This window comes from Sinohyriopsis cumingii, chromosome 1, assembly GCF_028554795.1.
Source record: "Sinohyriopsis cumingii isolate HCF-2022 chromosome 1, ASM2855479v2, whole genome shotgun sequence".
Classification (NCBI taxonomy): Eukaryota; Metazoa; Mollusca; class Bivalvia; order Unionida; family Unionidae; genus Sinohyriopsis; species Sinohyriopsis cumingii.
This window is the reverse complement of record NC_142961.1, coordinates 32808713-32880801: the sequence shown is the minus strand read 5'-3', so window position 1 is coordinate 32880801 and position 72089 is coordinate 32808713. Positions and strand designations below refer to the sequence as shown.

Genomic DNA, 72089 nt, shown 5'->3' with positions numbered 1-72089 from the left:
GTGGTTAATGGTGGACAAGAATGTTCACGCAAGTCTTTATACCACTGGTGCAACACGTCTTCGTTCGAGATGAGACTCCAAGCTTCGTCCAGATACTCGTCCAATTTTTCTTCTTGACTCAACATCAGGCATTTATCGTGTTGAATTTGACTGGGATGATCGTTTTGACATCCATAACAATTTTTCTTGATCAATTCCGTCATTTTGTCGACCAAGTGTTTGGCAAAACAGGAGACTAAATGGGCTTCTTGTTCTGGCCATCTCGACTTCATTATGATATCTTCTTCGTCTTTGTCTTGAGATTCTTCTTTTTCCACGGTCTCCTCACATTCCATCTCCAAAGTTTCTCCACTAGGTAAAGAGGGATAACAGTCTTCCATGGCTTTCTAATAATCTAGAATGACTTCTCTCAAACTGTTGATTTCTATGGTATTATCGAATTCTGCATACAGGATGACGTTCACTGTCTGTTTCAGTGTTTCTGCAAACTGAAGTTCCACACGAATCTGGCCAGATTTTATAGGGTGGAAATGTCCTTCGTCGCTGCCTTGGTCTGGAGTGAAATCGAAAGCCCACAAAGCATAGCCTCCTGCATAATCGTCATACTCAATGCCGTGACTGGTGTTGGTTCCTAACTGACCGGTGGCTTCGTACAGGGACAAGTACGATCTCAAGTAATTCATTTTCGTGTCACTAAAGTCAGGTTCGAAAGGTCGGGTACACAAGGTCTTGCCATCACGACTGACTTCGACTTTCTTCACTAAAAAGTGTTGAAAGTTGAAAGGATTTTGATCGAAGGTTCCGTTGAAGGCTGAATTCGTGACCATACCAAGGATTAAACGTTTGGGTAACTGTCCTTGGAACAGATGATCTTCGGTTATGGATTGTAGTCCAGCAGAAATGGTGAACGTTTTCACTTCCACACGTCGGATGGGATACTTGGCAGTCGTTCTGCTCAACGTCTGACTGATGTCGTTTGCCACTTTGGGTAACACTTCTACGCGTCGTACGTAGAGTTTGGCCTCTAAAATTGTGCTTTTAGGATTGCCAGCAGTTTTATTAGCCATCAAATGGAAAGCGGCACTGTTGCGATTCAGTCTCAAGCGGACATTCACCCCGTTCAGCAAATATTTCTCTTGCAACCACATGTCCAAATGCAAACGATCCATCAGTTCTAAACTTTTCTTGTTTATGATTTTGTCTGCTCTTGCCTCCAAGCCGGAATTGGATGAATCTGTTTTTTCTAACTTGCCCGCTTCGTCAGCTACCCACATCACACAGGCATTGAGATGACTATCCTTGGCATCTATTCCGTACGTCAAGAGATTTTCCAAGTAGGCACGGTAAGGGTATGTATCCATGCTGCTGCTGACTAGTTTGTTATTCAAGTACAAATCCACTGAGCTGAACAAGGAATGCATGAAATTGTTGACGGGACCTATTTCGTCATCGTCTTTTACTCCATCACCATTCTTATCCAGAACTTGGACTTTCAAGTACAAGTAACTGCTATTCAGATCGATGTAATCTTCGGGTTGTCCTTTGATTTCAAACTCGATGGGAGCGGAATCGGTCAATGAGGAGATGGGATTAAATTCCACCCATTGGGATTCTTGCATGGTCATCATGGTGGGGGGCATGGCAAACAGATCCAGTTCCGTCTTGGAACAAGCGCAAGACTCTCGGTGCATCATTTTTTGTTTTGTGTTTCAATAATCGAAAACGTCTAAGTCTCGAACGGTTCTTCTTTTCTTGGCCTTTCTCGCTTGAAGTCTGGTGAAAGGGTGTTTTCTTCTTCGTCGTCTCTTTCTGCCTTGTCCTTGCTGAATGCTTGACTCGGTAGCCTGCAGGGCATTTATAGGTGTGTCTCGTCGACCCAAAATGTCTTTGCCCGTTTGCAGCAAGACATTTTTACCTGCCCTCATGAAGGCTTCTTTAGGGTTCTGTTTGTCGATGATGACATTTTGGAGAAATTCTTTGCCTTGCGTCAGTGCCGCATCTTTCAAGGCGTGCAATCCGCGTGTCACCATCGGTTTCAACACCGGGGCCACCGAACGAAAGGCCGATTTTAACATGTCTCCTAAACCGTGTCCTCGCTGTCGAGCCACCCCTTGGTACACTGGATACATGACTTACTTACGAGTCGTGAGAGAACCGTTTTCGAAAATGGAGTTTCACCGTGACTTTTCCTTTGTTAGTGAATGGAATATCTTGTCCCAAATCTCCTTTTATAGTAATGTTGACCGTGTCCAAATACGACTTGCTGACAGGCAAATAGTGAGGATGTACAAATTCGCGGTGGACGTGATAAGTGTTTCCACCTTCCTCGTCAGCGTTCGTGGCAGAATCCACTTTGAAAGGAATGACACGCAGTAACGGTACGGAGGTGTGTCCCACCACGTTATATTCCACCACATCGGAGTACACGAACATCAAATTCAGTCCTTGGTTCAGTTCTACCGGGGCACGAAATAACTTGCTAAAAGACTCGTTGTCGTAAACGCTGGGTGATTCGCTGTTCTTGAGCATGGCCTTTCTCATGTTCATGTCTCCGCCCAACATGTCAAACAATTCAGGACAAAATAAAATGGACATGATTTTACTCCGTTCAAATTTTATTAAGAAGCGACGAGCTACTTTGTGGTACTCCAGGGTGACACTTTTGTTGACACTTTCCAAAGTTTTCATAAACACACCATTAAACCTGGAGGCTATGGCGCTGACCAAATGATGACCACTGAAATAATAGCCTGGGAGAATGAACAACTGGTAGGTCCACGTTTTAGTTCTCTCATTATAGGTTTTTTTAACGTCAGATGTTATGGATCTCTTATCCAATTCCACTTGCAATGGCATGTCAAGAACTTCCACATTAAAAGTATTTTGATTGGGAAGGACATTGTGGACTTGGGTTGGGTGAATCATTTCCACTAAAGCCACTTCCCAATGGGCTTCGTGATCTAAGGGGATGGCTTGAGGTAATTTGGCCGTGTAACAGCACAACGTGTTGTTGGGAAACACCTCCATGGAACTGTCACTGGGTAAGGTTAAGTAAAATTGGTTTTGGTGACTCATAATTCCAGAGTTCTGTGGCTGTCCGAGGGGTTAGTGGATGTCAGAGGCGTGTCTCCGCCCAAAATGGGGTTCTGGTTGTGGTTGTTGGAGTGGTGACTGGCACTGACACTGGCACTGGACACAACGTTCCCGTTCGAGGAGAATTTCAGGGAGGGATTGGGAAGTAGGTAACCGATGCAACTGCTCAATAAAATGGTCCACAATTGTTTGTCTCCTTGTTGCAAACTCAAATTGGCAATGGCTGCCCCGATGACACAATACACCACGAAGATTTGGCAGAAAAAGACGATTTGCGTTTTAGGCACACGTTCTCCACACCACACCCACAAGGGTTGTTTTTGTAAATCTTGCACAGAAGAACTAGGGGAAGAAGGACTGGTCGACGTAGCTGCGTCTGTTGCTGTGTGAAAGGGCATGATGGTCACTTCTTCTTTTTATAGTCGATGACTTGCGAAGCGTCGATCCAAGAATCGAAACTGGGTGGATATCCTTTCCAACGTACTTTGACTTCTTTGACACGTCGTTTGCCCACTTTACGGGTTCTGCGTTCGAGAATGCTTTCGATGTCGTACACGTCGTCTTCTTTTTTGGTGACACGTTGTAACTCGGGCAAATAAAACGTTCCTTTGAGTACTTCTCCGTTCATGTCTTCCAATTTATAGACGGCAGGATGACGGCCATGCACTCGTCCAGTGACGCGAAACAGTTCGGTCGTCCAGTTAGGTAAGTAACCTTTGTCGAAAGTGCGTTTGGTTTTGCCAATGCGCACCCAATCTCCTACGGTCAACTCTCCACTTTTCTTGGGGACAGCCCTCGTCGGGGACGTACCAAACAGGCGCTCGAACACCAGCACTTCGTTGTCGGGAGTCACGTCTTGCGGGGCACGTCCGATGCTTCGATGGTAAGATTGGTTGTACGCTTGCACCAGGTGAGGTAAGATGTCGATGTACTTCAGAGTGTGGTGATGCGTAAAATATTTCCACATGCGTTCTTTCAAAGTGCGTTGAAAACGTTCCACGATGCTGGCTTTGGTTTCGGGATTCTCGGTGGTAAAAAAATGAATGTCACGTTTCTTTAATTCTTTTTGGAAAGCTTGGTTCAGAAATTCGGTGCCTTTGTCCGTTTGCCATCGAAGAGGGCGACGACCGCTTTGTTTCAACACCCGTTGCAGGGCTCGCACTAACTTGCTGCTCGATTTGGAAGTCAAGGGCACGACCCAGGCAAATTTGGAAAAGACGTCGATGACACAAAACAAATATTTGTAACCACGATTGTAGCTGGCCAAATGAGAGACATCGGCTAAATCGGCTTGCCATTGATGATCGATGCCTTCCACTCGGGTGCGACTTCTGGCAAACTTGCGTCGAATGGGTTTGTGCAAAGTGTAGGTAGCTTGTTCTTGTAACCATCGTTGCACTTGAGGTAAACGGAGACTTTTCAGTTGCGTTTTGGCAGCACGATACAATTTTTGAACTCCTGCGTAACCTGCAGGATGCGAGGGATCGTAGTAAATGCTAGCTAAGACTTTTTCCATTTTTTTTGCTGTGTTAATAAGTCACCCACTCTTCGGTGATGCTACTTTGGGTGGGTCGAAAGGGTGGTTTGGAAACGGATTTACGTGTCCGATGGGCTACGGGAGTAGAAGTAGAAGGTAGTGGTGGTGGAGGTGGAGGTGGCAATGGAATGGCTTTGGTTTTCTTTTCTTTTTTCGCTTCTGGTTTCCCTTCTTTCTTTTTCACTTCTGTCGAAGGAGGCGTGGACATCATCTTTTTAACCCAAGCTTTCATTTCTTCTCGTTGGGGTGTGGGGGACGGGGTCAATAAGGATGCTGCAATCTTACTCGAAATGGGAGCTGCTGACGGTGTTTGAAACACTTCGCGCATCTCTTCTTCCTCAGGTCTTTGTGGGGTAGCATCTCTGGTAACCCTTGGGGATGGTAGTGGTGGTGGTGGTGGTGGTAATGATGATGATGGTGCTGGACTTTTCATCAAGGTCTTAAAATCTTTTAGAGTGGGTAAAGCTGTTTCGTCTAAAGCTTTCTGGTGAAAGAGTTGTAGTCGTTGCAAGAGTTGACCGTACTTTTGCGATTTTTCTGTTTCGGACAAATCTTGGCGATCCATCAAGGATTGCAATTCGTGTTGTAACTGGGACATCTCGCTCAAATTGGGATTGGGAGGTAAATGCGGGGTGCGTTGTTCTTGCCACCGATGGTATTCCATCCATCGTTTGTAAGGCACTAAAGCTAGTTTTCGTCCTTCCATGGGGTTGTCAGGGGTGAATTCTGAGATCTTGGGACTTCCGAAGGCCTTTTTATCTTGCTCCCATCAGTCCTCCCAACATGGTTCCCAAGACTCCTTTCAGTATGGGGCCTAACAAGAGAGGTAAAATACCTCCACGTTGGACCAACATCTTCTTTTTTTGACGAATGGGAATTTTCTTTTGAACCATTTTCCGAAGAACGTGACGATGTTTGCCTAAGCATTGTTTCTGGTGTTTGGACAAAGGGATCGTGCCTTTCAAGACGTTCAAACAACATTCGCACACGGTATCGATGACCTCTTTGGAAGCCGTTTGAATGAGTTTTTTTCGTAGGGGTGGAGAAGCTTTGGACAGGACAGATAACAGGTCCCCATGTTTGGCTAAACGTGGTGGCAGTCCTTTCCTTTTCTTTCCTTGGGGTTTTCTGGAGGGTGACATCTTTGAGTCTTTAGGAGCACCTAAAAACACTGATACCCTACTCGGTCACAGGCCTTTTTTATACTGGAACGCGTCGCCACTGATTGTCTTTACGTTTTATCAGTTTGAGGACAGGCATGACACGTCGTGCAGGGGTACGTAACGGACTAAATCGAGCCAGTTCTTGTTTGGACAAATCCAGTAAACTTTGTAACATGCCCGATCTTTCTTGGACTTTGATTTTGGGAGAAGGTACTTTGTGAGCAGCAGCCACTGCCGCTAAATTGGAAGGTCCTGCCACTGGGGAAGTTCTTTTGGGGGTCATCAACGGAGAAGTTCTTGGTGTGATCAACGTCTCCAAGTACTCTTCAGTTCCTGGTGACATCAACGGAGAAGTGGACAAACGTGAGGCTGCCGGAGACGCAGTCACCGCTGTGGCAGGTCGTGGCTTGCGAGTGTAAGGTTGCGTCCTGGCCGAAGTGCCTCTCTTGCGACTAGTTTTCTTCTTCTGTGGACTTTTCTTTTTCTGAGGACTTTTTCTCTGTTTCTTTTTCTGGGGGCTTCTTTTCTTTTTCCGGGGTGATGGTGGTGGTGTCTGGTAAGAGGAGGGTCCTGCCACTGGAGAAGTTATTCTTCTTGGGGACTTGGTCTTTTTCTTTTTCTTCTTGGGGCTTCGTTGAACTTTTGTCTTGGGGATAACTTTGGGGGCATTAGGATCCCATCTTAAGAGTGAGCGAATGATGACCCCTCCTAGAGTACCGCTCCCTCCAGGTTTCAAAATGATTTGTTTTTTGGTTTGAGTGTCAATGCGGGGATCGGCCAGTTGGACCAAAGCGACTTTGTTTCGATCGAAAAAGCGTTGGGTTTGATGAGGAATATGAATGATTCCTTGGAGTAATTGACGTGCCGTCACCGTGAACCATCGTAAGACTTCTTTGAGACTAGCTTCTAAGACACGGGCTCGTGTTTGTGGATCTTTTTCTCGGCTGATGCCATACAAGGCACGAATCAATTTGACGGGAAGATGTGACTGAAGGGACGTCATGTTCACACTGTGTGAGACAGACGAAAAAGGGTCTGAGGTTTTTATAGATTTTTTTCATGGGAGGAGTGAAATGAAGTCGAGGACGGAGACGTGTACAGGACAGGCCCTCCGTCTTGGCACCAGTGGTGAAACAAGTGGGTACGAAATCGCAAATCCTCGGGGGTCGTAGGTTTCAAATCGACGAGTAAATAGGCGTGTGGCGTTTGAGTGGCATCGTCGTACGCCTGAGTCAGCCAAGGCGTTCCTAACTGTTTGGCTAAGACTTGCACTTGCGATTTATCTCGAGGGCTTTTAAACAAGACTACGTAATGCGAATTGAGACTGATGGTGCGATGGGCTTTACTTTGTTGAAACAAATTTTGGGTGATGTAAACGACACTGGCATTACGGTGATGCCCTTTGCGCGTAAACCACAATTTAATTTCTTCTTCGTCTTCTCCTAACATGTCGTCGAAAATGACCAAATGGGTTAGACGGGAGTCAGAGACGATGCCATCGTCTTCTTTAGGAATGCCTTCCACAAACACGATGGAATCGCCTTGACTTTCTCGCAAGAGGCTGTACGCCGATTGCCACTCTTTGTAACACCACACGATCCGTTGAGGTGGCCGATCGATCAAATGATGTTTATGTTCGATCAAACGTTTGACGAATTCGGTTTTGCCTGAACCGCTAGGTCCAGCAATGAGCATGTTAAAGGGATGGCGAAGATACAAAGCCTCCCAACTGGCACGATCTAAGTGTTCGTCGATGACTTTGACAGTAGAGGAAGAGGGAGCAGAGACAGCAGAGGTAGCCATGGTATGAGAAATGTCACTTGTGACACGAAAAAACAAACAAGACAAGAGTTTATATACTTTTTCAGAACACGTTTATTGAATGTTTCAAATATGAACACGAAAGACAAAAATACATACAACCCAAATAGTGATGTACAGGAATATAAAACACAGCAAAGCGATCAAAGTGGAATATAAACAAGTGTCTGTACAACATGTTTTGGTTAACCAAGATGTCCTAGGGACAGTGTGTAATGTTCTTACAGTCTCTACATGAGGTATTGTCACACAAGTGTCCTCCCGGAATGACCTTTCAGGCATGTCCATGACAGTCCTGTCCTGAAGCGAGTGGTTGTTCTCGGTGACGGGTTCTTCTGGCACCGTCACTAACACAGGTTGAAAAGTAACTTTTTTCCTTGAACAACTCTTGTGCATACTGGGCCACTTCTTGGGTCCAAACCTCAAAACCCCCCTTTTTCCAATCACGAACATCTGTCCAATGAGGGTGTAAGTCACAAGCTACACACACATCGTCATACACGTCTTGGGTCGCTAAAAGTTGACGAATCTTTTTTTCCTGTTGAGGTCGAGAAGTATCCAGATGAAAACGCAAGGCTTTGAACAAAAGGAGTTTTTCGTGACCATTTAAAGCCATGGAGGTGGTAAGTACTGATCGTAAAGAGTCCACAAAGAATCGGCTGGTAAACGAAATCCCAGAAAACAAGTCACTAAGACACACACCACTTGTCGTCCAAAATTGAATGGATACAGTTCTTGTAATAATTGATGGTAATGATCCACGGTTTGAATATGGTCATTGAGTTCCTTCCACGGAATCTGTTGGATGACATGTGACATAAACCGTGGCATGGCAGCCTCTTTTTATATTCTCTTTTTTTCGGATGCAATAGACGTACTTTCTAGCCAGAGATCTTCGTTCTCCAGTAGGGAATCTAAATCTTGCATACTGTAACCGAAACGTCAGAGTTCGTTTAGGTGTTTCCTCTTCCTCTAAGTAGATTCCACGTAAAATATGTTGGTAATCCTTTAACTTGTCTTCCTCAATGTATTGCTGTAGGTGAATCTCGAAGTAACCATAATCATGAACATGTCGATCATTAGCGACCTCAAAGTTTTGAACAATGTCTGACCATTGAAAGAATTTCTGACGAATCAGTTCTTTTATACCATTCAAGTACCAGTGGTTAAAGATCTGGTGACGTATCGGATGCAATTGTTCTTTACGTTTCACTTGTATTTTCACCAGCTCTCGGTAAATGCGTTCTCTCAACTCCACAGGCAAAGCACGAATGTTCTCTTGTAAAGTATCCATGAATAGGTCATACTAAATCCTCTTTGGTCTGACACAAGAAATGTACTCTTTGCACAAACATGGTTTCACTTCAGTGTCGAATTTAAATCGTTGAGTCACTAATCTACACATTACAATTCGTTCAGAAGTTTCCTCTTTCACCAAGTTGACATTGTGTGAAAGATGTTGGTAATTCGTTAACTCTTCCTCTGGAATTCGATGCAATACGTTTACAATGTAGTAGATAGAATCGTCAATACCAAACCATTCCTTTTTATAACCAGGAGGTCGTTGATCAATGTCTGTCCAATGGAACACTTTCAATTGAATCAGTCCTTGTATAGCCTTCAGGTACCAGTGGTTCAAACACCGGTGACGTATCGGATGCAATTGTTCTTTACGTTTCACTTGTATTTTGACCAGCTCTCGGTAAATGCGTTCTCTCAACTCCACAGGCAAAGCACAAATGTTCTCTTGTAAAGTATCCATGAACAGATGATTATGGTAAGAAGTTACTTCAATGTCTCGGTCCCACTAAAGGTAAGTAATGACAATTCGGTGACCATCGAGCATGTTCTACGTAGGCCGAATCTTGCGGTTCCCAGTGGTGAAGTGACACACCGCAACTGAAACACTTGACTTTATCTCCTTCGCCCAAGTAGAAAAATCCGGCTCTGGCTAATTCTTCGGGGGTCGGTCCTCCCAGATACTTTGGCCATTTTCCTTTGAACGATTGAAGACGATTTTCAAAGTCGCAGTATTCCGACAAACGCACAGGAAACGAATATTCGTTTTTCACAGGTTCGTTTCGATGAGGGTTGAGTGAAATGGGTAGGAGTTTGCTCAGGGCTGGATGACATCCGTAGGGAGGTAAACGTGAAGGTCGACATTCCCCTTTAAAACGAAACCCAGTAAAATGTCCAAGAGGACGAGCAGCATCGCTTTCGCATCCCACAGGTTTGACACGCACAGCATCACTTTCCATGACAGGGGTAGGGGCACTAAAGTTCCCATGATGCTTTACGGCATCGCTCAGGTCACAAGGTACAGCATCGGTCCCATCGCAAGGCTCACAATCGCACTCGTCTGCAAACTCCGTTACGCAATTACAATGGTAACCACATGGACAATCGCAGTTTCCTTCCGGACATTTTCCGTCGCAATGCATGGGTCTTATCCATCCAATCTTTTTCAAAGTATTCATCTTGTTCGCTCGGTCTTGGTAGTCACAATGAACTATCGATCTTGCCTAGGGTTCCTTTTTTATATACAGACCAATACCGACGTGACCGTACGGTAAGGTGAAATGATTGGGAAGTCGAACTCGCTTCTGGTATACAATTTGATAGACTTTTTCCAAGGGCCGACTGACGATGTGGTGAGTGGGTAAACGTACAATTTTGTTCGGTTGGTAGGTGGTCACTTTAAAGTTTCCATCCTCTCCCGATTGCAAGGCTTCTTTCAATACCCCAAAGTTGACCACTCGACTGGTACGATAATTCAGAGTCAGTCCTTTCACTTTGCACGTCGTGTGCACTTCTCCTTGTTTGTCCCGGTATTCGTAGCCGTAATTTTTGGGACCGCCACTGACGAAACTTAGAATCTTGTCGTCGGGATGTTCGTCTGTCCAGGCTCCTAAACGGTCTCCTTCGATGTTAGGGTGATGTTGAATAGGGTGATGGATGTAAATGCAACTGTCCGTGTCAAAGTACAGGACGCGTTCCCCTAACAGTTCTAAAGCTTCGTACAATTTTAAGCGAGCATGGGCTGTCACGTAAGCCGCAATGATGACATTTCCAAAAGGGTCGTCTTGTACAAAGTCCAGATCTTCTTCGTAATTGACCAAGATTAAATTCTCTCGAACGACGTCCACGTGTTTCATGTATTTGGTTTTGTCGTGAATCATCTGGAAGTAGCGGGAAGGTTCTGTCAAATATTCCGTCTTGGGTAAACACGGTCGTTGTGCCATTTTACCCCACAAGCAATTTAACATCACTTTGGCAAACGATCGCCTGCCTTCGTTTTTCTCGATGTGGTCTAAAGTGATGCCTTCTTGTTCCCGGTATTTCTCTTTGAATTGTATTTGGTCTTCGGGAGTGTGACACCAGGAAGGATAGCCGCTGGCTTCTTGCTTCAGTTTCAAAAAGGCATCCACGTAGTCGGCGAAAATGCCTTTCTGAGTAGGGTCACCCTTGTGGTATTGTTGTGTCTTGGGAAAGTGGCAAATTTCGTACACTTCTAACAGTTGGTATCCCATGTCCAGAGCTTTGAACAATTCTACGCTGACCCAGGTTCCCGTCAAGGCCCGTTCTTCCTGGCTGTGATGGCAAGGTTGGTCTTGGTTGCACGTTTCGGCACAAGTACGGCACAAGGGAAACATCAGTTTGCCTTGACAATGGTGAGGTAAGACGGGATGGTACAGGTTCGTGGGAGGCAAAACTTTACACTTGATCAAGCCTTCGTATTGTCGAATGTTTTTCAGGTCGATGTGTTCCGTTAACAATTGCGGGTGCCCTACAGGAAAGCGACAATATTTGCACACGTAGGGATACAGCGAACACACGTCCAAGTATTTGATTTCTTCTCCTTTCTCTTCGTCGGCTTGGTACAGCAAACAGGTGGCATTGGTCCTTCCTCCGTACAAACTATCCCTCGGGTTCAGCGGGTCCATGAACTGGTAACTTTCCACGAGGCGTTTAAACTCGGGATCGGTTTTCATACGGTGATCGTACTCGTGTTCCCACATTTCCACCACTTGGTATCCTTCCTGTTCCAACTTTAGGCGTCGCTGACAAGTGTCCTGGTACAAGTCTTCCATGGTTCGTTGTAAAAACTGATTTTTAGTGCTACGATCAGGGTAACAGACGGGACATCCGTGAAATAAGCAACCGTTAAACTCGTACACGATCTTGGGGTTTTCTAAGTCCCAGCCATCGACCGAATACGTTCCGATGGTCTTTTCGCCTCCTCCGTTGCGGGCATGCTGAATCCACTTGTCTTCCTTGTCGCACAAGTAATGTAACCAACGTAGGGCTTTGACCGAGTATTGACGTTTGACAAAGTGGGTCGTTTGAGGACTGATGACAGCCACGGTCTTTTCAGGCATGAATCGTTGTCGATACACTAAGGAACACGCTTTGGCAATGGTGCAAGCTTCTTTCAAAGGATCGACCCCTCCGTGTTCCATGAACAGTTCTCGAAATTTTCCACAGCAACGCCGTAAAATGTCCACGTCGGAACGACAATACTTTAGCATTTCTTCCTGAAAGTCGAAAGGGTCCGAGGCGTGAATCTGGTACCAAGCGTAGAAAGCTTCTCGTTGTTCGGTACGCATGTTGTCGGGGTCGTAATAGTGAGCCTCGGGCAAATGGGGTAGAACGGTGTGTTGATTGGCTTCCGTATTGAAAAAGTGTGGAAAGTACCCTTTAGCCATTTCTGTCATTCCAAACGTTTTAGGCATTCGACTCAAAGGCATGGCCAAATAGCTCATCGAATCTTTAAACTGTACTTGTCCCACTTGCATGAAAATGATTTTGGCTCCGTTCAAAGTCACTTTAGGACGCTCGGTGCCTTGTTCCGTATAGTACCTCAAAAGAAACTGTCCATCGTATCCGGAGAAATTGTGAGCCATCACCGTGGCATGGCGATGACAATCTCCGTAACGTTCGATGTCCTCTTGGCTCCACGTCTTGTCGACGGGGTCTAAGACCCATTGGGCAAAATCGGCTAACGTGTTTGGTCCCCGAAAGATTTTTTCACGCCCTCCGGGAATCTTGCTGCAGTGAGGGCAATGACTGAAGATAGGTTCTTGAATGCACTTCTCGCACGCTCGATGAGCCACGCAGAAATTAGGAATGTGAATGCCGGTTTCTTGCATGCATTCGAAATCGAAAAAGATGAAATTGCCTTTCTTCTTGTGACCGTCCTCTTTCTCTGGTGGGGGTTGGTATTTCTGCACGTAACATTCGTGTTCCAAGTCCACGATGTGGTGACAAATGTGACATTTTTTCTTTCCTGAACATACGTGTGCCTTGGTATTATTGGTACGTATGCCTTGTCCACACGTAGGGCACAATCTCAGCAGTTGACAAGCGCATTTCTTCTGTGAACCTTGCGTCTTCAAATGTTGTTGGTAACAGGTAGGGCTGACAAACGTGCGCAGACAAGTGGAACAAGGCACTGGTTCTTCGCTCAGACAGGGTGGAGAGGCCAAACATCCTGAGCATTTCCATCCACAATGTTTGTGTTGCTCTCGATTATTATAACCATAGTCACATTTCTCACAATAATAAACATATCGCAGGAATCCGGTGATACTGGTAATGGTATCGAAATGTTCATCGTGATAATAGACATGAATGTATTTTCCGTCCTTAAAGTCTTGGCCTCGAAACAACAGAGGTCCGCGCACTTCTTGAGGGTGCACTTTCAAGGTGTAGCGTGGAGCTAGGGCATCTTGCAATTTTTGCATCTCGGGAATGCCGCAGGGTGTGTCTTTGGACAGTCCGACTTGTTGTAACAGGAGTTCTGCTTCATTTCGTTGTTTGGCTCGGTCGGAACGTTGAATAGTTTTCCAGGTTCTTTTCCATTCTACCGTGTCGTTCTTGTTGGCATAGGTTCGTCCCACCACGATGGCACGGGCTAAACACATCTGGTCTTGAGGGTTGTGAATTCGGACGAGACTTGTTTTGGTGTTGCGAAGGTCGTCCACCAATAACATCTTTTTGCGTCCTGTCCCTTGAGGAGGAGAGACGTGGGTCATGTCCAGTGTGGCTTTACCATCGGTGATGTCAAACTGATCATTAGATTGTTGTACGTGTTGAACCTTGTCCATAACTTTGGAAGCAGTCAATTCTGCAGGGGTGCTAAACTCGATCCAAACAGGGGATTTCAAACCGTCGTGTTGTATGGAAAGTCTCAAGCGATCGTCTTCTTTGGGTTGACATTGTCGCTTGAGTGCAGTGAGCAAAGAATCCCACACCTCAGTGATGAACACTTCTGCTTTCTCTAACGGCACTTCAGCCTTGAAATCTTTAAACTTCACCGTGTATTTGTAAGCCGTAGTTCTAAATTTTCTAGAGGAGCGCTTTTCCGTCTCTCGAATGGAATAGTAATTTTCAGGGTTAACTAAGGGTGATGAACTTGGTTTAGAGGGTTCGGATTCTGGTTCACTCATGTCCTCTTCAAAATCACTGGCATGAATTTGTGCCAAGATTTCAGCCCTGGTACGAGGCGATAGATCACGTTTCTGCCTCTTACTTTCTTCTTCTTTCTTCTCGAATGAATGGGATCGTTTCATCTTGAAAGCAAAAAGTCAAATGACTCAAGTTCAAACACCATAAACTACTTTATAGTCATGGCAGACCAGCGTATATAAAAAGGGTGTGTGTCTTGTCCTTTCACTATTCATTTCACTCTCAAGCCGAGCACAACGATGGAAGAGACTAACCAGATGGAACGTTTCGTCAGAGCTTTGCGAGGGGTCATTAGAAAATTCTCTTCAGACCAGCCTACGGACTACTCTCCTTCCTTTAGAGATAAAAGTCAAGATACTTGCTATATCTGTCAGAAGAAAGGGCATTGGTCTTCAGAGTGTCCAGACCGTCAAAAAAGAAAAAAAACAGGGGATAAAAGTCAAGATACCTGTTATTATTGTAAAGAAAAAGGACATTGGTCTCCAGATTGCCCCAAAAAGAAACAAGAGGAGTCAGAAGAAAAGAGGAATTCTTCAGAAGAAGAGAGGGATTCTTCAGAGGAAGAGAGGGATTCTTCTGAGGAAGAAAGAAGACAGGTGAAGAAAAAGAAACAGGAGAAAAAAAGAAGAAGGGAAGAAAGCGAGGAGGAAGAAGAGGAAAAGAGTGTAACGGTGAAGAAATTCAAAAAACCGAGAGACTAAACAAGGAGAAAGAAGAAATTAATGAACTTTTCTTTATTAAAGTGTTGTGTTATAAATTGTGAATTGAATTGTAAAAAATGGATAAAAGAATAAATGAATGATATAAGGTAAGTGTCTTTGAGTTGTGATTTTAAAATAAGAAGCTACACTCACGCACTCATACACAGACACGTACTAAAAGGGTAACATGGGTGAGTTTTTTTGAGTTATTGGCAAATTGAAATTGTATTTCTTTTCGAGAAATGTGGGTGGCCCTGAAAAGGGCCTTTTTTCTTCATGGTGTAGGGGTGAGTTTAAGCAATCAATTTTAACTGCCTTAAGCCTTTGCCACGGCCAAGGCCTACTTCTGGACTGCGTAATGTTGATGATGATAATGATTGGGTTGAAATCACTAAGGGTGGTACGGTAGGCTTAGTCACAGGGTTGACATGTTTGGCTCGGGAAGGTCGTATTCTCTTCGGTCGTGATAAAGAAGTCTGATACATTTGTTTCAGACTTCTTAACTCCGCTAAAATGTCCAACAGTACCGTGACCGTTTGATTTTCACCCTCTTGTTTCTTTGCTGCTACTTCTTCTTGCTGTTGCTGCTGTTGTTTTTTTCTTACCTCTTCTTCTTGTTGCTGTTGCTGTAGGAGAAAAGCTTGTTCCGCTTCCTTTTGTCGTTGTATAAATTTCTCCAATTCTTCTTTCTGTCTCTGTCTAAAATTTTCCACTTGCGGTAATGAAGAAGGTAACGCAGGTTCCGGAACAAATTCTTGCGAAGAGAGAAAATCCACAAAATCCCAATTCACCTCTTCTGAAAGTAAGTCCGAGTTCCCTTGGGCAGTCTCCCCTGCTGGTGCACCCCAATGGATCGTTTTCTGAGTTTCCGTCATGTTGAATGACTGTCGCATAGATTGACTGCACACAAGCGCTAGCAGATCTATATTGACTAGGTGACGTCACAGACTGCTCTCTTCGGATTGGATGAGGCTGGCTGAATTTTGTAACGCGTGTTTGGATTGGTGAATGAACTCAATCCGTTTCAATCCTACCTGTACCTATAAATAAGCGCCGTTGACTGCATTGATTCACCTGTTCTCGTCGCTTCAAGATGTGGACCACAGTTGAGTCATCCACCCTTGTGTCTTCCATGATGTTTCGGACAGACTTGCTCATGTATGTCCGATCGAAGTGGACCGTTGTCCACAGGACAAACACCAGCCTGTGGATACGTAGGATCTACGTCGAAAGACAAGGATGCCTAAAAAGAGTGCTGATGTACGGACCAACAGTGAGACGTAGCCTAAGAACAAGAAGAAGACCAATGCGGTGCCATTTATGTTAATGAATAGATTAACATAAAACCCAAAGGCCCTTTTCAGGGCCAGCCATATTTCTCGAAAAGAGATAGTCTTTGAATTGCCTACCCCTTTTTTAAAAAAAATTTTTTTAAAAAATTTAAAAAAAAAATCCCATGTTCAATTTCCCTTGTCGCTAGAGTGACCCAGGGTTTTTTTCCCATGTTAATTCCCCTTGTCGCTAGAGTGACCCAGGGTTTTTTCCCATGTTAATTCCCCTTGTCGCTAGAGTGACCCACGATTTTTCTCCATGTTAAATTTCCATTGTCGCTAGAGTGACCCAGGGGTCTCTGTAATGCTAATTCCCATTGTCGCTAGGGTGACCCCTTTCACTACTACTCTTTCATCTTCACAGTTTTAAAGCTGAATGAATATTTTTATTATTGTTGTAAGAAACTCGTCAAATATATAGTGAGCAATTGTGTGTAAAACTTATTGTTACGAATCTATGCTCATAACCTAAGTAACAGAAAAGAGCAAATTCAACACATTTTGTAAAACGTAAAAAATAATGTAATTATCAACGTTATAAAGTGAAAATGTAAGAGGTACTTACAGCATTAAGATTTGACTAAAAAGTAATCCTAAAAAATGACATTCAAGTCCAAAAGACTCTTTGTTCCGATAGAATTTCACATACTAGAATGCACGTATTACAATGGTATTGTGCCAGTAACTTCTCGATGGTCGGTGGTTCTTTCCGGGGTTTTTCTGGGTTCTTCCTCCACCAGATCTACTGGCCGCCATGTATAGCCTATCTTGTGCTGAAAAATGGCGTTAAACCCTACAACAACAACAACAACAATGGTATTGTCCAGAACTCCTCTAATTAATTCTCAATAGTCGCAGTATATTGTTTGAGTCCTATGAGCACTTTGTAATCCAATGATTATTCCAAGCAAATGTCTCCTCTCAATTTATCTAAACACAACATTAAGCACACCTGCTGATTGATGTTAACAAATGAGACAAGAATCCGAAATAGGATTAAATCTGATTGTTCAGTTCCCTCCTTATAAATACCTTTAAGAGTTTATTCCGACTACATGTCAAAACATACTCCATGTGACAGATGTTATTATTCAATCTAATATTTTAAAATACGCGTTCATGTGATCTAACTGATTAAATGGGAAAACACTTAATTCTTCTAAGAACCCACCACGTGACCGACCTGTCCAGTGGGGAGCAAACCCAAACTCGTAAACATGTGTTCATATTAATATTATTATTAATGGTCGTAAACATCTGCGTCAACAGCTATTTATAAGTCTTATGCAATCTACAAAAATGAATTATCTAATATCTCGAGTATAGATAGATGATCATTTCAATTTATAGTCATGAATAAACACTACACATACTATAGACACAATCATGTACCAAGAGTTACAAAAATATAGATATACATAACACAGAGTCAAATTAAATTTTGGAATCGAGATTAAACGATCACACTATTCTAGTGAGATACCAGAAGAAGACAAAGAGGTCAAGTTGCATCGACGACGACTTTCTTTGGCGCTCAATACGCTAGCTGAAGTTGTAGCCTAAAGATTCGAATAGGACATGAGTGTGCCTGAATCAACACCCTCAGCTTCTACCACAAGACCTAGAGAGTCCAGATCTATCAAAGAAGAATGTCGTTCAACAGCTCCCGCAAATTATTATCACATTTGAGAGACCTAAAGAACACACTTCTCGAAAATGTATGACCATGGCTTACACATACACAGTAATATTAAAGAATTTAAGTCCGAAGTTCCAACCAAGATAATAGAAAGTTTCATTACAGATTTTTGGGAGTCCCCATTAAAGACACTGAATCTACAATGCCAAGCTAAAGGTGACGATCGTTTGAGACTCTCCATCCATCAGTTTGAGGTCTCTCGTCTGGATCGAGTTCAGTACACTGGTAGAATTAACACCCTCCAAAGTTATCGGTAAAATTCAATACATCCAGCAATCCAACGACGAGTTTAGAATGACCGATGGAACATTCACATTTCACACGATCCACGTTTTGCCTCCTAAACCTAGCGAAACACAGGACAATGTTATTGGTGGACGATATTTGCACTACCAAACACAATCTCATTCACATTTACAACTCCCTAGACCAGATGCGCTTAGCCCGGAATATAGTCGTGGTTCGAACGCAGAGAAAGACGAGACTGCAGAATGGAAAAAAAGCTTGGAAATAAATTCGACAATAGGACAGAGCCAAACAACGAAGATAAGCTGAGTTTTTAGAATTTGCAGGCATCTCTAAAGAGACGGTGTATTGAATTCCTGAAATTCAAAACCTTCAAGACGTTCTGTCTCGATGCTATACGTTTAAAGTATACCGATATCTAACTACCTATCCCAAAGCTTTGCGTTGGTTGCATTACTTATGTTTAAGTTAAGACAAATGGATGCAATATGCTAAAAACAGTGGAGAAAGGAACTTGGAAGTATCTCTGTTGATGGATCGGATTTAGAAAACTCCAATATCGTCTACAAATTCCGGGGATGTTTATTTCACGAATTCCACACGTGTTTCCCTTAACGAAACCTGGAAAGCCCTTTCTCAGAGATCCCAATGGAACAGTTGTACGAACAAACGTACCAACAACGCCTGAGATTAGAAAAACAAGGATACCAATAAGCAGAAATTTAGGAGCAGGAGTACGATCAATTTTTCAAAGCGGATCCCGAAGTAAGACCCTTTGTCGAAAGTTACCGAAGTGTTGGCGACTTTCCAGGTAAGAGTCAGATTTATTTATTCGGATACAGTTTGAAAATTAGGACACGCGTATCGATACAGAGGGCTATGTGTGGTTAGTTATGAAGGACAAATACATAATTTGTCGTTCTTTTAGAAATTACACATGTATGCATGGTAATGATAATAATAATATGAACAAGAACACAAAGAAGATTATAATAATATTTATATATGTACGAATACAAAAATAGAAAAGAAAAAAGAAAATAATAGAAACATAGCTGGACAATATTAGTTTAGTAATTGGAGTAATACATGTTTATTTCAAAGTGTGGTAAGTTCAACTTGTGCACAGGCAGTTAGCACACAATGCAATACTCTCAGATTTAACTATCCTTTTCACGCTAGCAGATATATCATTTTCACATGAATCTATATAAAAACAAGAAAGTTAGAGAGAATATATCATAAACAGTGCTTGACTAATTTTTTCTGAAATCATACAGTGTGTATATATATGTAAAAGTCTATGTTCAAACCGATGATAAATTATTTTATCAGAATGTTCTAAATAGTAAATGTTATAAGCATAATGCTTTTTTTTAAAAGCAGTCGATGTTGTAACCCTTAAAAAGTGAAAAAAGCTGGAGATTGAAGTTACCATTGTAAATAATAAGTGCAAGCAGATCATGTTGCTAGACCAATCAAGCTAACTATGGGCAGATAATCCATGGAAGAGATCTTCACGTATCTGAAAGAGAAGTAAAGAAATGTATGTACAGTATTTAAATTACACACAAACACTATATACAGACATGGCGATGGGTACGGCAAGCCGCGAACCTGGGTTTGAATATTCATATTGTACGAATTCAAAATTCTCTCACATGTATGATAATATTATTTATTAATTTTCAAACCGCTCTTTTTCGTGTATATATGCATCTTGCCTTCTGTGTCGATCACTCTCTCTCATATATATATATATATATATATATATATATATATATATATATATATATATATATATATATATATATATATATATATATGCATGGCCGTAAAAGAAATGTTCGAACGTTCGACTGTATATTGCTATATTTGTAAATTAATTGTTATTTTATCAAATATATTTCATTTTTCTTAAATGTTTACCCAGTACAAATATGGACATTCTTTGCATACAAATATATTTGTCGAAATGAAAATGAAAGCTCTTATAAATCTTTTCTTATAATTTTATTTTTTGAACGTAATTGGTCGTATAAAAGTCACTATAAGGTACAAGGGGAAATCATATATTTCGTGTTATTTCTAAATTAATAAATTACCTAGATTTTGTAAGCCGTTGAATAAATGACAAAACGCCAGTATTACGTAGTTAAAGTAATAAGATAGTCTTTAAAACTGATCATTAAAAATATGAATGTTTTTGTCGTTGAGCAATCTTAATGAGTATTTCTCACAGTTCTTCTGTCCGTTAATCAACAATGAAGAACAAGCCTGCGGATCTAAACAATCTGCTTTCGATGTACCAGGATGTATAAATTTATGATGAGGAATTTTGTAGTGATTATTTTAATTCATTAAAGTTAACATAAAGAATCAGTTGAAGAATTCAGAACTTCTATCTAAATTCGTAGAATTTCAGTGGGTTAAATCCACACCGTTAGACCGAGTCTCCTGATTCTTTTGTCTCTGAAATCAGCAGCATCAGATTGTGTTTTGAATATGGTTCATTTAAGTTAAAGCAATGAAATATGTAATTAATACAAAGTTCCAAACAGAGTTATTATTAGGTACTCGGATTGACTTGTGAAGATTATGGATAGATACCGGTCCTTTTCTATCTTATGCCCTTTAACTCCGTCATTAATGTTTTAGAATAAACTGTTTGCATCAGAAATAAGGGCATAAAAGAAACTACTTCGTATCTTGTTTATTTATGATATTACAGAAGCCAAGTTTTAATTTGAAAACTAAGACAAATATATTGAATGAATTGGCTGAATTTAGTAACTTCAATACTCATGAAGAATGGGGTGATTCCTATGATCTGAAAGACAACCTTTTCTGTAAGGCTGAGAAAGCAGGAGTCAGTAAACCTAATGACAGCAATTTTATAAAATTATTGTTTAATAACTGTCGCTATTGATATGAATTAGTCAACAAAGCATGATCAAACTATTCGATACATACTGAATCTGAAACCAACGGTAGCCCCAGAAACTGATGGGAATGAGCCTGTACTGACGTAACCCCCACAGCCTCCCATGTGCATCTCAAAGTCGTAGAAGTACTTTTGGGGAATGTAGCGGGATAATGGGGTATCTGTTGCCCTTGTTATCCAAGCATCTACAACGGATGACATGCAGCATCGCGTGTAGTATTTGTTAAGAGGAAGATTGGATGGGTTTGCAAAGAAGGCCAGGTAGGAGTTTGGATTGGAGTCGCAGTTGGTAAAAGTGACATCCACTCCTGCGACTTGGTAGCCCTGTGTTGTCCTGCTTCTAGCGTACACTTCTGGCAGAAATCCTAAATAGATGTACGGTCTCAATGCTGCATTTAATGGAACGCTAAACCCAATAGCTTGGCTTAGTTGGATGCTTATTGGATACCGGTACTTGAATGTTGAGAGAGGAGATATCTCGACATCTTTTTGCACGCCATTGGTTTGACGGTGGCGTACAACGACATGGCTTCTGTCGGTGTACAGCTGTGATAGACTTTTGAGAACGCCCAAACCTTTTTTTGATATATACGTGTAGCCGTACCCATCGTAAAAGTCACAGAACACGTCAAATGTTCTCCCGGTTGGTGTACATAACTGGTATTCGCCTGACACCGGAGTACTGGACTGCTGGTAAATTTGTTGGCATGATCCTGTAAAAGTCAAATCAAGGAATGTGAAACATATAATTCTAGTGAAGACCTTAAATATCTAAATTTCAGGCTTGATTCTGAATCAAATTATTCTCAACATTTGAACATGTCAGTGTTTGGCTTTGTTTTTGAATGATCAGAACCAGAATTTCACATCATGCTGACATAGTACACGCAGAGAAATGGTCTGCGACCTGTTATTGATTCTTTGTATCTAAACACCATCCTCATATGTTCGTAAAAGTGGCAAATGGAGCATTAGTTTGTAGAACGCCGACATTTGCGTGTAGATAAAGACCCCCAAAACTACAAAGGTTGTGTGAAAATGACGTCGATTTGTGTCAATGATATACGGAAGGAACCATCAGCGTTTAGGAAAACATTACTAAAATGTTTACATTACGAAAATGGCTTTTACTGTTTTACAATGTTAAAATTCTGTAGCTCATGAACATTATTTTCACATTCAAGCAAGCTTCATTCCAAAATGTAAAGTGAAAGGATTGACATTGAATTATTGTTCCAGTCAATTTGTCAATATTGACTTCTTTAAAGAGGCCTTTAAGTCAGGAAAAAATCAATATTTTCACTTGTAAACGTTGGATCTTCACAAATGTTACGTTTTCAAAATCAATAAATCGTCAGTCGAGCCTTGGAAAAAGCGACTACGATATTGTGTACCAGAACCGACCACAAGTTACGTTACTGGTATTAAAGAGGGGAGAGTTTCAAGACACGAAGGTCATTGCGAGTACAAACGTAGACCTAGAAAAATGAATTCAACACAGCATGCGTGTTCTGGACTCACTGTTCTAGTATCGCAGGCGATACCGTTCGTGTATAATCTATGGATCTCATCCATGCACCACTTACAAACGACATTAGATGCCAACACTACAACATCTTCATCAAGAATAAGAAATCAAAGAATAATACACGTTACCTGTCGCTTTTCTAGGCTACTGCCAGATTCAATGTCGATTTTAGACGACCGAAGGCAATGCTGAAGGACCTTGTCCTAAATCATTAGCCAGAGCAGGCATTGTCTACTTGGGTGAATGAGAAAAAGTACAGTTTTTCAGCTGTGGAGTGAAGCCTCGCGAATGGAAGTATCAAGATACAACTTCATTGGAACACTCCATGTGGTCTCTGCGCTGTCACTACCTTCCTTTGGTAGGACCAACATATTTTCATCATGTCTGATACTTTAGGAGAGAAGAGGATTCGTCGTTTATCTTGCAGATGAAGAACGCTTTTAGAGATTTTGTCTAGATTCAAGTGAAATGCAAAGCACAACTGCATCCTTAATGCCATACACGTTTGAATCATTGGTACCTGAATGCTATATGAAGACTGATTGCTTTGAAAATTTTCGGATGGTCAGACATTTTAAGACTTAATATGTATCGACGTTTGCCATATTGTCACACTACATTTCGACGAAGAAAGTCAAAGATAGCGTTCAAGACTTAGTAGATTACTAAAATCAACTAAATGAACTGATTCTACAGGACGAGTCGATTTTATTGAATTATGGGCGACAAGTGTGTGTGTGTGTGTATGTGTGTGTGTGTGTGTGCGGGTGTGTCAACAACTAACTCTCTTGGATTTTCCGTTTACCAGCAGATTTGTTGTGGAAAATTTATGAACATTACCCACAGCAGTGACCTGACCACCAGAACTTTATTTACACACGAAAAACTCATTATGTTACAAGTATCGCAAATTGTGATGAAAACAAGTTGTGTGCCACGGTCTGCAGAAGATATTCGTGGTATTTTGTTTTAACTCTTCATGAATACTGGGGGTGTATAGTCAGTTGTTACACTAACAAATGTAGGATTGGGGGGATGTACGTGACTGGGAACGTCTTGGCTTTGATGCTAAATACATGGGGTGAATGATCATGCCAAAGACATTTTGCGACTGATCAAAGAAAGAAATCTGAGTTAAAAGTCGGTGAAAGAAATGCCAGAAGTGGAAGCTGAATTTGAGCTTATTTAGTTGGAGGACAACATCTAGTTTTGATAGAAACTGTTGAAAAAGACTTAACTTAGAAACAGTGGTAGAATAACCGGAAACAGGAAAATATACTACGAGCCTACGAGAGCAGTATTATTGTACAAATTGAAAAGAATGAAGAAACGACATTACCTGAGAAATCAGGTCAGACTGACCCATCAAAGACTAGTAGGTCAGAGCATTAACACAGATTGAATGTAGATGGAGAATAATTTAATTGTCTCTGTTCATGTGCAGCTTGCGTAATCTTAATTTGTACCTTTTTGATATACGGATCGATTAATGCCTTGTTCGTTTTCATGTTTAGATTTTGTAGGCCGACTTTGGAATGTAAATATATGTTTGCTGTTGTTACATTACCATGACAAAATAAAATTAAACGCGTATAAAATGTATAAAATGTTGTTTGCCGTTGATGGAATCTCGGAATTCTAAATTCAATTATGATGACTGCTTCTTCCGTTACAGAAAATGTTGATGAAACATTAATTAGCTAAAGATAGAAAGCCCTGTATTCTCGCGATTCTTTGAACATGTTTATTTGCTGGACCAAGTGGTCCAGGCAAAACCAACTTTGTAAAACGTTTGAATGAATACAGCTTAAACGTGTTTGATCGCCCTTCACATGACATCGTATGGTGCTGAAAAGTGTGGCATCGGCTAACATATTACTATAAGAAGGTCAAGGAAAATCCATTTCATTAGTAGAATAAATTCCTGGTGAATCGTATCTCGGGATCGTGTCTGACTTTAGTCAAACACATCTTTCGGTTTTCGATGAATTGTTATGGGAAGACAAAGAAATTAAACTTTGATTTACACGAAACGGACATCATCATAATGACAGTAGTATTTAGTTTATTTAAAATGTATTTCAACAGTCTTAATGCGCATTATGTGGTGTTGCTTAAAATTCCAAGAGATAATTCTTAAGTGCAAGTTATATCCAGATATGAACACGTTGGCACGATAATGCGTATGACTATGTCACTCATTTGTCACATTCGTATTTACTCATTGATTTAAAACTACTCTTGATTAATTGAGATTTCGTACAAATTTGTTTCACGATCGGTATCAAGAGGGATGCCCTGTCATTTACAGGTCACATCTGTCGTCTGTCTGATAAAAAAACTTTATAACATACTGGTTTAGAAGAGGAAATGATTTAAGAGAAGTGTTTGAAACTCTGTCTACTCCTCCTAAGATGACATTCTCTTAATTGAGACCTTCCCCTACTTCCAGACGAGAAGAAATGAAAGCTTGGGTCAAAAGATTATGTCGACACATCCTTCGATAGAAGCAAAACCAAGAAGAAGGAAAAAAAAAGAACGGAAGACAGTAGGTAAAAACGAAATTTAACAAAAGTAACCGAGGAACCGATAATTACTCCTACTCTTCTTTTTCGTCGGAACCTTCAATCATCGCAATCCAAAAACAATCCACGAACAACCTAAGACTAGTATCGACCGATGGGTGATTCCTTGAGGAGCAGAAGTGAAACAGCAAACCACATGGATACACTTATACCCAGCATTTACTACAATCCAGGCTGTGTAAGTATTCAACAGATGTGTCGTGTCTCGAACGCCAAGCTCAAACGTCTGTGTCTGCAAGATGTGCGAGAATGGTTACAAGAATAATCGACACATCTTTCGAGGTTACAATAGACGCTTTGTGTCGTTAGAGTGTTTTCAAAATCAGCTAGGGTAATCCCTTGCACACACACACACACACACACACACACACACACAATAACAAGTTCATACTGCGAGCTTTAAAACTAGTTTTTTAAAACATAGTAGTTGACATTCTTTACGAAGGCAAACACACTAAGGCACCGAATTTCTGAACCAAACTTGCACAAAATTTTTTTTAAAGGCCTTCATTATTTCATCACTGAAAATCCTGGAAAAAAAAACGCTAGTGTCGTGGAACATTGAATGAACGCAATATAAATATTTTACCTGACAGCATACTCTCAAATAAATCATTGTTTACCACGTCTTGTAAAACTTACAATCAAAGCGACCATCGAAGAATCGGATGTGATCCAGTAGAAGTGACATCTCAATCTCAATACTTAGTGATGGTGTTCGATCGATTATTTGGAACGCCACCAGCCAGAAAAGTAAAGATGTATTACAAACGGGAGATTGGGTTCGAATTGGAAAATCAAACGTACTTTGATAAAGTGTTTCTTAAGGACTGGAAAATGAAATTGTTTCGTGTAACTGGACAAGTGCGTGGACGTGATCCTCCTGTTTATAAATTGGAAGTTATGAACGGAGTAGTGTTAATAGGAATATCTCACTTGAATAAGTTACAAGTAACTTAGACGGAAAACAACGTGTAAAATATCGAAAGCATTCTCGATTGAACTAAGAAAACATTAAAGATTCATCCAAAGGATTGTCTTAAAATGTGCACATATGATGATAAACTACACTTGAAAATATAATTAAAACGTCTTGCATACAAATATGAGTCAAAATAAACAGACGTTGGATCTACTCCACTACTTGCATGTTTGTGGTATGGAAACTAGCCACTTTGGACCAGTTATACGACACAGCGTTGATTGCAGATGATGACACGGCCATGATGTTGGATTTAACGGCCAACAAAACAAAATCAAACAAGGGTACAGATTAGAACTGACAGATCGTTTGCATTTGGTCATATGGTTGCAAGACAGCATTTGTTGCATTGAGTAGATATACGCCTGATAATAAATCGAAGTAATACATTATTCCATTTGATGGCAAATGCTAAAGAATACAAAACCATCGTCAAAAGATCCAGACTTTAATTGAGTCGTGTGGGAGTTTAACAGTCTTGGATTTCTCTTAGAACATGTAGTATCTCGTGTTTTATCGTGACTACTCTAGGGACAATGATAAAATAGAAAAGAGGTCTTGTAAGCATCATGGCTATCTCTTTTCTTTTAGCTCACAACCATAGGGTGAATCGAATGCGAAATGATACTGTATTGAATGATTCTAAGTCTAGTCTGACTCCACAATGTTGAAAACCTTGTAAATACGTACAGCCGTGTAAATACGTACAGTTGAATGTTTTCTGTTATTTTGTAAATGAAGAAGAAGAGACTAGTACTAATACTTTTTCTTCATAGTTGATGTTTGAGTGAGTTAGGCTGACTAAACCAACAAAACATTTGGATTTAGAAAAACTGATGCTATCTAAAAAGAAAGAATTATAAAAGCAAATCATTTTTAAAAATTCTGTTGCAAATTCTCTCTGTTGGTCTTTGCATAAACAAAATGTTTTCTTTCACATCCACGTAACAAATCAGACAGATGTTTCCTTCACTTCTGTGCTTCTCTCGTATAAAGTGGTACATTAACCATCCTTGCATCTATTGTCGACCAGGCAATTCATACGAAAATGAGCCAAAGCATTAGGAAGTTAACCGAAGCCTTGGTGCACATGAGGAGGGTAAGGCACCACTTCAGTGAGAGAAATATGGAGAAGAGGACAAATGTTTTTCGCAAATGTCTCGAGATCTTACAAAAGAAGTCCTGAAAGAGAATATTCAAAGGGTAGGAGAAGTAGTAGCATAAGGAACAGCAGCAGGAAAAGACGTGGAGGAATGGATGATGGAGACACAGAGGGCTATTTTCTCCTGCAAAAATAGCAAACCCTTTTCTGTGGTGAGGTGCAGTTGTCTCATATGTAGATAGGTACCATGATGAAGGACAATATCCGACGGCCCAGTTGAAGGGGCCACCCAGATCTGCAGATAACAGTGATGCTACTCGAAACATTGTCATCATTTGTTTTTATTGTTGTCTGTGTGTATGTGCATAACCCAAATAAAATTAAAACCCCTTCCCCACTTTGTGTTTGTGAGCATAAAGTGTCTATAAACACTACCTTCCCTTGCCTTGCTTATGTGCAATATTGTGTATGTAAATATAGTCTGTATATAAACACACCTACCCTTCCCGATGGATAGTCGTGTATGTGTTGGATACTAATCGAAAAGTACGTGTGTATTTGATAATAGTCAAAACGTATGTGTTGAATAGTAAATCAAAATGTATTCCCATTTGAAGCTATACACCTTCCCGATAAAATTATTATGACTCTATGGTCTTAAACTAAGTAACAGAAAAAAGAACAAACCCAAATTTAGTAAAACTTAAATAATTAAATTTTCTAAATTATAAAATGAAAATTTAAAAGAAAATTAATATATGGCGTGCTAAATCAAAAATATTCCTAATAAAGCTATATCACAACTTCAAGAGAATAGTGTTCCGAATGAGCAATAATTCTTGAATGTGTTCATATACAATATCGTTGAGTATGCCGAAGTGCCAGTAGTCTTTATGTATCACAATGGCATTGTACACATCTCCACAGAGTGAATTCACAATAATCCCCAAGGTAATATTTTTTGTTGAAAAGCATTGAGCACTTTGTAATTCCAACGAATAATCCAAGCAAATGTTTCCTCTCAAATTAAATCTAAATATATTAGCAGACTGAGAGTAAAACAAAAACAATACTGGGAAATAGGAACTAGAAATCAGCGTCACGTTTCACGACGCATATAAGTTTACGCACATAATTTTCGAAGTTTTAAGCGTAAGAAAATTTCATAATATTTCGTAAATGCGTTTCACAAAGATAACCGTAAGAATATTTCGTACGTCTAAGAAAAACTTCTGCGTAAGATACTCTTTTGAATTGGAGGTAGATAATAAATTGGTAAAATATGATAGGGCACGTGTAAGATACATGCAAAAGACGGCGATGAGACACAACAGGAGCAATACATACCCCAACAAAGTATCCGGCATAAAATGCCTTGACGTATTGGCCATATTAAATGAAATATAGATATTATTTCTGATTAAAAAAGCATGTATGTGTGTGTGTGTGTGTGTGTGTGTGTTTAGCGACGGATTTATGGCTTTGCAGCCTTCAGGTGCAGAGTTGTAGCACCCCCACCCACGTCCAAAATAAAGTCTTAAAACCAGACCCTTTAAAGACCGTTACTATTTTAAATAATATAAAAAGTTTAACCAGTGCTTTTTTATGCAAAATAAATAAACTTTTTAACAAATCCAGATTTTGATACTTTAAAATCAGCCGCTGCTTTGATTTCTTTCCGCTCTAGGCAGGAAGCTGCCTTGTCCTTATAATGGGAAAACAGTAATTCGGTGAGAGAGAGAGAGAGAGAGAGAGAGAGAGAGAGAGAGAGAGAGATGAATTTTTGCTAACATTTATTGGATGCTTACGCAGATTACATTATTAGATTTTAAGGTACATTTCGGCCGTCTTTTATTTCTTTCTTTTGTTATTTTACATATTTTAAAACTGTTTGGAATAAACAAATAAACCATTGTTACCAATATCAAGCATAAACCTCTCGATGAAGAAAAAATTATTAAATTGAATAGTCATACTTCTATTTGTATGTAGATGACCTAATTAAACTTTCTGAAAATTCCATGAATTTGTTTATTTATTTAGTTTGTACAAATTTTTTAAAACCTTTTGGACATCTACTTTTTGAATGTAAACCTTGTCAGAACTATTAAACAATAACACCTGAAGTCGACAAAGGAAAGAAAATGTTTCGCTTTTTTGCATTTGTATATCATCATCATCATCATCATCTTTATTTCCTTCCATGGAAGATTACATGATATAAGAATAAATCATCTGAATACAATCAATAAATATTTTTAAAAAAAAAAATAAAAAAAAGAAAATTCTGTATTAGAATACAAATTCTTACACAATATCAATCAACAAAGTGTTCGTCAACTCATAAGTTGCAAGTTTCAGTACCTTATTTACAGAAGATAGCTGCACACTGCATGACAAAGTATGCTGCATACAGGACGAATAGCTTGGAGTTTTCTTTGTCGATTACTCCTGATGGTAACCTTTTACCTAAAAGATACTGTAGTTGCAGCTCATCTTCTGCATTAAATAACGTAATGTGCAGGCTCAGGGGAAATTTATCAGTAAGGAAATCCCAGAAAGAATTTCGAAAGTTCGACATATAAGGACAACTAACACAACAATGAAGTATCAAATCTGTATAAACATTCCCACATCTAATACACATATCAAGCTGTGTTTGTGGAACAGCAGCCCATAGTTTAGCTACATATGTAAATACCTTAGTGTGTTGTCTGGTTTTAGCCGACTGCCACACTGAGGCAGGTCGTACGTATTCGTGTATCGAAGAGAATCTATCAAAATCTGCTTGATTAGACATACGAACTCTCCAGAGGCTATTTTCAAGACCAACAATTTTTGACCTTACAATTTCTTTCCAATTATGTTTATCTGGAATTTCAGAATGATGTAAATAATCAGTTAGATACCCGAGCAAGTCAAACTTCTTTGAGGTATAATATAAATTTGAAATTAACCCGCAGCTTGACATGCATCCGCTCAGAATGAAGTGAATTAACGCAACGTTAAACACACGTTTAGTATGTACATTGTTTGGCATCAAACACAATCTGTGTAAAAACATCAATTTTCTTCTATCAATTTCGGACTGCGCTGATGTCCATCCTAGCATTCCCAGGGCAATGTCTGATCTTGTATGTATTGGTAAACCTTGTAAATGTTTGGCAAAATACCTCAGAGTTTTATCCAATAAAGCGAGGTCACTTTTTGAAATGTTACACCACAATTCACTTCCATAAAACATTGAAGGGAAAATTACCTTTTTAGTTAAATTTGCAGCAACCAAAGGATTTAAACCATTCGGTTAATGCCAATACCAAACAGACCGTGGAAAGATTTTTTTCCCTTTCTTGCATGCATCGAGTTATGCGTCATGCGACGTCAGCTTTGAGTTAATCCGGTGACCCAGGTGTGTTGCCGAATCGGTAACCGGCAAACATGACAGGCCAAGATACCATTTCATGTTGATATAATTCTTGTATTGGGGTCCAAAAATGATAATGTATGACTTTGTAACACTAAGCTCGAATCGCCACCTATTACTGTAGTCGTATGCCATATCTAACAGCTTTTGTGGATTTCTAGGATATATAGCCAAAAGTGAAATATCATCAGCTAGGGTTGGATTTCCCCCAGCTAAGGATCCAATCTTTGCTCCAAATCCACTATTTTCTAACTGTAGCAGCAAGTCATTTATAAATATTGTGTACATCAAGGTTGACAAAACACCCCCCTTGTCTCACTCCTTGGTCAATTGAGAACCAATCTGAAAATTGCCCATTTACAAGAACTTTACTCTGTAAATTTGTATACATGTTAAAAAATATCAAAAGGGATTTACCCATAATTCCCAACGTGAATAATTAAAAAAGCAGTCCTTCGTGCCACACGGTATCAAATGCCTTTTTTGTATCAAGAAAAGCAGCAGCAGGGGGGGCGAATCCGACATTTTGTCCAATCGTTATTTTGCTTAATTAATACTTTCTGCACTCAGCGGATCCGGTGTCGTCAGCGCCCGGTAAAAAAAAAACGACGACGGTCCATCCTACACGACGGTGACGTCATTTGGTTTAATACACGTTCTGCGCGCCGATCCCAGCGTCGTCAGCGTCCGGTAAACACAGCGACGACCGCGTCGATGTCATTTCCCCCCCTGCTGCTAAGAAGTTATTTACAATGAAAATTATTTACAACTAACCGAATATTTGGTCAAGTCCGATACGATATCGTATCCGAGGATCATGTAAATTTATCGTTACAAATCCATGTGGGGTCGACTGAGCATGACTAAAAAAGTTTCGAAAACCATTAAAGTCCATGTCACCGCCGCACCATGTCTGCCAAATATTTCGTAGCGTGTGTGTATCAACGCCGTTGAATACAGCAAGAATATTACAGTTGTCTCTGATTACTTTTGGAATCTGAGTGTATCGTTGAGTGACATATATCACGTCGGTGTTTTTATGCCTGCCTCTGGAAAATATCCTAGCTGGGTTTTTTTGATTGTCTAACATAACATCATCGTACACGACTAGATTGTTAACGTCGCCATCAATATCATCAATACCTGGTGCATCATTGATATCTGTAATAAACTCAATAACATTTTTTTCAGCGATCGCTGATGCATTCTCGTTAAAATCTTTCAACACCTCGTAGCATCGTTGATCATCTACGCTAGGGGCGATTAAATACAACTTATCCCACTTCATCCATCTCATTATTAAATTGAGTAACAATTGCGTCTTGCCGGATCCAGATGGTCCGATGATAATCATCCGGATCGAGTTTGGTAATGCTGCAACATGCTTAACTGGTTCTCTTGTTTTAGTCGCCGAAAAATCAATTATATTCATATCTCTATACATAAATTATGGATCTATATTGTGTGAAGTGTAGAGTGCGTACTGGCACAAATGATATGACAACCGTTATAACAAGAAATAACAGATCGGCGCTTACTGGTAAGTGTGTACAATGCGGTACAAAGAAATTTAGATTTATTTCTGCTAGACCCGGGGATGCTTTAAAAAAAAAGCGAGGAGGTGATATTGCAGCCAAGTTATCAAAACTCCCCGGAACACCGTGGGCAAAGTATCCAGGAGAAAAGCACCTCCCAGGATATAGCTACTGTGGCCCCGGAACACGATTAGATATCAGACTCGATGATCAAAATCAGCCCAAACCCGGTGAGTATCCAATAAACGCTATCGATAAGGCGTGTCATGCTCATGATGTTGCTTACTACAAAAGTAGCGATCTGCAACAGCGTCATATCGCGGATGTAAAATTAATTCACGCGTTAAATGCTATTCCTGATAACTCATTCAAAGAAAAATTGGCTTCATGGTTGGTAAAATCGGCTATGAAAGGTAAATTAATGATTGGAAGCGGAGCTTCTCGCGCTGGTAATTGAAAACGCTAGCGTTTATAATAACAACATGGAATCCATCTATTATTCTCCGAGAGGATACTGGAAGGGGAAGGCCGCAATTGGTAAACTCGCAAGCGCTGCAAAGGTAACAAAGGCCGTTGCGGCTAATTGGTTATCCAAACAGGCTATATGGCAAATTCATCTACCACCGCCTAAACAAATCAACTTTTCGCGCTTTGATGTCAGCGTACCCAATGAAGTTCATCAAGCTGATGTACTATTTCTGCCGCATGACAACGGTTACAAATACGCGCTAACTATAGTTGATGTTGCGAGTCGATACAAACAAGCGGAGCCGTTAAAAACAAAGCCAGCAACTGAAGTAGCCGAAGCGTTTGAGAGGATTTACCAAAGAGGTCCTCTGCGCTGGCCAAATCTATTACAAGTTGATCCTGGCAATGAATTTCGCGGCGCTGTTTTATCAACGCTGAAACATCATAGCGTCGCGATACGACGAGGTCATACTGCGCTACATCGTGATCAGGCAATTGTTGAACGATTCAATCGGACTCTTGCTGAACGGTTATTTGGATATCAATACGCGAAAGAATTCATCCAGGAAAAACGATCTCGTGAATGGGTTAAAAGATTACCAGGCGTAATTGCAGCGTTAAATAACGAGATTACCCGAGCAATCAACATGGAGCCCAGCGACGCGATTAAAAAAAAGTATATACCCGGAAGATCAAAAATAGATAGCGTTTCCAAGCCGATTCTCGGCGATGTCACTGTTAGATATCTGTATGAACCAGGAGAGCTTGAAGGCGGTAAAAAAAGAGCTACTGATCCTATTTGGAGTGTTACCACGCATAACATATCAACGATAACACGATCAACTGGTAGACCACCGATCTATAGACTGGATTCAACTGCTCCACAGCGCGGATTTACTCGCGAGCAACTACAAGTGATACCTGATGATACTCAATTACCCCCACGTGGCCTTAACTAGCGCCGTTGCGTCTATTGCACTCAAGACAAGTTAACCTCACATTGTTTTTGACATGACCGAGACTGTTATCGATCCTGTCCACGGTAAATTGGCGAGCGTCTTTATCCGAATAACGCCAGCGCATTACACAATTGCAACTCGCGTAGTGATTATTCTGTTGTTGTCGTAACGCAATTATTAATTCGGCATCAATATCAAAACGCCGCTGTTTTTTTTATCCTGTTGGCGGTAACCCGAGAGTTTTCTATCAATGACGCTAGCATCAATAATGTCATCGTTGTCGCCGGCTTCGTCGGTGGCTTCGTCAATAACAATTCTTCGAAGCTGACTCATTCTCCGTACTCTGGACACTGCAAGATAGACTAGATTTGACCATTCGATGCGATTATCAACCATCCAAACAATTGTATTCGTGATAGTCAATCCTTGCGAGGAATGTATTGTCGTTGCGTATCCTAGCGTCCACGGGGATTTATCAGCACGTAGCGCGTCCTCGACGACGCTGATATCAACGAGCACAATATCATTCAGCACAAGAATTTGTTTTTTTGTCCCTGACGCTGTCGGGCCCGGGATTTCAACTTCAATGTTCTGCCGCCGTGTATCCGCGAGTCTATAACACAACGGCACTGGACGCGTTGGAAACTTTTCCTTATGCAACGTAAACAACTTCCGCTGAAGTGTGTCTCTGACTATCTTTCTACTCGCTACAATCAAATCGTTTGGTCTCCATGTTTCCCAGAATTCATTTAACGGCGTTTCCGGAATCACCTCGCGGATTATTTCACATTGAACTCTATCCGGCTGTAATCTGATTAATTTTTTAACCTCACGCAGTTGTTCATCAAGTGCTCGGTAATCAGTATCGGTTTCTTCATAATAGTCCACAAAACCCTTTAACCAATCATGTGGACCCTCGCCGACAAATGGTGGTGGTTGGCCATGGTCGCCACACATGATTACCGCTGTATTCGCGCGCAGCAACCACTCAAGAAACATTTGTAAAACATCTAACGAAACAGTACATATCTCATCCCAGATGATAACCTCAGGAATAAATTTTTCCCCCATTCGATCAGGAGTCCACTCACCGCCGCTGTATCGAAAAAAGCTGTGATAAGTAACGGCGTCAACATTTCGTTGTTTTATCTCTCGCGCTAGTCTATGGGTCGGTGTAAGCACGATTATACTTGCCCGCGTTCGAAATAATTCAATTGCCCGAGTCGTTTTTCCCGACCCGCCACAGCCGCTTAAATAAACTGTTTTATATCTACAAATTGGATCAGAACACGGTGGTGCATTAGACCATTCTGATAGATTATCACCGCGTAAGTAATTATTTTCAACGGTGACATCTGCTGACGGGGAATAATCGCGTCGTATTTCATTTTTAATTCTCCATATACCCCAACTCTCTTCCGGACTAGTAAACTCGGCTATGTTTCCCTTATACTTTACGTCTATGTAAAATGAATCAATCGCAACTCTAACCGCGGTGTCGGGAAATCTATTTATCATCGAGAATAAATTGATAGCGGCGTAACCCAGCATAGACGCCCTCAAATGTGGATATGCCGGGCTGTCTCCATCGCTGTAGGTAACAACTGTACCGAACCTTGTTCCATTGGACAAGAAAGCTGTTTTGCAGTTCACGTATCTATTTTTTGCCACTGCGTCCTTGATTACGAAATCATATTCTGCGTCATCTATAATCAGCCGTGAGCAATATCGTTTGTAGTCGCAGTTTTTTCCACCTTGTGTGAACTTACCAATTATTCTTCTACCGAGATCTTTTGCCTCGCGGTTTCGTTGGTTGAATATCTTTTTGGACCATTCGATGATATATTCCTCGTCGGCATCAATGTGTTTTCTGGATTCGTCAATTATGCTATCTAGACGCTCTGGTTCTGGTAACCAGACTTCAGTCTGCGCCCGGTATGATATAATCGCGTCACTGACAATCAACGAAACTAGCATGCTACAATCAATCATATACCGTAGCAGCGCTATTGGCAGCCACTTCTTTTCAGCCATGTGTCTACCGATCCAAATATAACTACAGCGATGAAGTCCTGCCGCGAATTCAAATGATACTATGCGAGCGAATCCAGTTAAATCAAAATCAGGCAGTGGTCCATTAATAGCAACACGAGTCATTTCATGTCTGGGGTGTCCAAATCGTTTGAAGTACTCAGCGGCGGATCCATACCCGAGAAAACTCGCTGGATAACAGGCAACCATATCAACGGAAATCATAGCGTCGCGGTTGTATTCAGTGTTCCATAGTCCACCGTGATAGTATTCCAAACAACTGGATTGTACATCCGGTAGAAATTCCTTGCGCGTTGGTCTCCACGCATTTTTCCTTGCTGCAACATGAGCCGCAACCGATGGAATCGTAAAACAATTTGTTAGCAGTTGTTCATCATGCTCTTCAAATTCCATGGCGGTTTTTTTCATTTTGTTGTGAAACGCTTCAGTGCGATATAATTCACCGTTTGGTCTTACAAACTGATCAAAGGTATCCATGTCGTTTTCAGCGCTGCGAAGTAACCACACTGACACGGGGTCGTTTTTACACAAACAAGCAATAGCATCAAATAGTTTCCTCTCCGCGAGAAAACCATCCTCTCCCAGGAATTCCCCCGGGATATACTTTACTGTTCTATCCCGTGGAAATATTGTGACCGCGGGCGTCCACGCGTGTTCGTTATGATCAATAATTTTGATTGGGGCTCCATTTGATTTATACTTTGATTCGTATATTACTTCACCGGTTATTGTTGTAACGGTTATTGGAAATCTCAACGACGTTTCTAATTTCGCTATGTCGCTGATGGTTGCTCCTCGCTCGCGCACTGTCTCCTCCCATTGGTTTATTTTGCTACGTCGTAAATCAGTCAGTTTAATTCCTCGACACGCATTTGTAAAATGCTCTATTACTCGTTCTGCTACACAATTTATCCCCGTTGACTGTTTCATCGGCGCTAGTTTTCCGATATCAGGTTTCTTATTTAACGGGTATATTCCATAAACAACTGCTGTTTCAGGATACGCTCGTTCATAGTATGGTCTGTCAACTCCGGTTAACAGCCCCGGCTTGGAGTCGCGGCTAACAATAACTGTTTTCTTGTCGCTGAGAACCGGTTCAAATTTATCACGTATGATCCAATTACCTGATTCCACCCGGACAATGAATTTTACTCTGAAGAAATACTTTTTACCGTCAAGGTGTGATATTATCGTTGCCGCGCGTTTGTCGTTCATGGTAGCATCAACAACGCCATCAATTCGAAATGTTGACCAACTATGAGATGCACCATCACGCTTGAATTCATTGATACAATCGCGTATTTTATTCAACAGGGTTCTATCGTTTATTAACGCTTTTGGTGCGTCCTTGAGGACTCTATCGAGATTGAACTTAATATTTTTCCAGGGTTTAATTGCTGCTAATCTCTCGAACTCCTCCATATAATTAAAACAAGTATTTAAATGAAAGAATATAGTATAATGAATCACTGCAAATGGTTGATGATTGGGTCGACAACCCCGTGCAATAAATCATGTAGAGGTGAATTCTGCGGGTATCATTTACAAAGCGTTCGTAATGGTTCTCTTGGCCCCCTACCGTGCTGGGTTTGCCACGTTGGTGTAAGAGGAAAATCACAGTTGTGTATCAATTGTGGCGGAAAGCGATACAGAGAGTTAAAACGCTATTATGATAAACGAATAAAAAATGCCGTCATTGACCCCACCGCCGACTTCGTCATCAAAACTCCTCAGGACTACATTGCAAGGTTTATAATTAAACCAAATAATGAATTAGACAAGTAGTATTATTATACAAATGAACCAAGAATTTCAGCCGCATCCTGTGCTCGTTAATTACGAGGCATCTCGCGACGGCGTTGTTAGAAATTGTAGACTGAAGAAGCCGGTTGGTACCGTAAATAATCAGGGGTATTTGATGTTTAGTGCCGGAAAGAAGAAGTATTATGTTCATAGGGTGGTATTTGAAGCATTCAACGGATTAATCGAAAATGGGCTTGTGATTGATCATATTAATAATAATAAGACTGATAATTCTCTTATAAACTTGCAAGCTATCTCTCAGAGTGAAAATAGTAAAAAAGGAGGAACTGGTAAACACGCAAAAATAGCAAAACCCGTAAAGTCATTTGATACAACAACTCACGAGGAAAAAATATTTCAGTCGATGAATGAGGCAGGAAAATATTTCGACATTTGTATCGCCTCAATACGATTTGTTGCAGAAGGAATACAGAATTCAGCGATCTCAAAAAAGAAACGGACGCAAAATTCGATTTTCATATGTAACAGAATCCTCCGATTATATCAGCGAGTGACAAGGTCACCGGCGCCTATGGCGCTGACGAAGTCGCCATGACAATAAATTGTCTGTTCCGGAAGAAAACGAATTATCCTACGGTTCAATCGAATGTTAACACACTGCGCAGAGTTCATTTTTTTTTATTTAGAAATAAGATGTTTTATAAGAATATGAATATCGAAGACATCAATAATATATTAACCGAGATTTTAAAATTAAAAAATCAAGGAATTGTATTATCTGATAAGCTTGATAACCAAAAAATATTGTCCGATTATGAAATTATTAATGAGCAATCAAAGAAAGGTCGATATACCTTGCCACGCGAGTATTCTTTTATAAAGCGATTACAATATACGATCAATGAAAACCTGTATGGCAATGACGTAAATGCATTTATTGGACTATTTACTGCCGTTGAGACAGTACGAAAAAAACTCGGACAGGCTTTTGAACGACGTCGAGAAATCTCTAATAAAATTAAAAACATTAGAAGGATTATAGACGAAAACTCCGTGGAGCCTGGCATGTAGCGTACGGACGTTGTATACATTTCCCCCCCCCCCCCCCCGATAGGTCGTGGTAACGGCTGCCACAGGGAAATTAGAAACTACGGAGCAATTTATAATAAATGGTAGGCGAATCACTTACTACTCGGCTGGCCAGAGAGCGGCTAGCGGCGCTTAAAAAGTTCATACCGTTACGAGACAGGGTCCGAAAACAACTTCAAACGCGGCAACAACTACAAACTGATTTTGCTGTTGGAAGTGAACAACTCTTTGCTCCGGTAACTAAAGCGACCAAAGATGTTACGGCGGCAACTGTGCCCGTCCTCGGTGCGCTTGAAAAGATAGCGGCTCAGGCCGAACAAACAAAAAAGTCTTTAGAAACACTTCCCGTGGATATAGTAACCACCTCACGGCAACAACAACGAAAAGAACGAGTATTAAAAGAACTACAACAGCGCCAACCACGACCTATTGCACCGCCCCCCGATCCACAAGAACCTTATGTTACAATCGCCGACGAAGAAGAACTAGGCGCCACCGCAAGAGAACCAGAAGAAGAAATACCGGAAGAAATACCGGAAGAAATAGAGATAAAGGAGAATATACCCCGTAATGTACTTAAAAAGAGCACAATAGATAAAATTAGAAATCTCGGCTACGAAGAATTAGTTAATTTTACTGTTACAAATTTTGCTAAGGGCGCACGAGATGAGCATATCAATAGCGGCTACGAGAAAAATATAAGGTCGTTAAAGGATTGGACAAGAATAGTGTATTTGGCAAGTAAACATAAAAATGTATTACCACCGCGTGATAATAATTATATAATATTCCACAATAAAGTAAAAAATGAAGGACCAAAGCACGGAAAAGGATACTCTGTTGGTAAAGACGTTACTTGTCCTGGTAGTGTTCTCAGTGATATATCACGGCTGGAAGTACTAATCGGAGGAAAACGAGCCGGAAATAACTCTCCGGAAATAATCAATGAGGCCGCTGATATTTGCAGGCGGTTATTTGCCGGTGGTATCATGGACATAAATGTATATCGAACGCTCATAGACGAACTTGTGGACCACGGTCATTACAGCGATTGACCAACCACTAATTGGAAAACACTGGTGTTTTTTATAATAAAGATGATTATACACTACAACCATGATAAACCAGTCAGCGTCTACGTGGTAAACTCACGATTGCCTGTATACCGCGCGTGGTACGGAGACGGTCTCGGTAGCACCATTGCGGGGTTATTTACAAGAATGGCTCCAAAAGTGGCGCCGTTAGCCAAACAATTAAGAATGAAGGCTATTGATGTTATTCGTGATAAGGGAATCAGCGCTATTGGAGATGTTGCCGGAAGGGCGTTTTCTGCAGCACGAGATAAACTAATGTCGTTGGTAAAATCCAAAGGATTTTCACGAAAAAGAAAACAGAAACCACCGGTGATGCCATCAACGACAGTGATGCCTGCAAATGTCAGTAAAGTAATAAATAACGCCGTGGAAGAAAAACTAGAGTCGTTGGCGGCTCAGTCATCCACCGATGCAACAACCAACGCGCTCATGAACGCGACAGCGGGAAGTGGCTTAAAGAATTTACAACGAAAACGACGTTGATGAATTGCAATTGAAAACATCAACATGATAATAATAAAATGTTTGCGCGAACCGCTGATCCCGCGTTTGATATGGACGCCCCAGTGCGCAGGGATGATTCTGTCCGTGATTATCAATTTTATTCCTATCAACCACCACAAGCCAACCTACGATCGCGAATTGAACTTCAAGTCCAAGATACCAGTAAATACTTTTTGCCGTGTGAAGCGTTTATCGAAATTGAGGGAGAACTTGTAACAAATGTTGCCGATAATGCACCATACGCAAATGACCCTCGTGTTCGAGTTGGTTTTGTCAACAACGGTATCATGGCGTTATTTGAGAGTGCTAGATATCCCATTGATGGGCGAGAAATTGAATCAATAGAAAACGATGTTGATGTTGCAACAACGATAATCGGGCTAGCAAGATATTCTGATGATTATACAAGATCGGCGGGCCCATCTATGATGTTCGCGAAGGATACCACTGATAACGCTGATCATATTCAGTATATTAACGTGCTGACGGGGGAAGATACCGCAGTTGACCAGGTTGAAGCAGCCAACCCAGACCGCAGGGTAAGACCAGTCGCTAATTTCACTGTTATAGAAAGTACTAACGATAATTTTAATCTAGGGTTTGCAACACGATTAGGGATGTTGCAAGGACAACGCCGACAGTTTTCATGCGCGATTCCACTCCATCACATATTCGGATTTTGTAGAAATGTCAGAAAAGTTATCTATGGGGCTAAGCATACAATTGCGCTATCGCGAAGGGGCGATGATAACAATGCAATATGGCGTGCTGCTGGTGTCGCTGCCGGTAAAGTCGTTTTAACTAAAATAGCATTGTGGATGCCGGTGTTAACTCCATCAGTTACCACGGAAGCACGATTGTTATCATTTATGGAACGGGGGGGGGGGGGAAATCGTTGTTGAGTTGGCTAGCGGTAACAACTGATGCTAAAGAGGATAATGTCGGTGATACATTCACATGGCACCTGGCATCAAAACAAGGCGTTTCAGCCCCGCGTCATATATTTGTTGCGTTACAGAATAGGGATCGATTGAATAATCAAGAACACAGTCATATGATATTTGATCGATTAGGAGTCAGGGAGGTTTCGCTGAGAATAAACGGACAACAGGAACCATCCGAGGATATACAGCTTGATTACGAAAACAACCATATTGCTCGCGTGTATCATCGGATGCTGTCATTTATGGCGCGTGATCAAAACGTCGACACCGGTTTGCAAATATCACAACTTGATTTTAAAAACCTGTATCCGATTTATTACTTTTCGTTGGAACATCTTGATTTAACGAGACAGTCCGTCGTTGATATACACTTCCGAGCTCGTATAGCCCCGGGTGGTGTTAATTATAGAGCGGTTGCTGTCATTCTCAGCGATAAATCAATGCTGTTGGAAGGTGTTGGTGGACGAATGAGAATCGTTGATGCACCAGTGGAAAACATGTAATTGAAAACATAAACACGTTTACAATAAAAATGTCGTATAGTGTTGTCGGTGTAGAGTTGACCGATGGTCAAGTCAAGAAATTACGATCAAAGTCGGCTAAACAATGTGGAACCACAATAACGTTAAAGCCGTCACAGATGGCAGGTGGTAATCATAAGATATCGTTGACGGCGCGTCAAATAAAACATTTCAATGATGCGATGAAGAATAAAAAGGGTGTTCAAATAGATTTTTCGGCCGCAGCGATTAAAAACATGGAAAAGACCGGTGGGATATTTCCGCTGTTAGCTGCGATTCCAGCGTTGATTGCCGCGGCGGCCCCAGCAGTGGCGAAGGCGGCTGCGTTAGGAGCCGTTGGTACCGCGGCGGGAATGGTATTGAATAAGGCAACCGGGAAAGGCTATAAAAAAAAACGACCCGTAGCCGGAAAGGGTCTAAGACTACCGGGAACCCCGTATTCATGGTACTTGGGGAAGGGTCTAAGACTACCGGGAACCGTTTAATGACTCCTATGTCTAATTTTGATTTAATAGATGCCGCAAACGCGTTAGCGATAAAAAACTTCAGAGGTGTTTTTATGAGGGATCAATTACCAACGAAACCAAGGAATATTGAAACCGGTATAATTAACCTCGATAAATCCTCCGGAGCGGGAACTCATTGGGTTGCATACGCAATTGATCCGCGTGCGATCGTCTATTTTGATTCATACGGGTTAGCCCCGCCAAACGAGTTCATGCGGTATATCCGGGCGTGTTCAGCCCCGGTTTTTTATTCCACGCTGCCAACACAGCAATTAAGTGACCCACCGATATGCGGCCGTGAGGTATTGAACGTACTCGCGGCGATTTCATCATCGCGGAAACCACCTCATGTGGTTGTAAACGAATACACTAGTGGGGTCGTAGAGGCCCGGCGGGTTAATTAAAAACTGTTTTTTTTTACAATAATAATGATTGATATCTGGGGACGACCGGTTTCGGCGCTGAAAGAATCCACAGAAACGCTCGCCACCGATGACATAAAAAAACTAATCGAGGATGAAATCGCTGATACGTTAAATTTAACCAGTGTTGACCCGGGCGAAATAGTTGTATTTCAAGACCGCCAGGGTAAACTGAAATCCAGTAATGTGTCGCTGAATGACGTTTTAATACGACAGCGTGATGCCGCCGAGAACAATATCGCGTTGTATACCGATGACGGACGACTTAAATCAGGTGAATCCATCTTGACGATAAATGGAAAAATAAGTACACTTGGCGACAATTATATAACCATGTCGAATTCGTTAAAAAATTTCTATGATAGACTTAATGCGCAAGCAAATCAGTTCGAAGGGATACAAAAGTCTGTCACCGATATACAACTCACTACTGCTAGTTTTTTTGGAACCCCGACGATAACCGAACCGAATCTTGTGGGGATAAAAAGTACTATTTCGGAGTTTACAACGCTGTCGGGCCAATTTTACACGTTACGAAAAAATTTTAACAGGGCTGATAACACCATTGATAAATTCTTTGGTAAAAAAAATACCAAACCGGATGAAATTACAATAACTATAAATGATATCACTGCGTATGGACAGGAAATAGAAACAATCAAAACTGATGTTGAAACGATCAAAGCGGGGTTATACGTTCATATACAGGAAATAGGAACAATCAAAACTAATGTTGCAACGAACGAAAGGGGTTTATACATGCATACACTGGAAATAGGAACAGTCAAAAATGATATTGCAACGATTAAAAACAGACTACCGGAAATGACAAAAATAAAAATCCCTCATGGGAACACCATCAACACAGTATACACGATTCGGCATGGATCATTCGCTTGGACTCCTACACAGAATATAGTAAAAATCACCGCAACTGTTAAGGGCATTTATCGATTGACACTGGTTTCAATAATGCAGTTTAATATAACATCGTCAAGTTCATTCGGGTTTAACAATACAATATCAACAATTATAGACAAGGACGCAACTGAACCGTTTACAATTAAAGCCGTTGATAGAAATTTAACCGGGGCAAACATTACATGGTATGTGGAATTTGTAGCGGATCTAAGTAATTAAAAAAACTAGCTCTTTTAAAATAAAAATGACCACCAAGATAATTGAATCAGAGGTATCACCGACGTCACATCAATATCGATTCAATACCGTAAAAGAATTCTCCGCGAATTTGAAAACGCTTTCCGAACAATACCGTGTAAAAATAAAAAAATACCGCCGAAAAATAACCACCATCGACGCGGTCGTGTACTCGGTGTCAGGTGTAGTAGCCGGTACCGGTGTTATTTTATCCACGGTGACCATGATGGCCCCGATCGCTGTTCCAATCGCTATCTCCGCGGCGACAACAATTGCTGGAGTCGCCAACGCAATCACTAGAAAGATATCATCGTGTTCTCAGAAAAAACTCAACGAGTATACAGTAAAACATCAAATAGTATCCGACGCGTACTCGAAATTATCCGGGTTGATCTCGTTGGCGATAGATAATTCGTTTATATCCGATGTTGAATTCTCCACGATGGTCCAGTTGTATGACTCCGCGATGTCAAAAATCGAGGATTTTCAACTGGAAGCTGGAAACCACGTCGCTGAAACCACTTCAATGGGCTTAAAACATCCTCCTGAAAACAAGCAGGTTGTTAATATTCGGTGTTGAAATTAAACACTAGAAACAGCGAATAATAATAATGTCGCTGAACCCCGAAGGGTTTCAATTACTTCAACGGATCGCGGAGAACACCACTCCGGTACAAACAAGTATGATATCGATAACATCAACGAAGCCAGAATTCAGTATAAACTTCCCTTCTCCGATTCCAGTGAAGGAAATAGCGCTGGCAAAATTGCGAATATATCACAGTTGGCCTAATATCCGAGCGGAAGCATTTAACGGACAACAACCTAATAACTCGCTGGTTTTTGCATGGACAAATAAACCCAATGGGACCCCAGACTGAAATGAGGTTACAATACCAACTGGGTCATACCAAGTAAAACAAATCAATAAAGAATTTAAACGCAGGATAAAATCGATCACAGGAAAAGAATCAAAAATCGCTATTACGGTTCATGAACCGACGTTATCGTCGACGATTGAAATAAGCACACCGGGGTATATGGTTGATATTTATAACAGTTCAATAAGAACCATACTAGGTTGGCCCATGAATCCACCTAATGAAATCCCCGCGGATTTGCACACGAATGCGCAATCGTATCATGAAATTAATCCCAGTTATCGAGATAATTTGTCTATTATGAAAAACACGTTATTACCCAGCAGGTTTATATTTCAAGACAGGAATACCATGCAATGGTATTTTCCGTATAAGGAAACTCCTGAATCGTCCGCCGTGATCACAGTTAATTTAAATGATATCGCTAGTGCTTTTATCGAGATTAATCGTAATTACCAATTGCAACTAGAACAACTACGGAAAACAAAAGCACGAAAACACGTTGAGGTGTTAAATCAACTCATATCAGACATGGAATATATTAATGAGCGAATCGTTAAAACAATATCCGCTAACAGCGATGATAATAAACAAAAATTCCTAACCGAGTATAATATCACAGAAGCCGATTTACCTGATTTTAAGTTTCCAGGATACAACGCGCCAGAACTAAGAAAGTCTCTTAATGATTTTCTCGGTCCATCAACTATCCTCAGACACGATAACGGAGATGGTGGTAGGCATATTGCTCCATACAACGTAAATATCGCATCGGTGATAGCAATCAATCTAGTGTGCGATGTTATCGAAGGGAGTTACCAGGTAGATACCAAGCAATCAAATCAAGCTCAACAGGGGTATATCCTTTATTCATTTTCACCAAGAAGCCCCTCCCGGATTCTTAATCGTTGAGAGCCCGATTAATCCGGTCTATATGCGATGCCATAATCGGTTTTTAACGAGAATTAATTTCAGACTTACCGATCAGTCAAATAACCTAATTGATCTACAAGAGGAGGAGTTAGTGATCACTCTGTTTGTAAGATCATTGTAAATAACTTCTTAGCAGCAGGGGGGGAAATGACATCGACGCGGTCGTCGCTGTGTTTACCGGACGCTGACGACGCTGGGATCGGCGCGCAGAACGTGTATTAAACCAGATGACGTCACCGTCGTGTAGGATGGACCGTCGTCGTTTTTTTTTTACCGGGCGCTGACTACACCGGATCCGCTGAGTGCAGAAAGTATTAATTAAGCAAAATAACGATTGGACAAAATGTCGGATTCGCCCCCCCTGCTGCTAAAGCAGCAAAAACCCGTGAACCCATGTTTACATTATAATTGTACTGATTGCAACAGCACAAAACTCGCTGTTGTGCAGCCTAAACCTTTTTGGTAACCATGTTGTTGTGAAATGGGTATACTAGAATTAGTATCTTTGAGCCAAGTTACCAAACGTTCATGAATAATTTTCTCAAAGGTTTTGTAGATAACAGGCAGTAAAGTAACAGGCCTGTAACTTTCGACTGAGTTCTTTGATTTTCTGTTACTTTTGTACAGTGGTATTACTAACCCTTTTTTGCAATCTACAGGTATGTAAGATTGATCAATCATCCGAGTAAATAAAATTGTCATACACTCGATGAGGTAGTCGCTGCCATAGATCAAATGTTCATTGCAAATTTGATCATGGCCCGATGCTTTTGATTTCTTTAGACCTTTAATGATTTCTCTTACTTCGTTTAAACTGATACTGGTCTGTAAGGCCTCGATATGGCTTACTTCGTCCTGTAGACCCCGATTTAATTCTCTCTCTATAAATTCATAAAAGTTTCCGTCAAAACTATGGTTTAAATTCGGCGTGTGAATGTCCTCATAGTATCTGGCAAAGCCATTTGCGATGGAATCATCATCACGGACACAAACTCCATCAGTTGATAGTTCCTGACAAAAATTTATATTGTTCCCTCTCTTAATGTTGATCATTTTCCAAAAGTGTCTTACATCGCATTCATGTGCTTTTTCAATTTCTTCATACACCTCCCCCATATATTTTTCCACAGCCAGTTTTTGAACGTTTCTAAAGTCTCTCTTCTTATCTTTATATTCTCTGTAAGAATTAAATTGACTACCCCTCGGTCTTCCCTCATTTATCCAAGTATACCTAGCTTGTCTTTGAAGTTTATGTGCTTCTTTGAGTTCATTTGACCATTTGTACAAATTTTTTAAAACTTTTTGGACATCTACTTTTTGAATGTAAACCTTGTCAGAACTATTAAACAATAACACCTGAAGTCGACAAAGGAAAGAAAATGTTTCGCTTTTTTGCATTTGTATATAAATAAAACCTAGACAATAAATAAAATCATACATAAATAAGTGAAAGTATCACATATACTCATCATCGTTCTCGAGGCATACAATTTTAAAAGTTCCGTAGAAAAGATATTCATTTCAATTCTGTTTTGAACAGCAGTTAAGCACCCAAGAGTATCCACATTCATACCGTTGATGAAATATAAGCGTGTTCACTAAGATGTCATAAAAGATGCATTGTTCGTTATTGTTCTTCGACTTGTTGTGTTGCTTTTTGGGGGTTGGTTTTTGTGTGGTAATTTCACCATTGTAAATCAGCACATTTCAAGAAGAAGTGCATATTAAGATCAGATGGCATAGTAATGCTGTATGAAATAAAGAAAGAGTCATGAGATAATGTCTCGATATGTCTGAATGACCTCACTGACAAAATATTACAATTTAATTATAAAAAGAGACATTATGTAGACTTGTGATAAAACATTCGAATATGTTTATTAAATAAGGCAAGCAAATTGACAATTACGTAGGAAAATGGAATAACATTCTTTTTTCTGCAGATAACTAAAAACTCTAAATGGAAGCCTGAATAAAATGTAATTAAATTATCAAGATCATTACAGTTTTCATTTTATAAAAAATCTTAATTCTTAAATCTTAATTCTTTGATTTGCTGCAATTGTCCGCCACTATTTGAGTGATTGCCCCGCTGTTTGATAATCAGTATTACCTGAATCATGTGTATTCGAGTGAGCAGCCATCTTGATTAAATTGTTTCAATCGAATTTTTATATCATGCGCTGTGAATCCTATGGTCAGATTTTACCTGATGTATACAGAGTTAACGTGTCACTTGCTTAGTTTGCTTAGGTTTACATAGATGCAGCAATGTTTCTTAATTATAATATTTGTAGCTCTGATAAATGATTGTACAAATACTCAGTTGCAATGAAAATTGGGGCATAAAATGTGAAAATAGTTTATTAAGCTCAGTATGGAATCATAATAAACCACTGGCAATAATATATTAGTCTCTCTATAGAATAGTTGTGCCGAAATGAAATTTTGTATAATATCGGATTGGAATTAAAACAGTACAAATATTGTGGATAATACCAACCAATACTTCTGTTTGTTTTCCATTTTAAAATATTATTTAACATTACAGATTTCGCTTTTATAAACATTTTTTGTTTTTGTTTTAGCTGAGACAAATTTTTAAAATCAATGCACCAGTGTTTGCAGGAAAGAATTCATAATATTAGCCGCTATTAAAAAATTTATTAATTGCGGTTTTTGAGGATACAACTATCTGATTCTGGTGACAATGAAGATGTGGTGACGATGATGATCAGTAAGGACTGTTTGATTTTTTTGGGGGGGAGGGGGTATTCAAAGACAGCAGGGCCCTGGGTGGCCGAGTGGTCTAATCACTGCCATCTCACCTTTTTCCGCATGGGTTGGAGTCTCGGGCTTGGCCAATGTGGGTATGTGAGAAAGTTTGCCAGTAGCTTCCCGTGGGTCCGTGGTTCGTACCGGGTTTTTCCGAATTCTTCCTCCACCAGTTATTGCCTAACATGCGCTGAAAACTAACGATAATCCAAAACAACAACATTAAAAGACAGCTGCTATTACCGTACAGTGGAAATGTTGACATCATCACTTGTAAGCTCACATAATTTTTTATATGTACGGAATGGAAGGTACGAAAAAGAACTGAGTCTACTAGTTTAGATTTGTAGCACCTTGATTTGTTTCTTTACTAACATCGACACCGCTCCGGTGGCCTAGTGGTTAGAGCGTCCGCCTCGGATGCGGGAGGTCGTGGGTTCGATCCCCGGCAGAGTCATACCAAAGACTTACAATAATGGTATAACAGCTACCTCGCTTGGCACTCAGCATTAAGAGGTTATTGTTAGGACTGGTCGGCCTGGTGTCAGTATAATATGGCTGGGTGGGACATCATGCTACATCACTTTAAACTGCCACACTACAGACACCATAGCGATATGACTGCAAAATTGTTAAAGCTACGTTAAAAATCCAAACCACACACACACACACGCACACACGCACACACACACACACACACTAACATTAACACATTCTGTATCACATTGGATGGAATACCTATATATTTAATTCCTGACCTTGACTTGCCGTATATAAAAGCGTTATTTTCCTGCCGTTGTTTTTTTTAAATAAATTTAAATAAATTTATGACTCGCGTGTTGTTGTTTTTTCTCGGAATAATGAACAAAGGAAAATGTTTCATACACATATTGTTTACGTATTTATTTGTTTTACAGTTATAAATCTGATTAGGAGAATAGAGAACGACCGGCTCCGCTGCAAGGTATGTATTGTAATGTCAGGGCACATCTCAAAACAATCCTATCACAGTGACTCTCGCTCTGCACAAACATACAAAATGCTTGCCACTTACGGCGATCTGGTACTTGCCGTAAAGTTTCTTAAAATTCTAAGGAAAACATCGGAAGAACGTATGTTATTTTCGTTAGTGAAACACCCGTAATCACCTACGAATATCGTACATAAAAACTTAAGAAAATTATGGTGTACGTTGCTTTATGAAACGGGGCGGGGAATAATTGTTTCACCATATCCTTATATACATCTCCACGGCTCTATGACTTATTGTCGTAATTCATCCCGCCTTGACATATTTCATAATAGATTCCTACGTGACATATGTCGTATTATTTAGCTATCCAATCCGAAATTACCCCAAACTTGTCAACAGGTTCATTAATAAGATTGAAATTAAAACGTGTAAACACCTATTATTAGCTCATTGTACTCTACAGTCATGCAGCAAAAGATAAAGGCACAATATTGATACACTTAACATAATTCTACCTTTGTGACAAGGAAGTCCAGTTTAAGGCCATACAGCGTTAGGCCTATATGTTTATATGTAGCGCCACTATGGTTTCAAACCTACGGAGTAATGTTAATTCCCGTATTCAGATCAACCACTTCTAACAATGTATTCACTATCAGTGGCGTCGCTAGGGGGTGGGGGGTGGGGGGCGGGTGGGTGCGGACCGCACCGGGTGACACCCTCTCAGAGGGGTGACACCAAAATGAAAAATTGCAAATTTTACAGAGCACACACTGCTCGGTCTAGTCGGATTTCATAAGCGGATAACCGATCATAGTTAAATACATGACTAGCAGGCACAGCAGTGGCGTCGCTAGGAAGATGCGGGGGGTGCGGACTGCACCGGGTGACACCATCAGAGGGGGTGACACCAAAATGACATTACTAAGGATTCTGTATGGTCTGTTACGGAAGAGGACCATGGGGGTGACACCATGAGCTACCGCACTGGGTGACACCAACCCCGAGTGACGCCACTGTTCACTATAGCATTATAGCATCATTGTTATAGTCCCGTTTGAGGTTATAACGATTCGACCTTTTTAGCATGTGAGTCCTGTTCGAGTCCCAAGTGATATATATTACTAATGGAAAACATAGCTAGAGAAGATTTAATTTCTGAAGCCTTTCATGTAACGCGCGCACGCGCGCGTGTGTGAGAGAGAGAGAGAGAGTGTGTGTGTGTGTGTGTGTGTGTGTGATTTAGATTTTGAACGTAGCTTTAAAAATTTTTCACTCATATCGCTACGATGTCTGCAGGGTGGCAGTTTACAGTGATGTTTAGCACTGGTGCATCATGCCGCAGACATGTAGTATGATGTCCCACCCAGTCACATTCTCCTGACACCAGGCGGACCAGTCCTACACTAACCTCTTAATGCTGAGCGCCAAGCGAGGCAGCTGTTAGTACCATGCTTGTAAGTCTTTGGTATGACTCTGCCGCGGACGCTCTAACCACTAGGCCACCGGAGCGGTGTTGATGTTAGTAAAGAGATAAATCAAGGTGCTGAAAATCTGAACTAGTAGACTAAGTTATTTTGCATACTTCTTTTCCGTCCATAAAAAAATTCAGAGATTTTACAAGTTATGATGTCAACATTTCCACTCAGTAAGGTAATAACAGCTGTCTTATAATGTTGTTCTTTTGGATTGTCGTCAGTTTTCAGAGAAATGCTGAGAAATGATGAGAGAAAAAAATGAGAGAGAGAGAGAGAGAGAGATGTGTTTTATGGATGCGTTGCTTATATGCTTATATTCCGACACATTTTACCTACGGGTATGAGAAAAGATTATTCTAAAAGTGTGTTACTGCCATGATTGATGAAGCTCTAACGTAACATCGTTACATACATAAACTGCTTGTGTTTTTGTGTGTTTACATTATCTTTAAAACATTTAGACGTTCAATGACGAGTTCAAGCTTTAATAATCAATTATTTGCGGTTTGGGTGTCCATTAGGAAAATATTAAGTTACCATGTTAATTTCTTGTCGATTTCCTCTCTCTTTCTCTCTTTCTCTCTCTCTCTCTCTCTCTCTCATACACACATATACATAAACGGCTTGCGAAAGGAAATATAAAGTTTTAGGAATCTATCAAATCTGGTTTTGCCATGTCGTTTCAATACCAAATTTCAGTTGGTGAAACTATTCAAAAACTGAGAGGGTTGTCGGCATTTAACTGGTGAAGGACCTGTTTTTATTTGCAGATAGAACGTCATGTTTAGTTGTACAAATATAGGGCTTAATAATAGCATTTATTAATATATAAATATATTGCATTTTGTTTCAGAATGGTTAAATTTGACCCTTAGAGTACATACCCCTTGTGCATGCTTTTTCGACAACGAAGGCCGCAGATCTATCTAATTGATCAATTTTGAGAACAAATGAATTAGACTGAAATCACTGTCAATATATTTTATGCTAACATTCCATTTTTCGGGGTAAAAATGTTGTGTGCTAGAACTTTTAAGATGGCCATGTTCAAAGAAAACAACCAGTCTAATAATATGGATTTATAATCCACCATAAAATTAAAACAAACCTTTTCTGCACGCGACCTTTAAAGAATTTCATGTTCTAAGATTCCTTTCCAAAATTATATTAGGGTATAATTCAAAACTAATATCATCAATATTTCTCAAACAGTTTTGCTTGCCTTAAATGGGCCAGATTACATTTTTAATTCTCACTATTAATTACCGCTTGCAGGAGGAAAGAGTATTTAAAAATCTCTACTTATTTCAAAGGGTTTGATCCAAGTCGAATTTTCCTCAAAATGAAACTAATACCCCCTTACCCACTCACCCCATCCCGAATGATGATTCTGTTTGTCTCAGCCCAACCAACCAATCACACCCACCTGAAGATTTGGCCCAGTTTCCTTTGAAGGATCCACGGCAATTTTGGAAGCCAAAACTACAGATGAAGAATGTTAATACGCCGACTAAACTACACCTCCCTGGACCGCTACAGTGGCCTAGTGGTTAGAGCGTCCGCCTCGAATGCGATAGGTCGTGGGTTCGATCCCCGGCCGAGCCATACCAAAGACTTATAAAAATGGTACTAACAGCTGCCTCGCTTGGCGCTCGGCATTAAGAGGTTAGTGTTAGGACTGATTGACCTGGTGTCAGAATAATGTGACTGGGTGGGACATAATGCTACATGTCTGTTACATGATGCCCCGGTGCTATATATCACTATAAACTGTCATACAGCAAACATCGTAGCGATATGGCTGAAAAATTGTTAAAGCCAAATCGCACACACACACACACACACACACACACACACAGTACCCCTCCCTGGAGTATTTGGTACCAAACTACCCCTCCCTTGACTGTTTGGAACCATACTTTCATCGTATAATTGCCGGACCTTTTGGTGACTCTTAGAAATAAATGCAATGCAGTTATATAATAAACATGATGCTGTGTTCTGGGTTGAAAGAATGATCTGAAACCCATAATTATCAGAAAAACTCTAAATTGCATATAGCTACAGATAAGTAGGCAACGAGTAGAAGTTTCAAATACATACCGTCGATGAAAATTGTATTTTACAGAACTGAATAGATATGCATAATAACACTTCTTAGAGTTGTTTTGTTTTTCTCGACCACATCAGAGTGAGTTACTGGGTTCTATAATTTATTGGTTGAACCTGTCTCTCTTAGAACTTATTAGAGTGAGTTACTGGGTTCTATAAGTTATTTGTGAACCCGTCTCTCTTAAAGCTTATAGTTACCCGCTGTAGTTTTCTTCTGGAAGTTGGGAAAAATTTCATAGGAACAAAACTGCATTTAATATGTTTTACCTTAAATATTACTAGATCACTTCTAACAGATTACGTTTAATAATTGTGTGAATAAGTAAGATTTATAATTCTGGTCTTCTTACGTGTTTCGAGTGTGCGATAAAGGAAATTAAAGGACTTCGGGGAGAGGGTCTGTGCCGCCCAAACATCTTCTGTATATATATATATATATATATATATATATATATATATATATATATATATATATATATATATACCGTCGTTTAATGAGAAAGATTTAAGACAGTGAAACAGATAAAGATAGAATTGTTAACTTACTTTCCCTGCGACAGCAGTAAGCTGTTTTGGTCATAGTAAAGATCATAAGCATCGTAAACAAAACGACGAAATCCATCACTGTCACTTTATACTGGAGTATTCTTTTAATTTGGGTATATCCACTGTTTCTGCTTTTCGTTCCAGATGTTTGCCTTTTATACTGGAAACCTACCGCATTCTATTTACCACAAGCGTACAACAGGACCACTCCCTGAAGCACGGTATTGATATGTTGCATGAGGGGTGATTTCATCTATTGACAGTCGTCAGAATGTAGTCAGCGACCAATCCGAGAAAGCCTGGTAAAATAGATTTATTTGAAACTTTAAGATTTGGGATGACTGACAAAGTTATAACTTTCCACAGTAGGTGAGCATTTTGTGGATATTTTAATGGTTTGTTGAATGATATTAAAAATATAATTAATCGACGTATAATGGGAGTCTTTCTTGTCAAGATGTTTGACTCATTCAAACGTTGAACCAAAGTAAAAAGTGTGACTATATAGTTTTGCTCTAGAAATATCCCCAAGTTCAGAGTTACATTACGGGTCAATGAATTGTGATCCATGGCTTCATAAGCCATTTTGTTGCTTTCAAACGCTTTAAAGTTGCTTCAACTTCCATCTCATCCGACATTTTGGGTGGAAAGCTAGGCGAACTCTAGCAGGTAGCGCTCTGATTTCGTCTGTAAATGTTTCATTGAACTCTATAATGTCGCTGTCTTCTTTCGAATACTTTTCTCATAATAGATAAGGCTGGTTCCCTGAAACCAATGTTTGACTTAGACGGCATGTTCGTGCACGATAACGACCAATTTAGTTTACAGAAAAGCCGAATAGATATTTCATTGCATTCAAACAATCTGTCTATCTTCTCACTTTCTGATAGCTGATTCTTTTCACTCAGAGCTAAATCCGAGGCACACTATGCCAAGATAATGCTGGTGTATGCTCATTAGGTCACACTATGCCAAGATAATGCTGGTGTATGCTCATTAGGTTCACACCTGTTCTGCTGGATATGCATTGTCTTGCGAGTATCTGATTGGGGATTCATGCCCAGATGATTTTTTCCTTTATTCAAGCAATACAAAATGAACCTTCTGGGGGTGCAAACTGTTGTAAGTACTTGGATCTAACATCAAAGCTGTGTTACGTATATCTATATTGCTTGTTTAATTTTTGTCCATGATTGTTAATTGTAACATATTTTATAGCTAACTGTAAATGACTGTAGACTAAATTTTAAGATTATGTTAGTAATCATGTTTACTTGGATTTGAGATCAGGACATTGGTTTTCCCCTTGGAAATTAAATGGTTTACCTAATTTCGGACGGACATTTCCATGAAGATGACAGAGTATTTTCAGAAAATGATTAATGCGTCGTAAGTTTCTAGCATAATACCAAATAGCTCAACTTCATGTGCATGTGTGTTTATGTCTGTCTCTCTCAAAATGTTTTATATTGCGTGTTCCCAAAGTTGGAGAAACCTTAAGTTTCTATCTGTTTTTTGTGTCAAATATCTGTTGTTGTTTGAAGCTTTTATTTCTGTAGAAATAGTCATGTAAAATTTTGTAGCCTAAATAACAATAATAATAATGAGGACTTTGTATAGCATCTAATCTTTAGAAGCTCTAAGCGCTTTACAACATTAGACAACATTATTAACATAAAAACGTATATAATGATATTATTACAGAAAACAAACACCATGAAATTAGAAAACATAAAAACATGCTGTAAATATTTCAGGTAAGGAACATTATTAGGTCTTTTAGTTTGTTCTTGCAGTCGAAATAAGTGAGTTTTAAGAGCACTCTTGAATAGGATCACTCTGTCTTTGTGTTAAGTTAGGTGGGCAATTCATTCCACGTTGCTGGGCCCTGGTATGCAAAAGAACGTTGTCCATATGACTTCGTTTTCGTGGTGGGAATAATGAGTATACGATTGTCAGAAGAGGACCGTTAGTATCTTGCTGGTGTGTACACATGGGTGAGGTCGGATATGTATGTTGGATTGGAGTCCGTCAGTGAAACGTAGCACAGAGAACAAATTTTGTGTTTGATTCTGAATCGAATGGATAGCCAGTGTCGGGTACAGAGCAGCGGGCAGGTGTGCTCTGATCGTGGTACTCTAAGTATGATCCGAGTAGCTGTATTTTGATCCTTTTGAAGTTTCTGAAGTAGATATTGAAATGAACCGGACATAATTGAGTTACAATAATCCAGTCTTGAAAGTACTAATGAACATACAAGCGTTTTAGTGGCATCAGCTGAAAGATATTTGCGAATGGAGCTAATGCGTCTCAGCTCAAGATACGCAGCCTTGCATATGTTCATGACATGTTGGTGCAGCGTGAGAGTACTGTCAAGAGTGACACCTAGGTTTCATACTGTGTGAATTTAATGTTGGTGTTACTGATATTTATTGTTTGAGGTAATGGATGTGACTGAGAAAGTCTTTGTGTTGTGATCAGCATAATCTCAGTTTTATCATCATTCACCTGTAGCTTGTTACATGTCATCCATGATTTCACATCAGAAATGTACTTTTCTAAACGCTTTTTGTTTTCTGTTTGTCGTGTCTGTCTTTAGTATTTGCCTTTGAAAAAGATTTATTTTGAGTCGAAAGTGCTTAGGTTAGTTAGAAACTAGTTCTGCACTGTTCGTTTTTAGCTTTTTGCATTTATTTCAATCAATCCATGACACATGCTAGCCCTTGCTGGATCCAGTGCACTTGAAAGTACACCTGTTCGCCATATGATTTGTACTCTTTATATATAGAGATGTTGTAATATAGATCCCTTTAATAATGTCTTTTTGCTGTTGTGTCATTTAATGACATATAAGTCTTATTTCCTACAAACATATTACCTTTTTCCACCTCCACCCCACACACGCACAAAATATAGCATTAAAAGTCGGCCCACGTAGGCTCTAATATTTTCTGTATTATGGGCGTAGTTATTAATCGGTATATTTACAACAGTCGCTGCAAAAACTTTGACTTGTTTACAAGAGCTAGAAAGTTGTACTGTTGTTCTTGTTAACTTGATTTATCACGGTATATTAAAATAAACCAAGAGACGACAGTTAAGCGGAAAATATTTCATAAACCCATTCAAAGAGCAGCCTTACTTTTAGGTTCGCGTTATATATCCGTTAAATACTGTTCTTCGTTAGCGCATGTCATTTAATGTTATTGGTGTTATAACCTTATTAGCATATGACTAAATATGCCTTTTTAAACATGCTGGTTGTACACGGTTGTTAAGCACGTGTCCTAAAGTCACTGTGATCTTGTTTGTCAATGTACACTAAATACATGTGTACCGGGACGGGACTATGTCGTAAGCCCATCTCGATTTATTAGAATATAGCATATATTTCTTCCAGGTGATAGTTTATGAATCTATGAAGATAATTAATTTCTTGTATGACCTGGTAATAGATCAACATGGCTTAATAAAGTAAAACATGTAAGACTTTTCTAAAGGTCTAGATATTTTAATAGGTTACTGGTACATGCCTGCTTTGCATTTGGTTTTTTTTCTGTAGATATTAGCAATTAAAATGTTAAATTAACGACGCTGGCTTACAAGCGAGAAGGGTACTCAGTCCTCATATTGGCTAGAAATTATAGATTTAAGTACACGTAACTCAGTGAGATTGAACACTTGTAAAACATTGATTAAAAGATCGAATCCAGATGTTCGTCGAATATATGTTGCATATATAATTTGATATCAGCTTACTCCATAAGGCTGGTAGCATAACATGCCGATAATACATAATCTGAATTGAAAGGGTCAAATTAAAATGAAAATAAAAACCATACTGGGAGGGGTTAAAAAGTTAAACGAGTAAAAATCTTATCAGTTGGAATCGTCCAAGCCTGAAATGGTGTCTAATATTACAATGAAGTTGACCAATTATCACAGCTCGAGTTCATTAGATAGCTTTGCAAACTATATGACTCATCTGTGTTGCACAATCTTCCATAGCTTTTGTTTCAAAACTGCATTAAAGTTATCAATCAGTTTGTATTCTAAGAGACAATGAAACTTAGTACAAATATGTGATCTCTTCCATTGCACGGCAATGCTCTTGAATATGATACAACTGGATTGATGGATTTTCCACTAATTTAAAAAAAAACTTAAATGTCTCAAATTGTTCTGAGAAAAGATTTTAATGGAATTATTCCTCTCTCTCTCTCTCTCTCTCTCTCTCTCTCTCTCTATATATATATATATATATATATATATATATATATATATATATATATATATATATATAGAGAGAGAGAGAGAGAGAGAGAGAGAGAGATAATTTTCCTTATATTGTTATTTTTATTATAATTTTCTTTTATTTATTTAAAGGTTTTAGAGTCAGTGTTTGATAATTAACTTTTAAATGAGATGCAAACAAATGCTTCATATTGTAATTTCCACATTAATTTTCATCATACATATAAAGTAAGAAAACCTGAATAAATCTTAATGTTTGATTTTATTGTTTCTGCTTTTATAATAGATTTTTTTTTATTCCCTCTCAAATGATTCAAGTTCTTTACTACCTTTATTTATGGTCCTAACTAAACATGTCCGTTACTTGATTTTTCGGATGTTACCACTCGTCAAGTTTACTTAATTCTTCATGTATTAATAATCGCAGGGTGATAAATTACACTCGCGTGTTCCGATATTTGAAATATTATTTGATGACGGTAAGTGGTTTGTTTCCGACCTAATTATAGTTACCTGTAATATTGTTTATAACAAATGTGACTGATTTATCTTGCCTCTTCATAGTCTTTGTCGTTTGTTTTCCCGTATAATGTAACTGCAATGTATAAATTTATGCTTTGTGTCATTAAGCTTGTACTGAGAATTTTTGAAAAATAATATTTAGAGAGTGGCAAAGACATGTGTTCCTTGATTATTGTGATAAAGGCTAACATATGCATACATATTCCAGGCAATATGACAGGAAATTAGTAGTGTATAAACGGGAGTTTGAGATTCTTTTAGATTATGTTGACTTATAGGTGGTCAATACCTTCTACACCCCTATGACTTTATTCCAATTGAGGACTTTTACCATTTTCCTCTCGCAGGTGCACCTCGTTGTAACTTTGCTTGGAACAAAGTGAGAACAAAGTCGTATGGTTAAGGAGATCAGTAACCAAACAAACTGCTCTTGTCTGACTAATATCACGAAACCGCACAAGTGATGGCTATGGTTCCAAATCCCGAAACTATACAAGTGTAGCCCCTTAAGTGAAATTCTTCTAAGGCGCCTCAGCATACTGACAAATATTTACTCGATTTAATCAAGGTTGCTAATGTCCTGGTTTCTTTTCTGTGCTCGGATTTGCCGATGGTTTTCCATTTCCGTGAATAAAGTCTAGAATTCTGCCATGTTAATTATTTTATGCCCGATAGCCATCGACTAGGATTTATTATTCGTATTTAGACTACTTTGCCTCAAGAAGTTCCGAGTAGAAACGTATCTGTGAATGTAGTCGTATCGACATTATTTTACCAGCACCTCCTGCACCACTGGTTACTATCCATATATCCTCAACGATTGCAATTGGTGTTGTTTAGATAGTGGCTGTGTTTGCGATTCCCACCACAGTCAAACAAGCGATGATTGCCGCGGCGAATCCAACAATTTCATCGGTGACAACAAACACACAACAGGCGCGCGCGTTTGTATTTCACGACCAGCGTGTTCCTCGTAATGATTTCATCTTAAAGTTTTTGTTCAGCTTCGATTATTTTCTCATATCGTAACTTTGATGATCTGTCATAATTCATTTATTTATAATGTGTTAGCGAAGTGGAAGTGTTCTTGCTCTGTAAGCTTGCCTTGTACAGGTCGCTCATCTATATCCAATGACCATTTTACATTTACAACTGCCATGCAATCATATAAAATATGTGCCTGGGATATAGTTAGATAATCGGCCTTTTTCATGAGCACTAGCTCCACGTTTACCTAGAACCATATTCATTACGTCTTTGATAGGTATCAGAAACCATTATTCTACATTTTCGTCCAAGAATTGTTAAACGGACAAGTCAGTGTCGGTGCAACACAATCAAAAGTAGTAGATTTGTCGGTGAAGTCCGCCATTGTCGTTGTACAAAAAATCTCGGAGTCTTGTTACGTCTTTGGTGTATTTAGCAACCTGTTTTTTTTTTTTCATTTTATTTCAAGCCGGCTTCGAATTTGCATTGTTACGTCTGGGTAGTCACAACTGTTGATTTCTATTTCACCGATAAAATGATTATATTTAAGTGTATACGCGAGTTCGTTATCACGGTTTTCGGCATATATACATCGACAAGTGGAACCGAATCACCATCGACGTTAGCATCCCCAGTCAGTTGATTCAACACTCGGTCAGAAAATTGCGTAACACATCACAGCGTTCAAAATCCATCTCTTGAAGGAAATGAAAAATCAAATCTTAAGCACAAACTCCAAACGAAGGTAAAGTACCCTTTTCAATAAATACTGAATCCTTCAAATATGATTGTATCTCAGGTGGCTAATGGTAAAGATACCGTATATATAAAAGTTTATTTTGTCTTCCCTTCTGTAATACTGGTTATTCATATATTAATCAATATTGCCATCACGTCCCACACACCTCTATATCCGTGTACAATAAGCAAATACGATCTAAACTTAAGCATCATTAAGATCAGCCGATTAGGCGTATCAAAACCATTTCCGACAGTAGTCAAAGGAAGTCGTCCACCATTTACTGTATTATCATCATATTTTTACATCCTTCTTTGGTTAATGTTCCAAAGAAAATACACATTGAAGTTTTACACGCGGTGGTGAGGGCATCCTTGTATCCATACATTGTTTCACCATAGCCTCATCAAACATGAATGTAATTCTTGATTAACGCAACCGACATACCAGAATCTTCGACTCCCCCAATTTAATTAATTTCAGCAAGGTTTTTAGAAATGGTGCCTCGCAGCTTCAAAACGGCATATTGAATGTCCACGTTAGAAGTTTTAAGTTCTTCAGTTTGATATTGGAAAATCACAAGCTCGCCCTAGTAGCCATCAAAAACAAACCGGCTGTTAAACTCAATCAAATCCACTTTTGTGGTGAACCTGGTCAGACCCACATCAGTACCGTGTCAGGTCGCCGAGACCTCGCGTCCGTAAATGTCAATAGACATTTCGCATAATATTAAGCGTACTTTTTAAGTGAAAACGGAAAATCAACAAACACCCGTGGTGTTTGTGAACGCTGAAGTGCATGCAACACCTCAGCAACAAGATGTCCACATATTCGTCATTCTATCCGAATCTGCAATGGCTGCGTTGAATGAAACAGGGGAGACTACTTAGTCGCCTATTTAAATACTCAACAACTTCAAGTGGGAAAGCCCGTACGAGTCGAGGTACAAAATATGTAGAGACGTTATTACCTATGCGACCCAATGAGTGTCAGGTCCTACTGTCAAATCAAGGTTGACAATCCCGGTTTCCTACTTGCTGATAAATCGTTGATGCTAGACTGACTTTACCATGGCGACTAAATCAGAATTCGACGCACAGCCAATTGCGAGGCGTTACGGGTAGTCACATACCTCTGAATGAGGGTATTCTGCGAGTCGTCCTGAGTTATCAATAACCTTTACGTTTTTTTTTTATTCAGTTCGTCCATGACAGCTTTTTGCTCCGAATCGTTCCAGATGCATTTCCGACGGCATCCTCTTTTTTAGGCTCCCACGCATCCCCACTCCTTGAATACACAACTGTCCGATTCCATGTTGAGGCTGATTATCCGCGGGTAGTTGAGACTCCAACATATAAGCTTCAATTGTTTTGAGCTAAATACTTTAGCGGCAAACTCTAGGGGATATTCAAAGACTATCTGCCGTGCCCCGTCAATAAAGTTTTGAATTGGCATGTCTAACTTTGATTTTGTGCAAGAAGGGTTGGTGCTATGGAATATTTGCAAGTAGCACTACATAATTCCCTTTCGTGTCCTCAAACCAGGTTATCTTTCTATTCCGATGATCGTCGTTGTGGTTTCTGTGACTTGTGTTTTGGCTACAATCACTTTTGTTGGTTTAGTCAGTGTTACACACGTTCGTGCAGCCTTTCGCGATTGTTACATATCTTTGACATTTCGAGGCGAGTTTTGACATTACGGATTAGTTCCAAGTGTCCGCGGACATCTTTACAGCTTCGCTTTCCAAGGTCTGCTATAGTGTCACTGGCAGGTTTTGCCATTACGTTTATCATCGTAGCTTCAATTGTTGTGTGAAACACATTAGCGTCAAACATGTTCATTTCAAGACCCGTGCGATACTTGCACGGTCCACCTATCAATTCAATACTAAGGATACTAAACGGGTCCTTGGTGACCCGGGCAAACATTTTCTGAAATTCATCCCACGAATGATCGGTAGCACACCAGGTCCAATGAATGTTTGCAAGACCATGTGCGTCACTGACAAGAAATATCATTAAAATGTAGCGCTTCACCTCGGATCGATTTAGGTACTTGTGCGATTTCGTGTGTTCTTGTGTCTTCCCCAGGAAATTATTCCGTCTGATTGTCTTGGTAAACAGTCATCAAAGGTGAAATTTCTTTTTCTTCATGACATTTTGAATATTCTTGTATAACTCAGTCATGCCTTCATACTGGATGTGATGCCAAATGAAAACTTACAGCAAATCCAACGAGGGTTCAAACACGTGATGGGAGAACCGCAATCACTGGAACTTGTGTTGGATGTGGAGCAAACAGTTTACGTTTAATACCTTTCAGGTCCATCAGCCTTAGATGCGATAGGTCTAAAACAAATTCGCTGGTGGTGATATCGCTGCTGCCTTAATAAATTTACCGGGAACACGTTAGGGTAACTTCGCTAGTGAATAACATATCCCCAGAAATAATTACTGTGTGCCTGGAACACGGCTGGATATACGACGTACCGGTACAATGAAAAAGTACAGTGCTATACCGGATGTACCGCCCGCAATCAAAACACAAACACACAAAAATACACACACACACACACACACACACACACAAATATATATATATATATATATATATATATATATATATATATATATATATATATATATATATATATATATATATATATATATATATATATATATATATATAAAACTTTCAAAAAGTATGTGGTAAGTTTATTGATCAATAATCTAAAACGTAAGTTTCCAAGGGCAAACATTTTCAAAATAGCTATATAAATTGATGATTTGCCACGGCTGTTCTTCAAAGTTGCAACAAATCTGAGCTGAAAGAGATGATTAAACTTTTCAAATCGTTGTAATTGTTGTAATCTCTTTTATCACATCATCAAAACTCAGGAACATAAATTAGTAGGACGATGCTATTTCCCATTAATATCTCACTGAACTTACACTGTGAATCAAGTAAAGATGCCCTAATTACTTTTTCATCTTTATATAAAGATTTCTGGGTCACTTGAGCCATTATTTTCTAAGTTGTCTATATATCAATTTGTAACACATTTATACATGTTAGAGTGAAGATGAATTCTTGATAGAAATAACATCTTAACATAAAGAACAGTAAAACTAGAGTATATCTAGTCTAAAATATTTCGAAGCTAAAAAAATGTAACATATTTTTCAGAGAGAGCCGTTCATTTCAATTGTATTATTTTTTTTTTTTTACATCAATGACTAGAATAACAAGCTACTATAACTGAAATATGGGCAAAAGAGCACAATACACTTGTACTTCTGTTATTGCAAAGGCAATATATCTGCATTAACATTCAGTTTCAGAGCAACACGACCACTCCGGAGGCCTAATGGTTAGAGTGCTCTCTTGGAATGCGGGAGGTCGCGGGTTCCAACCCCGACCGCGTCATCCCAAAAGACTTATACAAATAGTACTGACAGTTGCCTTGCTAGGCGCTCAGCATTATCAGGTTAGTGTTTGGAATGGTCGGACTGGTGTCAGGATAATGTGACTGGGTGACAAATTGTTAAAGCTACGTTAAAAATTCAAATCACACTCAACATAGTGGTAACTGAGTATGAATTTATATAGGTTATATTATTGATAAAATGAAAGTTCAAAACCAAGACCTTTACCTCAAAAAAAATTCGCAAAATTTATATAAAATAATGAAATGACCAAGTAATTATACCCACCTTTTATATACAATAAAAATTAAAAAATTATAATAAATATAATTTAGACAACTAAAATTTGGCAAAGAGATAGATGAGAACATTCGCCAATACATACAAACAAAGGAAATGGAAATAAGCACGAGGTATAAATAACCTAAACATAAACTAGAAACAAGTAAGGGAAACTTTAGACGCATTAAAGACACAAAAATGCAAGCTAGGATACCAATGTTCGTCTATGATCCAAGGTGGACAGGAGAAAAGGCTTTCACTAGAAATATCAGACCGATACTACCGTCTCCATTGTGCAAGAAATATAAGGATACCAAACAATACTTAATAATGCCATGTCCAAAATAGAACAATGAAAGAGCACAAATACACAACCTTATCAGACAGACATGTAGATAAGTTTTTAAGAAACAACTTATACAGGGCAGAAATAAATGAATAAAATAGATGTAACCGATAGAATAATATACACAGATAAAATTATGGACATAAAAAGAAAATTTCAAATAAGCAGAGCAGAATGAAATGTCGCCAGAATAGACCCTTTTAACTCTTGAGAGAGGAACAAGAGTGAGTAGGTATGCCAAAGGCGAGAATGGACCCTCTCTCCTCCTATAAATGAAAAAGAGCACACTCATGAGGATGGTGAAGGTTTAATCTTTTTACTCAAGCGGGTAGGTATGTAGACTGCTGACTGACAATTCTCTCTCTTATAAAATAAAATCATATATAAAAAAATTCATAATACAGACTCAAAGATAAAATATCAATTTCGCACATAAATAAAACGAAATTACACATAAAACGAAAATCAGTTAATATCACTAAGTTGTGCCTTTTCTTTTCTGGGTGATAATCTTCGATTCTTTCTATTTCTTAAATGATGGAATATGGCAAAAAGAAGATTGCTTGTTTGTTTTTATATTAATATTTCTACTAATACAGTATATCTTATATTTAGGAATGGCCAAGCTGTTAATATAAGCTACGCGAGATTATGCACTAAGATATAAGACAAGCATTCATCCTTAATGACATGTTTTCCATCGCGTACGAGCGAGAAACATTTTCAATCCTTTTTAGATAATTAAGCTCGAGAACAAAATACTAATTGTATAAACCCATGTTTTTCATCACGTCCGAGTCGGAAAGGTTTTCAGTCTGTTTTTAACGACAAGCTCGGTAACAAGATAGACCAATGGTACCCATAACCGCTGCTGGTACTAAGACCAAGGCACCAAGACTTGACACTAACAGAACAACATAAATCGCGAAATTTCAATGCAAGCAACACTAATAAATGTGATAAATAAACTACATTTGTAATAGATTAATTATGATGAGAAAATATAACCGTAAACAGAGTAATCATGTTTTCCAACACGTACGCGCGATGAATGTTTTCAATCCGTTTTTGACCACCAAGCTAATGCTAGATTGAACAATTAAAAAGGAAAATCAGCATATTCTCATGTGTGAAAAATGTGAAACGTGTTTTATATCTGCATTGATATGGAGTTCATGCATAACAAGAAGGTATATACATTCACACGTACATGTACATGCCCTAGGACGTGAGTACGCGCACATACACAACAGACCAGGGTCATTAGGGCTTTCTAAAGGAGACTATTTACTCAGCGATAAAGAGGTTTCTGTACTATTGGTGTGACCGGCAATCAGACTGGGTTTTTTATAACTTGATTTGGAATCAAAATGAGTGGTTATAGTCGACCATCTCGCTCGTTTCGAAAGACCCATATGCACAAACACAGCAAACATATATACATCTCAAGTTTAAAGATATAAGAAAATAAATCCAGCAATGGAACACTGGCAAGGACTCCAAAAGCTCCATCGTCTCCAGTGTCTTTTTTCCTATGATTTCGTATTGATTATGTATGTATGTATGTCTGTCTCTTGCACGCGCACACACACACACACACACACACACACACATGGTCGCAAGGCAAAGATCTGGTAGTAATAGGGGATACACTAGGGACCATGGGACTTTAATGTTAAACTAGAAGGGTTGTACCCTGGGGACAATGGGAATTTAACACGGGGACAAACAAGTATTGGGACTGTCTAGGGACAATATGAATGGAACAGGTGAGGTTACGTCACGGTACTGACTATTAGCAATAATGTAGCAAGTTGCTGACCTCAATCGGACCAAAGAGCAGGAAAAAACCTAGACCGCTTGGCGGGACATAGACATATATTTCTCACCCAAGCCACAGAGAAATATAGCTGTTTTGCTAACCTTACTTTTTGCATCTCGGTCTAGTCATCTCAGACCAGTCGTTTTAGTCAAGGTGTCCATGCGATACGGACTACTTAATCAAGGGACGCAACCGTTGTTGTCTTATGATTTGCCTGATGGAGTTATTTTCTGATCAAACACACGCTAACACTCTGGGACATTTAACAAAATAATTTTTTGGAGTAGAGAGAACAAATAATTTACAAAAAGAAGATTTAGAGAGAAAACGATAAAGATAAGACAAAAAGAAAATGGACTACAAGCTAGGAAACATCTTGACTCTTAAAGGTAGGAGAGCAAAAATCGTAAATGTTTACTACCCACTGGGTGCCTATTCCATTTACCACCCACTGTGTACCTATTCCATTTACCACCCACTGGGTACCTATTCCATTTACCACCCACTGGGTACCTATTCCATTTACCACCCACTGGGTACCTATTCCATTTACCACCCACTGGGTACCTATTACATTTACCACCCACTGTGTACCTATTCCATTTACCACCCACTGGGTACCTATTCCATTTACCACCCACTGGGTACCTATTCCATTTACTACCCACTGGGTACCTATTACATGTATACATAACGCTTTTATGCTAAACATGAACTAGTAATTTCATAAAATTCACCAAAGAATGAGTCAGAGGATCTTTCCTTTCTTTTTGATGACTAAGAAACAAATGAAATAAATATGTCTCTGAAACCGAATCAACTTTCGTCGGAGAAAATAACAAAATCAGGAGTGGAAATAAAAAACACTGAAACGGTCAAAGAGAGCAGATTTACAGAAGTGGACGAACGTCACAGATTTTGATTTAGAGCATGAAAATGTGAATACCAAACGCAAGACATTGGGACACATAACACTACTAGAAGAATATATTGAGAAAAACAATGAGACCCGCCCTATACATGAAGTGCTATCACCTGCCCTGAACAGCATTCTCTCAAGATTTTTCCTTTCATTTCGTCAGAATGATGGAAGTGAATACGAACCGAGAACATCTAGAGGTAAAAAAGGGCATACGTATTGACTGATAACACACAAATGAATTTAGAAAATGTATGAGCAAATAAAATGATGCATAGCGCAACTGATATTCATTCAATTTGTTAAAACATAAATGAATTTTTGAATGAGTGCAAGAATGAATAACTAATTACCCCCAAAATAATATGTAATGAACAAGAATTTTATTCATAGTTTTAAAAAGGTAAATTACGTTATAAATAAAGAACTTAACTGATAAAGCAATTTAGGCCCTCGCCAACATGTATTGCAAAAGATTAAAAAAAAAATAAAACAGAGAGAGAGAGAGAGAGAGAGAGAGAGAGATAGAGAGCTATTTGCTACCCTAGGTACATGACTTTTATAATTAATTATTATTTATTATAGGTATGATGGGGAGTTTTGAACGATATCTGAGACGAAACATACAACTGCAGCTTAGTTTATGGCCCTGAATTTTATCAAGCATGAGAGGCCCTAAAAAGTAAACAGAAAGATTTGAAGAAGAAAGGAAAAGGAAACAAACCCAAAACTGCTGATGCCGTAACTGATGATGATATAAAAAAAACTGTATGAATACTCGCTTTTGGGCCCCAGCACACCGTCAAATTTACTGAATAACGTATGGTTTAATACTACTTTGCACTTTGGGGTAGTGGGAGGGGGAGAAGAACACAGAAACATAAAGTGGGGAGACATATCATTACAGCAAGATTGCGAACTTAAACTAGAATATTTAGAGTTTAACGAGAGACAGACGAAGACGAGAACAGGGGAGGACATAAAAAAACACGAGAAATGAAAAACCAAGGATGTACGCTAACCTTCTATTTCCAGATAGATGTCGGTTAACTATCTACAAATGTTTTATGAACAAACGTCCAAATGATTTTTGTAACCCTGACCATCCATTTTGCCTTGCCCCTGTAACTTACGTGCATGCACCTGTTCCAAATGAGCAATGGTTTTTACGTGCACCTGTTAGTGCCCGAAAGTTTAACTCGCTAATGAAAAAAAATGGCTATGAAAGTAAACTTGCCCGATTTGGCTTCTAAACGTATTACAAACTCTAGCGTGAGAAAATATGTCAGAAGCTAATAGAAAACAATGTTACAGACACTCAGGCTATACACATCACTGGCTACAAAAATTCCAACTCGCTCAACAACTACAGAAAACTTTATTCTAATTTTGTTAAACATCCCAACTGTGCCCCAGTTGAATCAAACATGTGCATGCAGTCTTTGAGGACAAACAATGCACTTACCAGCCAGAGGGAATCATTTATCCATCCACACATTATTCCACAAACAAATTTCCCTGTAACAGACCCTTCCACTACTTATAGGAACACTTGCTATATTTTCATGACAGAAAATATAAATTTTCCAAGAAATCGTGAACTTGAAACTTCATCACATGGTTATCAGCTAGGGTCTGTATTTGGAAGGTCTTTCATACAGGGTGGTAATTATACAGTCAGTATTAATTACTACACAAGTATGTCACAAGCAGTTTCACCACCTTCAAAAAGAAGGAGAGTTATATACGATAGTGACTCGGATCTCTAATTACCCGTGAATAACCCAAACACGGACACTCATGCTACATGAAACTGTTCGTTATAACAATAGAGGTGTGGGCCCAGTATCGTTTCATTCTTTACAATATAATTTTCTAAATTGGAACTGATGAAAATGAAACATTTTCTTGTATAAATGCTAACTATTTTTTGTTAATTTTATTTACCATCCATCTATTAAATGTGATAATACCTCAATGCTACGCAACGTTTTATGTTATTATTTATTTTGGCTCACGCATAGAAACGATGTACTTCGAATTACACAGTCACACCACATTCTTCATTAACATATTTGTATTAATGCACCGCATGTAAACATTTGCGCGTGAACTACATTGCACAAGTGATAAGTTCATTATTACTTTAAAGGAAATTATCGGGCGAGAAAAAGAATCTACGTTGGGGTTTGCACAGAGACAAAAAATCCCAGTCGCGGGGTTACATTACAAATAATGTAACCCCTTGACTGGGATTTCATTGTCTCGGTGGAAACCCCAACATAGATTCTATTAAAAACATACAATATACAACATATAAACATAAAACAACTATACAACCAACTTTAAAAATAATTAGGCAAGAAAGCAAATCTTTTCAAGGCATACGAGTGGCCTTGAAAAGGACCTTTGGGTTCTTCTTCTTCTATTTTCTCCAGTTCTTCAACCATTTCCTCACTTTCACAATAATTCCTTTCTTCTTTTTTTTCTCCTTCTCTGTCATCTCGTCAGGATGTCCCATTGATCAAAATTTCTCCTGCACCTTTATCTAGTTTTTATTCAGTCTTTCAAAGTCCTCCTTTTTCTTTCTGTTGTCTTGTTCCTTTCTTTCTTTAGTGCAGTTATTTTTAATCTTTTTCATCTCCTCTTTCATTACCTTTTTCATAATTTCTTCAGCCTTTTTTAGTTGGCATAACCCCCACTTTACAAATGACCACTCTGTCAAATACAATTTCTCTTCTAAAATACACCTGACTTTGATGACATTATCAATGGCCTCCTTCAAGTTTCCCACTCTCACACACGTAGGTTGAATGAAGCCTCTTAATTGTTCCACTTCCTCCTCTATCATACCTTGTACCAGGTCTCTGGCTACTTTTAGACTGGCCACAAAGCCTGGGCTACCTCGAAACTTCCATTGATCTGCAAGCCTTTCCACAAAGTACGCTACATCCATCATCCAGTACCAACTCTTTCCAGATGTCATATAAATCGATTGCCTTCTTCGTTTATTCAATGCTGAATGGTGCGAATGTCTATCTATATTAGATTATAAAGGTTTGCGCTCTTCCGAGCATGTACCTCTGATTTATACCTACATGGTAGGCTATTTAATTGCTCCTAGGGGAAGGAATTGGAGCCACTTCCCCATGGCATTTATGTGCTCAGGGACCAATTTTTAATTGAAGCCGTCAGGCAATGGACCTAACAGAGGTCCTAACTCTATGAATGGAGGGCTTGAAGGTGAGTGGGAATAGACCCAGCACACACTCAGTTTATTTAGTCTGTACTACTTAGCTGCATTAGGTATGTGTGAGTGGAAATAGACACATCACACACTCATATGTATAGTACTGAATTTGGTACTAAGGGCGTGCACTGCACGCGAATTGTTTGATGTCCGGCCGTGGAACGGGAGGAGAGGGAGGAAGGGTGGATCCAAGGTCACATGTCGGTGCTCCTAGACTCCAGTGTATCGGGTCTAAATTGTCGTCCATCACAATCTGGAATGAAAAACACTGTGCTGTTTTAAGTAAGAGTTTTGCTAAGGAGAGGTATCTTAGGTGACAGTTTTTAGTAAAGTTTGCCACCTTGTGTGGCTGGTCCTGATGGTCTTGGACTTTTGAGACCACCATATATGTAGGATTCAGTTTTTAGGGTCTTACGTGTCTGAATTATCGTGGTTTTATTTGCGGGTTTGTGCTACTGAGCCTGATGATTTTTGGTGTTTTAGGTCACCTTATAGAAGCTAATATGAGGTCTTACTTTCCTAAAGTTATTTATTGGTTAGCCACTTTGTGTGGCGGGCCCTGATGGTCTTGCTTGTTGGACCACCTTATATGCTCTAATTTTAGGGATCTAAAATTGCTCGTGCTATAGATATGAGTCACCTTCGGATAGAGTGTTAATTTCTCAGAGGTATTAATGGTGTTACGTACATGCAGGGCTCTCAGGTAGAGTTTAGAGAAAGAGGGTAAAGGAGGGGTTAATTAGATGGTATAAGGGAGAAATATAAGTGTATTTTATTTTGTTAAAAAAATTTAAAAAATTATTTTTCTCTCTTTTTTTTAAAAAGAAAAGAAAAACATAAAAATCATTTTTCCCCTCTCCTATTTATGTTCCTAGATGCATTATTTATCAGGTGTTATTTTATGTCAGATTAAATTAGTTTGGTGTTATTTTATTTTCAGGCTAAGTCTATTTGGTTAAGACAGCTCTTTGCCGAATACTCGGGTCGCTAAGACATGTCAAAGACATCTGACTCTATTTATTCCCTAATTATAAAAATGATTAGCCTGTAAAATAGTTATGGCACGTTTGGACATATTTTGTTTCGATTATTTTCCTAGGTTGTGGATAGAGTTTTTTTTATATGATGTTAGTTTCAGGCTAAACCTATTTTGATAAGACAGATATCTTTGCCGAATACTCCGGTCGCCAAGACATGTCAAATACACCTGATCATATTGTTCCTTACGTTTAGTTTGTTAGCCTGTCGCGAATGTCAGTCAGTCATTTTAATTAGAGTCGTGTTCGCCCTTACGGGCATGTACGACCAGTTAATTTCCCGTTTGGGAATAACTGATTTTTTCGAAGGGGAAAGAATGGTGCAACATCCCCCAACGCATTAATGCACTCGTTTGAGTGCTGATTGATTAGCCGAGAGGTCGTGGCAAAATAAGACCCTTTCGACCTGTATGTAAGGCTATCTCGAGTGGGACTGGACCCAATAAGCACTCAAGATAAATAAATGTCTGTGTTTGAAGGTATAACTGCAGGATAAGAAGTCTCACAAGATTGGGCAGTGGTCTTATGACGTCACCCCGGTTCCGTGCATACACGCTCATCGGGGCAGCTAATTATAGACGAGTAGGAATCGACCCACACACTCGTCTTTTAATGTCCGGGCAGGCAGTGAGGGGAATGACTCGTAGGAGAGGTCCAAACGTCGCCGGAACGTACCTGAAACGCCAAAATTAATATTGTCAAATTCAACCCAGTTACTTATATAATGGGCATACCCTATTACAAATTATGTGTTAGCCACAATTGCAATTAGAGTCTCGGATTTAAGAAATTTTTTTTCTATCTTAATTAATTCCAAAAGCACATGATGTGCATGAAAAATTTAAATTAAAGAAAATTTAGGTCTAAGAGACCAAATGAAAATTTTTGAATATCAAGTTAGGTATTGTGGTTTTGATTTAGAACGGCGATCAAAGGATCATATTAGGTATCACAGTATTATCAAGTCGAGATTTCAAGCCAAACTGAAATCTCTTAAATAAAATGGCAATTTTTGTTAGCCCTGAGAAGGGCTGAGGGCTACCCCTCGGAGAATGGATACAGGAACGGCTAGATGTTTGATGGAGGGATGAAGCTTTCCCTTAGACGTCCTGCGTATCCATCTATACCGCATAGAAGCCCCAGGACCAGGAGTTTCCATTGTCTTTTG

At 39.5% G+C, this 72089-nt stretch overlaps 1 protein-coding gene across 1 annotated transcript; it reads right to left on the bottom strand.

Moving 5' to 3' along the window:
* Positions 1-19042: 19042 nt before the first annotated feature.
* On the bottom strand, positions 19043-53550 carry LOC149806665 (uncharacterized). Its single transcript, XM_089956292.1, has 3 exons — positions 53339-53550; positions 21033-21716; positions 19043-19584 (listed from the first exon to the last, which is right to left on the bottom strand). The coding sequence occupies exons 1-3, from the start codon at positions 53412-53414 to the stop codon at positions 19577-19579; spliced, it is 768 nt and encodes a 255-aa protein (XP_089812418.1). The 5' UTR covers positions 53415-53550; the 3' UTR covers positions 19043-19576.
* Between the last annotated feature and the right edge of the window lie 18539 nt (positions 53551-72089).

What these genes read in the sequence shown, in the direction of transcription:
- LOC149806665 (XM_089956292.1), bottom strand. Translation starts at nt 53,414, where the DNA reads ATGGATTTCGTCGTTTTGTTTACGATGCTTATGATCTTTACTATGACC. An exon ending in TTACTGCTGTCGCAGGGAAA is followed by an intron (nt 21,717 to 53,338) that starts GTAAGTTAACAA and finishes TGACTTTTACAG; the next exon opens with GATCATGCCAACAAATTTAC.